We start from the raw sequence: 72,089 nt of genomic DNA, 5'->3' as shown, positions 1-72,089 counted from the left end.
GAGCAGGACGCATCAGCTTCGCTGTCGGTGTCAACATCATCGAGCTCACCGGTCCAGCGGAACAATGCCGCGCTTTTTAAGGCCGTTGCTGGCTGTGGTAGGCGTGACCGCCTTCAGAGTACACCTCGCCGAACGGTCCAGCCACTTGGAAGATGGATACAACTCGTGCAGGGTTCTGCTTGGGAAGTTTCTCCATAGACTGTGAATAAAAGATGCCCAGAAACCACATGAACGTGACGTGAAGAGGTAGCAGACGGGGACTGGTGTGAGGTGGTGTGACAATGACGGTCACGCGGCGGTCTCACGCGTGGCCAGTCACTTCGAGGCTCCTGGTATGGCTCAGGTGGCCATCCATGACGGGCAGAACTGAATGATCTGCCGAAGGCGTGACGTGCTTAACAAAGTGGTGGAGCCATTTCTTAAACATGGCGCCCTGCATCCATTCGGAGGGATGATATTCGCAGACTGTCCCGGTGAGCGCGCCGTCTTCCAGGTTTTTGTTCTCACGAACTCGTGGGAAAACCATCATTGGTGGAACAAAGTTGCCACCCGCGGACATGCACACAAGCGCCGTGGTAAGATGCCCCCGCGCTGCCGAGGCTACACTTCCAGGCTGCTTTTTCCATTTTCGGGTCCGGACCTTGCTTTGCTTTGCCCGTACTTTTGTTATATCTGTTTCATCAGCATTGTATACTTTGCGAATCAGTGATGCCATCACGTACCTATTCCAGCGAGTCGAAGAAGTTGTCAACGACAACCTTATTAAATCCGCGGACACGTGCCGCAGACGTGGCTTGTGATTCTCCACAATGAAGCTTTTGTTGTGCCCCTTTTGCGGAAGGGGCCAATCAAGAACTGGGTTAGGATGGAAAGCAAAGCAACCGTGATGTCCCTTAAAATGAGCGCTTCGGCACCCTTTCAATCGCCCGCTCAGACTTGTTACCTGTGGTAAATGGATGTTTTAGTGCTGCGAAATGAAGGTTTTGGTGTTTCTTAGCCAAATGAACCGCTCTGAAATTTTTTGTCTATCAAGTATAAGGGTCTGGAACCGTTTCAGATGTCCCCTTAATAAGGCGTCTTTGAAAAATGCAGGTTATGGCTCCCCAAACTTCAAAAATTCTTATAGGTGCCACTTTGCCGAACGTCAAAAAATAGACCGAGCAGGAATTTTGTCGCCGTGAAGCGCGCAGCAACCCCTCTGAATATAAAGGTCATGGTGCCCCAACATAAAGGTTTTGGTGCAACTCGCCTAGGGGACTATTCCAGGAGTTGGTTCGGCGTGCGACACACAACACTGTTGTGCTGCTTGATAATGAAGGCTTACTGGACTTACTGGCTTACTGGTGCTCTCTGGAATTGCGTGTCCACTGAAAATGAAAGCTTTGGTGTGGAGATGCTGTTTTAATACTCTTTTGCCGACTGGACCGATCCAGGATTCTGTCTGACAGAAAAGGCACATATATTGCAGTACCCCTGGAATTCGATGCCTTCGCAAATGCCTCCGTTTTGGGTGTCTCAGGAATTTGCTGCCTCTTCCATCCCTGCCTGGGATATAGCCAACTGCTATGATTTGCGTACTACGAGAGGAAAAAAAAATACTTGAAGTCGTGAAGTGGCAAACATATGATTGAGCTAACAAGATGGCATGTTTTAATATAGGTGCTTTTTCAGTGATTTCAGGCAAAGCATCTACTTTATTAATATTATCCCAAATCTGCATACCGTGAGAAAGGTCTCACGATAAAATGGCTTCGTGTTCGACTCCTTTGCATGCGGAGTGACTGATACAATTTCATGAATCTCCGGCTGGCGGTATCGCCACGGCCTAGCTCACGTTCAGTTCCGTTCTCGCGGGGAAAATATTACGTGATCCCTTTGGCCACTTATTACAGATCCTTTCATTATGCATATAGCCTCGCATTCGCAGTGTTAAAAGGCAGCACCTACTGAAGTGCGTTGGCAGCGATCAGCCCCACGGTGTACGTTTCCTTCAAAATCATGAGGTTTGTATGTTAAAAGCTTGGTTTTCACAGGGCTGAACTTCGAATTCTATTCAACCAACTTCTATAAACCGGCGCCAAAAGATATATTGGTCAATTATCTCGCACCGGTTCTGTGATCATTTTTGTATAGAGAAATTAAGCATCACGACGCACCGGATCAAAAGTTTCCCTGCACGGCGCGTCATAAATTCTCAGAATTTCGAGAAATGTTTCATGGTCTCACTGGTTTAATCGGTAGCTTGTCGGATACATAAATGAAAGATCGCGCGCTCGAAGCTGAGACGGTCTAAAGCCTTTCTCTGTTCCCTATGAAATTTACTCGATCGCTTGCTAACAGTCAATACGTGCTATCCTTGCAATGCAGTGCATGATTTTTTTGATGGTAAGCTATAAAAATATATAACAATATTAAGTCAGTTTACTAAACATGAAATACAGATACCACAATAATGAAGCATATGCGCAGCGCTACCTACCGTTACAGGCTTCAGTGTAAACTAAAATTCCTACCCGCATCGTTCAGCTGGCGTATTTCTGGCGTTACGCTGCAATTTTTGCACTGAACTTTGTTCTGCCCGGCATGTATTAGCCTGGTTTAAGGTACTCTACCGCCTAAAGGTAAAAATTAGGGCGTGTAAGATCAACCGTATCCGATTCACGATCTGAAGTCAGTTTTTCGTAATTCACACTCAGTAGTTTAGTACCTTTATCTAAGATTTAGCTTTTTAACATCAAACCCATTCTAGGACTGTGCATCTTAATTTATATGATATGGCACACTCTTGACTTCGGTCTAAAATTGGAATAAAGTACAAAGTTCGGTAAAGGCCACTATGTTTCTACACATACACTTCAGGTGACCGTAAGTTTAAGTTATGGAAAACAGCTGTCAAGATTTGACAAACTTACACATTAAATTTTACCTGAAGTGTTTATGTTTGCCGAAATACCTAACAATTTCTGCAAAATTCTGTAGATGCACTCTTCCCGCGTCGTCTAGATTAAATGTCAACCGGTCCAATTTCTCAATGGTAATCAAAGTAATGTCCGAACGAATTGAGGGCGTTGGATTTGGGCAAAATGGCACGAACGTAGTGAGCGCAGTTTTGCAACTTAAATAGAAACATATGGGTACAGTAAATCAAAACTCCCTCATGGAAAGGGGACGGAACATGACCTAGTAAAGAGGAGAGACGATTACATCTATCATACTAAACGTTCATCGGCCAGTATGTCTCCTATCTGCAACACCGTGCGAATAAGTTTTCTCCGGAGGGCCGAGTAAAGAAAAAGGGGCATCAAAGGCTTTTGGGGATAAGTTACTGCAATGAAAAGTGTACAAGTATCTTATATCAATGGGATTTGTCACTGAAGCGCCCTGCAATAACAATTGTTATTCGTTGCTTGTTGATTAGATTATTTATGTCGGACGGCCGCTGAGAGTTTCGTGCTTATAAAACGTGGGGTAAAGTTGGTGTTCTTTCAATTTACATTGTTTTATCTGTGGGTCGTGGCCGCTTTTTCACGATGGCAGATGTAGTACAACGCCAATTTCCTTTCTTACATGGTCTCAGCCTAATCATGTATGACCAATTTCTTCACTGCAGTGGAAAACAAACTGTATACTGCATAGTATACAGTTTGTAACTGTAGCTGTCCTGTATAGGACGAAACTAATATCAATTAGATAAATTTGAAAAAAAATGAAAAATTGGTTAATATCAGCACAAATTCACTTCAGGAAATGCGCTGAGGAAGACCACCTTTGATCCACATGACACCACAGGACTGGCGAAACCAAATTGCAACAATTTTTCTCACAAATTCACGCTTAGCTCTCCTTGCTACCCGTTGTCCGCAAACGCTAACGGCCCATTGGGTTGTTTCCCTTGTTTTGTTGGCTTAGCCTCTCAAGCATGTTCGGCGTCAAATTCTTGTGAATAGAGATCATGACCTCTGCCATCCATGTGTGATGCACAGCAAAATGGTAGTGCAAGTTTCAGTGCACCTAGGTCGCAATGAAAAATCAGGAGGAGGATAACTTAATTGAGAGCGTGTACACTCATTCAGCGAATTAAGACTACTGGTCCCTACAGCAATCGTGACTTTATAACCTGCGCACTGAAATGTGCGATTGCAGAATAATTCGATGCCTTTCGCGTTTTATTCAGCGGTCTATCTTTCGCCTTCGTAACAAACGCGTGCAACAAGAATAGCAAAGCATGCGTGGCATCTTGAGAGTCGTTCTGTTCAGGAAAAGTGACCGAATAATAAATGTCCTTACTGCCATTCCATAGCCTTGCCCAGGATTTCCTGTACAGCAGTAAGTCATCGTCGTTCGCGTTTACAATTTCCACAGGCACGGCTTTGTAACCGGAGGAATCCTAGCAGGGAACCGATTTCTCTTCACGCAATATAGCGATGCAGTCGGGTCAATGAATGCTGACGAGGATCCATATTTTCGCTTAACTTCATTGGTAACCAACCAGCTATTGGCACTTTACTGCGTCAGAAACGAAGTGACGAGATGCATTTGTGTAAGACGTGATTACATGAGCGGTGCTGTTAGACAGCCTCCACCTAACGTCATTATTGGCCTAATTGGGTTGCGGGCCTAGTGCCCGATAACCTGAGAGGTCCATTGGAATGCATTGGCGTTTGTTGATGAAAAGTGGGATCGTGTGGTGGTATTACTTTGTGTGGTTTGGTGAGTGCTCCCCGTGCTTATGCGTGATTTGAAACCATGAAAGGTTATGGGCAGCTTCATCTAGAGCAACTGAATGTTTTGCGTCGGAAAGGAGCCACAGTTACTGACAAGAAACAGGATCTTGTTGACAGGCTCGTGGCCTTTCAAAGAAATGACGATTTCGGGAAATCTGTAGCTACATTATGTGGCGGAGGAGCAGTTCTCCGTGCCTGCAAACATTGCACTTATAGCCGTAGAACAAGGCAGAGGCTGGGAATGCCCAAGGTGGATAATGACGCCATGCAAGGTTATAAGAGTGTTGGAAATGACCAAACTTCCAAAAGTGCTTTTCTGATGTTCAAAATAAAGTTTGTGACGTCATTATTGGTGAAATTAAATGTAAAGTCAAACACTTTCAAGGAATAGTGAAACCAGAACAGCAAACGCTCATCACGTGCACAATCGCTCAAGCTGCCGATCATGCTGGATCGGTCAAACATGCACGATGTAAGTGTGCAGCTGGGAGTGTCCTCAATGCTAAGTGTAAGCATCTAAGTGTACTTTTGTTCGCAGTTGATCACTTTGTGAGAACTGGTGAGTTGCTTCTGGAAAAAAGTTTAATGAGGTAGGCAAGATGTAGAATAAACCCTGCAAAGGGCAACTGGGGAAATCACCAGTGAAATCATCCCCCGGAGCAAACACGCAAACGCCGTCAGCGCTGGAAGTCGAAAGTACAGCAGTTCCATGAATGGCTGTTCACTCTTGGCAACATCCGGCATGTTTCAGATACGCACGGCCTAGTGTTGCCGAAGTGCTTGGGGACTCGCGAGATGCTTACATCGGGTTCGGACTTCAACAGCATCCGCACCAATACGAGCTCAGCATTTGCCCAGTTACTGTGCCCTAAGTTTTCGCCCAGTGCGTTCAAGTTCGCTGGATCTGAGCGTGATTCAACTGAGCCATATCGCTCTTGCCATGGCAACGCTCCCCGTGCCGTGTTTTAGAGCTAGCCATGGCAACCCACGCCGTGGCGTCTGCACGCGACTTCATCACGCACCAGCCTTTCCGGGGGTTGCCACCAGTATTGAGGGTCGAAGGGAAGGCTGCTTTACTAGCAACAACCACACAGTGACGTCACTGGGAGCCACTCGCTGGGAATCTCAAAACGCAAACAGTCCAGCGGCTATTTGCAAGTCTGCCATGTTTGTGGGGGTGCAGTTGGGCAGTTGGACCGAACTGGATCGTGACTTCGTATTTGAAATGCTATCCGCCGGTGTATTCTGGAAAAGGCCATTGCTGCCACTGATGGCAGTTGTTTAATTCAGCTGGTTGTATCCCATCTCCCGGATAATCGGCATATGTATCACAGTAGTTGAGCAAGCAGGCTTGAGGTTGAGATGTTCAAAAGGAATAAATCCACATTTGGAAAGGATCTGGTTTGACAGTGATGCGACCCTCCTGTTAATGCATGTAGAATCTACCTACTTACCACAATCTTTCCACGGTTAAAAGCTTGGGGCTTATGCCTAGCAGTAGGAGACCATGTGAGAGACACTCGTAAGAACTATTTACATTCTAGTTTCCGCACGCCTTATGTACTCACCTACCCCTGTAATTTTTTTCTACAGGAATTCATGCCAGATATTGAGACTAGTAATTTTGACAATTCCTAAGATAGCCAAAGGATGCTGCCTGATTGATTTTTTTTCCTTTTAAGCTCACCCAGGAAGATGCCAGCATACTGTGCATTGTCAAACTGCGGAATCTGAGCTAGCCGAACATCTACGATGCTCAGTCCTTCTGCCGCTTTCCCGAAGACGAATGCGCCAGAGCAGCACGGATACACTAGAGCCGATAAAAAATCATTGCGGATAACACTTCGGTTTGCTGCGAAACTTTCGAAACAAGGAGACTACAACCTGACATATCCTGCCATTGGGACTTCGATTTCAACGACAAGCTGATGCTAAGGAGTGATTTACTAACACCCACAAATCTTTCATCATGCATGTAAAGTTATGCCAATTTGTGTACCACTTGGGTAGCAGCACACAGTTCACTGGTATGCGCTAGCATTTGATAGGCTGCAACCCTTATTCCATTGTCATGGCAAGCTCATTATTCTTTTCAAGTGACAATGTTTTGGTGTTAATTTGCAAGTCTGCATCACTTGTCATTTCAAGCTGGTTTAGATCACCTGTTAGAACAAACGTCACATATATAACCATTTAGATGTAAGCTGTGTAAAAGGTATTATACAAAGGACAAAGCAGAGGTGCAGTCATAGTCCTATCCTTATATACACACACACACACACACACACACACCACACACACACACACACACACACACACACACACACACACACACACACACACACACACACACACACACACACACACACACACACACACACACACATATATATATATATATATATATATATATATATATATATATATATATATCTCTCTCTCTCTCTCTCTCTCTCTCTCTCTCTCTCTCTCTCGCTCTCTCTCTCTCTCTCGTTTGGTAAAACCCTCTTTTTGACTACCTGGTCGTGTACTTAACGTTCGAATATTTTGGCAGCATTCTTTCTTTCATGCATGTTTGATTAAAAATAACTGCTGACTCAGCATTGACAAGCTTTTGACGCATTGCTCTAGTTTCCGGGCTATTAACTGGGCATTATCGCTTAGATTAAAGGTGGTTCGCACAAAATTACTGACATATTCGTCTCTCTCTATATTCCAACGTTTCAAGATCCTATCTAATCGTTGGAGAAGACTGAATGGCACAAGAAATAAGTTTTGGGTTTTAAAGGATAAAAATTGTGCACTTCTATCGGAAAATATTTTTGGGTACGGAGAATACAAATGAAGCATGACTAATTGAAGTGAGACAGAATCCTATATTCACTCTGATATACATAAGATGCACTTATAATGCGATAGCTACAAAGACACAATGATAATCCTATTGCCACAATCACATCAATAATGCTCACCGCCATCCACCTAATAGTTCAAGAGTTGTCCAAGAATTTGTTTGTCTGTTTAAGGTTGGAGAGAGTTCGTTAATGAATAAGCTTTCCCAAATTTGAAGGTGTCTTCTGTCACTGCACGTCCGTTAAGTGTCAGTGTTGACTTTCAGTTGGTGTCGTGTCAATGTCCTGTCGTGTTCGTGTCGCATGTAGTCCAGAGGCGCCCCATCACGTAAGTGCATTGGCAGGCGTCGTGAGAGTGTCGCTGTGGTCACATTAATATAATGCATGGAACGAAGTTTGCAGCCATGTTGCATTTGAATTGATACACTATATTGGTGCATTTTAGTTTGTTGGGTTTGTCTAAGCTATTTCTCATAAGAAAGTTAGATATTTTTTATTATGATAATAAGTGACGATGTCTAGCTTATGGTCATTTTTGCCTTTAGCATGTCTAGAGACAATTTTCCGTAAAGCTTTTTCGTCTTGTTTATGGGCAGATGTCATTTGATTTTGATAATACAGTTCGACGATTGCTTGGATGCCTTGTCTTGGTTTGTTGTCAAAATGTCTTGTCATATGTCGTTGTATTTCGTTTTCAACGTCAGAATTTGAAAAAGCCGGTGTTCACCAAGATCTGTCTAATTCTTGTCAATTCTAAATGTAGTTCTGTCCGATCAGAGCACGGCTTAAATGCGCATCTAATGAATGGTCTTATGGCGCTAATTTTGCAGCGTCCAGGACACTTACTGTCAGCAATTAAGCACCGCCCGTTGTCTGTCTGTTTTCGGCATACAGCCGCTCTGAATCGCTGTTCTTGTCCGTCAACAGTCACGTCAAGAAAGGGCATCATGTTTTGCACTCTTAGTTTTTTTTGCGTGACTTTTTAATCAGACTGTTCTTCAAAGGTGTTTTTGAGATGTCCTAGATGGTCAGTTTCACTAACTTCCACAAGGATATCGTTTACGTACCGGCAGTAAATGTTCGGTCTTATGCCGTCATTTTTTAGTGTGTCGGCTTCCACACGTCCCTTAAAAAAATTAGCGAATAAAGGTCCTAGAGCTGAATCCATCCCAACACCCCCGATTTGGAAATACATTCGTTCATCACGGCCGTGGAAGGAAGTTCCGACGTACAGGCTTTTAGTAATTGTTGGGGTAGGCGCTTTGATATTTTGAGAGGAGGGATTTTGGGATGATTTAAAACGCGGTCAAGGATGATGAATATGGTTCTTTCAATGAGCACGTTTGTAAATAGATTTTCAACATCTAGAAAAACTAGTAGACTCTAAGGCTGACGAGATCGCGCTATATCAATAAACTCATCCGTTGACGACAATCTGTAGGACATGGCAAGATATGGGAACAGAAGACCATTAAGACGTACAATTCTATAGGTTGCTGAAGGGATCCGTGAAATTATTGGGCGAAGGGGGTTGCCACTTTTGTGAGTTTTTACGAACCCATAAGCATAACCAGGCGCAAATTTACCCGTTATCTTGAAGAGTGTATGCCATCAACAGCGGCATTGGCAGCAGTGATTAGTTTGTTAAGTTTAATCTTGAGTTTGTCTGCTGGATCTTTTGTAGTGCGCCGGAACGCCTTGTCTTCGTTCAAGACACAGTTATGTTTCTCATAATATTCATTCTTGTCAAGTATTACGTAAGACTGATGATTTGTCCGCTCGCCGAATGACGATGTCCTCTTTTTCTCGAAGTTCCCTTGCCGCCGTGCTGAGTTCTTATGTGAATCTCTTGCTCCTATTATTTCCACGCTTTTTCGTGCTCTCTCCCAGTAAGCTGTCCTGTCGCACATTTTAAGATACCTAATTTAATAAGGTTAATGTGTTATATATATATATATATATATATATATATATATACACACACATATATATATATATATATGTATATATAAAACGCTATATATATATATATATATATATATACAACACATTAACCTTAATGGGGGTGACAAAACTGTAAAGAAGAGGAGGGGAACATTGTTCATTCTTGACTGAACTGCCCTATTTTCTGTCATTTTATGGGTTACCATCCTGAATGGCCAGAGTGAACGAAAAGGTGTCACGCGTTTGGGTGTGATTTATGAATTTTTGAACACTGCATAGTATTTCTGTGCGATAAGCTGACAGTCGTTTATGCTTCTTTAGGAGATAGAAATAGGTGCTTCCGAAACGCTAAGATGAAATATATGACAGCCACTTTTGGTACGTTGAGCTTTAACCTACCGATCAAAGTTAAACAAAACACACCATTCATGGAGCATACCCCCAGACAAAACTAATTAAAGCTGAATGATATATATATATATATATATATATATATATATATATATATATATATATATATATGTATATGTATATATATATATATATATATATATATATATATACAACCAACGTAGGCTCCCCCCTCCTCCCATGTCTTATTGATGTCCCATTGTTCTGTGTCCTACACATTCTGTGTTTTACATGTGCCAGATGTCCTTTTCTTCTCACAAGACACGGCGTGGGCGCCGCTACCTTACTGACGCCACATTGGCTGCCTTATGGCCACGTGCCCGCCGCGACATCGACTGCAGCGGCTCAACTTTGCTGACTGGCGATACCTTGTCGCTCGGAAGCGTCCACACGGAGAGCGAGGCCCATGGCGGCGGCATTATCGACGGCCGGCCGAGCCAGCCTGCTCGTAACGTGGCTTATAGCCGTGCCGTCACCATGTCGTATGCATTATTCCGCTAGCTATTTTCTTTGCATCATGTCGTCGTTGCCACAGACGCTCAGCTGGACACGGCTACTTCAGCTGTCACGGTGGACCTCGTCCGCGCCGCGGGGCCGTCGCGAGGCTCCGCCAGTGACAGGCCAGCTGTCACGGTGGACGTCGTCCGCGCCGCGGGGCCGTCGCGAGGCTCCGCCAGTGCCAGGTCAGTTGTCACGGTGGACCTCGTCCGCGCCGCGGGGCCGTCGCGAGGCTCCGCCAGTGACAGGCCAGCTGTCACGGTGGACGTCGTCCGCGCCGCGGGGCCGTCGCGAGGCTCCGCCAGTGCCAGGTCAGTTGTCACGGTGGACGTCGTCCGCGCCGCGGGGCCGTCGCGAGGCTCCGCCAGTGCCAGGGAATCGCCACCGGGCGTAGCCTGTCGGGCGCTCTCGACCAGAGATCCCACCGTTTATACATTTTGAGAGGCCACGTCCAGCCAGCTTCCCAAACTTGGTAGTTCGACACGCCCTGCACACGCTCTCTTGTAGCCCACACAGACTGGACAAACCTCGTACTTCAACCCACAGGTACCCTGACAGACAACTGGAAAGACCGGAAATATTGTTGCTTTACAGCGGTCCTGCCCGGCCCGGCTAATCACGGGACAGGCAGGGCTTTGACTTTTGACGTACTTATATGTTTGTAGCCACTGGTCCTTCCCCATGCTGTTCTTAGTAAAAACTTGGTTTTGTTGACATGCCTCCAACAGTATTGCTCCTTTACCAGCCTGTGATATTCCGGTTTCAGAAGCTATCATGGGTCACCGACCTTTCTTGAGGTGAAGGTTTTCATTTTTAAACATGGTGCACCGTAGCTGGGATTTGTCGGTTACATTTGCTCTTTCACTCCATGGTGGCACTTCCACATCCATAAGTGGAAAAAATAAATCAAACAAATAAGATAAGGATAGTGACCTAATCGAACTTACATTACCTCATAATCTGATTTATGATAATCTTTTCTTCATAATCTTTTTGCCGTTCACTTTTAGCCCAATGTACTTATTCGATGAGCGTCACGTTTTTAGGCAGACATGGTATTTTGACATCAGAGAAGCCAAAATATTTCATTGCAATAGGCTTAAACTTAAATTCAGGTTTGTTTCAAATACAGGCTGACACCACCCATGGTTGTTGCCAGACATCGCTAGTTGGTAAATACACAGGGGTGTATTACGTTCTTTAATGGTTTGGAGCTCAGCCGGTGCCATTCAGTTGATCCTAACCCCGGAATCTGATTTATCTCCGGTTTCTCCGGTTTCTCCGGTATCTCCGGTTAGTTTGTGGCCCAGGTTAACAAAATGCGTGCATCGCTTACTCTTATCAATAAAAACGTACTTCTGTGCTAGCACCTCGCTCGCAAATTCAAGCTGCTGAGGAGCTGCAACCTTGGGGGTAATGCTCAGAACGGATAGACGGGTTATTCCTCGCAAAACGATCGAATATGGTCAATGATAGCGCGTTACGCTTGTGTCTTATTAAGTGTTGTCAGAGGTGCAAATAGACGGTCTTATGCATATTGGCGCATCCGGACACGTACAAATGAAAGGCTATAGAAATCCTCTGATTTACCCCACTGATGGGAGCATGCGAGGTAATGCAGTGTGCATAGCCAGCGCTGGGGTCGGCGGCGCCCGAACTCCAGCAAATTCTGAGCAGATCAGACCATTTCTATGTTTTGGCAACATAAAGGGAACTAAAACAGAAACAAGCCCCAGTAGCATTTGAAGAGTTATGTGTTGAAGGATGGGAGGTGCCTATGTATATCTGAGAGTGGGACTGAACTTGCACGATCTTCTCAACAGGCGCATCGATGGCCAGAAGCACATAGTAAGTGAAGACTGCTGACGGGACTTGCCATCAGAATGATCGCATTAAAAAAAACGCGAATAGCGTTTTACCACATTTTGAAAGCGTGCTGAAAAATGGGAGGTGGACGGGAAGAAAAGGCTACCCTCAATGGCATGAAAGGCAAAAACAATGAAACCTGCCGCTAGCTCTGAGTGTCGTCTCCAGCCACCAGCAGTAAGCCTGGGAACGGCCCGTCAGACTGACAGCTGGCAGACAGGTATTGGGGGAACCGCCAGCCCGTACCGACAGGCAGGAAGGTGAGCGGGGCCGGCAACCAGCGGCCCGCTGTTTATCGGCAGCGTCATGCTCTGTTCGCCGCACGTCCGCTCTGGCGAACGGTCCTCCAGATCCCCGGGTGTGGACAGCTCCAGCAGAGGCGCGCTCAGTTGGTCCGTCCACGGAGGGCGTCTCCAGGGCAGGATCAGCTCCAGCCAGTCCCCGGTGTGGACAGCTCCAGCAGAGGCGCGCTCAGTCGGTCCGTCTACGGAGGGCGTCTCCAGGGCAGGATCAGCTCCAGCCAGTCCCCGGTGTGGACAGCTCCAGCAGAGGCGCGCTCAGTTGGTCCGTCTACGGAGGGCGTCTCCAGGGCAGGATCAGCTCCAGCCAGTCCCCGGTGTGGACAGCTCCAGCAGAGGCGCGCTCAGTTGGTCCGTCTACGGAGGGCGTCTCCAGGGCAGGATCAGCTCCAGCCAGTCCCCGGTGTGGACAGCTCCAGCAGAGGCGCACTCAGTCGGTCCGTCCGAGGAGGACGTCTCCAAGACAGGATCAGCTCCAGCCAGTCCCCGGTGTGGACCGCGAATAGAAGAACAGGAAGGAGGAGCAGTGGTCACTTCGCTTCCGAACAGGTGCTGGGACCAGACCAGGAACCGTTACTGCAGGGAAGCATCGCAAAAACACGAGAGACGTTCATGCATAAAATGCTTGACCAACGGACGCGCCTCTTCTCCGAACATTGCCTTAATAATTCGCAGTTCATTATTTGTATCGACCTGATGCGGAAAATAATGCCTCTTTGGAAAGCATATAAATGTTCGGCTTTTCCAATTCAGCAGAGCTAACGCCATCATCATACGCTTCGTCTGGTCATGCCACGTTAGCTGATGAGGTTCCTTGGTAACATTGTCGAACACGACATGTGCGATGCTATCGATGCTGGCGTGCTCCTCCCATATCGTATTGCTCATCCATTATTTTCGTCTCTGCGAGGCCCGTTAAGCACAGGAATATTCCGCGTGTATTTATCATCGGTGGCGCTTCAGCGAGGTGAAGAAAGCAGGCTTGCATCTGCCAGCCATGCGATCTTACATCGGCAGTGCATCGCATGACAAAATTAAGAGTTATTTTGCTGTTTCATTGCGAGTAGCACATGCCATTTCTCTCCATTGCATTCCTTGGCCCATTTTGCCCCTTCCACGACTTGAGGAGGACTTTGGGCTTCAGCTCTCCTGGTTTCCCACCCAATTGCTCCCATGATAGTTCTGTAGGATCGATTATTCAACTGTGCGGTCAGAACTGGAGGATGGTAGTGGGCGTTGCCGGTGTGAAACTGAAACGTGGCCGGATGATTCCATTGCGACACAGGGCAGACGGTAACGGTCGCTGTGCACTGTACGGTCGCTGTGCACTGTATGCCGGACGGTATCAGCCCCTGTGAACCGTATGGCAACAGTCATTGTGAGCTGGACAGTATCAGCCGATGTGTACCGGACGGAACCAGTCGTCGTGTACCGGACACTATCAGCCGCTGTGTATCCGATGGTGTCAGCTGTTATATGCCGGACGTTATCAGCCGCTCTGTACCGGATGACATCAGCCGCTGTGTATCCGATGGTGTCAGCTGCTATATGCCGGACGTTATCAGCCGCTCTGTACCGGATGGCATCAGCCGCTGTGCACCGGACGGAATCAGTCACTATACATCGAACGGTATCAATCCGTGTCTGCCAGACAGTATCAGCCCTGTGCACCGGACGGCATCTGTCCCTGGCACACCGGACGGTATCAGTTGCTGTGTACCGGACAGGTATCAGTCCCTGTACACCAGACGGTATCAGCTGCTAACAGTGTCAGTCCCTGTGCACCGGACAGTGTCAGTCTCTGTGCGGCGTACGGGATCAGCTGCTGTATAACGGAAAGTTTCAGCTGCTGTGTATCTGACAGTATCAGTCCCTGCGCACCGGACGGTATCAGCTGCTGTGAACCTGACAGTATCGGTCTCTGTGCACCGGACGGGAGCTCACAAGGCTGACCCAGGGCCGACTACGCTCCTCGCTCGTGCCAGCCATGGAGCCAACAGACACCAGCGCACTTGTGCGCCAAAAAACAACAACAAAAAAAACAAACCAAACACAAGCTCGTGTCCAGTAATGCACTCCCAAAAGGAGGGTCGCGGCGACTACACAAACATGATTTTGATGTGTGCTAGTTGGGTATGTCTTTGCCTAATTGCCTACGCCAACAGCGATGTAGTTTCACGGTCGACCATTTCCTCGCAGGCGGTGGAGGGACGGTGTGGAAATAACTCGCTCATTTGCTTTCAGTGTAGTTGTGGCGTGCTCGTTGTTCGTAGGGATGAGCTCAGTAGAGCTGCTGCCATTCCGTCTGCGGCGCGCCGTCCGCATGACATTCCCACGCTCGAAACAGCCGAACCGGGCCCGTAACGAGCGGCGCCGCTGCTGCGGTCGACAGTGACACGGCAGCGGCCGGCGCCGCCCAGTGCGGGCGAGGCACGGCCGACCGGAGGCCGCCGCCCGGCCGGCCCGCGTGCCGCCACACCGGCCGTGACCCGGGCGACCAGGTGCGACCCCTGCCCGGCCGGCGGCAGTAGCGGCGCAGCGCGGCCCGACGCCGCAGGCGGTGCGGCGGCGCCTGACGCCCGGCCGACCCCCGCGTGTGGTTCAGACGCCGCCTGCGCGCACGCCCGCGGCGGGGCGAGCAAGCCCTCAGGGATCAGGTGAGGTCGTCCTTTCTGTTGACGTGGGATGGATTGCGATGATCAGTCAGGTGTAATTCAGATTGCTAGTCCAGGTCGTGATATGCTAGGGTGGATGATGGAGTTAGGTTTTTAATATTTTGAAGACCCGCTCTGCACCGCACCTCTACTCTGAGTACCCGACCCCTCCCGTAAGGAAATTATCCTAAAAGCTTTCCTACGCTTGCAAGCCATATTCTTTTTCATCATGGCCACATTCTTGTAGGTAATGCTTAAGTATAACTTAACTAGCACAACAGAAATCCCAGACAGGTACACTCATCAACTAGCACACGCATGGTTCATCCATACCGAAACGGTTTGGTATGAGGTACGTCAATCGCGCGTACACGTAAAGCTAGTCTTTGATATATGGGTCATCACCGTCGTTCAAATCATTACTGCTACTACTGCTACTGGCATAGGCAAAAACCAAATTCATTCTGTAGTGAAAATGACTATGGCTGACGGCGGCGACCAGAGCCTGCATCATATAAAAGCCGTAGTTTATTGTTTCCTTTACATCACTTTCTTCCTAATTCATAAATGTATGAGATGCGCCAAAATGTTCCCACACTGACACGGCAGCCATATCTGCGAAAAATAATTATTACCCTGTCCCTCGTGCAAGTCGCCGCGAGGCCGGAAGATCCGTGGTGAGTTTAAGTTATGCCCATGCTTGAAATGTTTTGAAGGAGATGCTAGCTAGTGAGCAAACATGATCGGGTCAACGATAGATAACACACCAAACAGTAGAACACGAACTCGGAACAGGGCAGTGAGTAAGGATTTTAATATGGTAACGAAGAAAGGGCCACGATAACAACCCGTAGGAGTCAAACGTGAAGAAAGCGACAATGACGTGCGATCACGTGTGGCGGGTACAAAAGTATACATCTTAGGTGTATACTTTCTTCTACTTTTTAAAACAACTTCAGAAAACTTAAACCATCTTTTCAAGGAATATGCCAATTCAATTTAGGGTACGGTGTAATGGGAAAAGAAGTTGGTTGGTGATGAAGCTGATGGAGATGAAGATGCAGGAAATTTTGGGCCCCTGCTTGAGATTTGGTACCTACCTACTTTTTTATTCCCGATAGCATGACTGACGAGTTGAACGTGAAACATGACCCAGATGCCGTTTTATGCAGCTAGGTACGTGGGATGTTGTACTTGAACCTGAATTTTGCGCTCAACACGTTTTATCACCGCACACATGTCTTTTTCAATGTTGCCTGCTTGGACAGGGTACTTTTGCCCACCTAGCTATTTGGTTTTTGCTCGTCTGCCACCTAACATTCTGTTTTACTGACAGTGTCGTGCTTGTTATTGAAGGCATTTATTTCATGGAGAGTTTCCCAGTTTAGCCAGTGATGGGCATGCCAGTTCCTACGTGATTAGTGCTTAGATAAAGATAGTGAAGTATTCTTTAGACCTCGCCCTACGGGAGTTTTTCCCCTTTGCCTCAGGAATGGGGGAGGAGGGGGTCAAAGATCCCATAAGATCTCAAACACTAGGTAAGCTAGAGCCAAGCAGAAAACGGTGATGGAAAGTTGTCGTCAAACTGCATCAGATAGGTGGGATTAAGTAGTTGAATAACGGCGAGTGTGATAATTGATATATAAAATGATTTCATGGGGATCAAAATAGCACCTTATTGATTCGTCCTATTACCTCAAGAACTTGACATACTACGACAATGCTGCAGACGGCGATGAAAGGCCCTTGGAAAGCGTTATCAGATGGCCACTGGTGGACATCGTCACATGTGACCTACATGTGTATGGCCCGAATATTGGCCCGAATATGTCATGTCAGGTCCAGAGGCATGAAGACAAGTGGTTGCATTGCCCGTACGGCCAAAGCAGGAAATCAGCAAGCCACAGCAATGGGGCAGGCCTTCTAAAGCTAAAGATAGTCCAAAACAATGACGGGAAGGTCTTCTAAAGCTGTGATATGACCGCTACCCACGCGCTCGGGTGGGGGTCAAATTGACCCCCAAATCTTTCCAGAATGGTTTCAAAAGCGCGGCGCAGTGCGCCAAAGTTTGCATAGCTGTAGACAATTGAATAGCAGATCGTTTGGTATTAAAAATTTAGCTATACCTCATAAGGTCGCTGGCCTACGTCAAGTCGAAGCCAGGCCATGAATTCTGCGAAGTCAATGTCTAGGGAATCATTCAATCTAATGCAACAACGAAGTGTTAGACGAGGCCATACATCTTTGAGATGTTTTCTTAGGCAACGAAACAATTGAATAAACTAATTCCACTGACCTACGGTCAGTTTTGAAGGTCAGACCAAGGTCAAAGGCAATCTGTTTTGTCACTCTAGGGATTGCTCTATGGGGTAGTTTCTGGTGCTCATTTCGAATTTATTGATAACAGGAACCGCATTATATGTCTTCCATGCACTCTTCAAAGGTTAGAACAGGTCACTGACCTAAAATGACCCAGGTCAACATTTTGTTTTCAGGAACATACTGCCTAGCGTAATTTTTTAGCTCTTATTCAAGTGCACAACTCAAAGCGGTCTTGTATGATTTTGGTCACCATGACCTTAGAAAGGTCAAACAAGGTCAGTTACTTTACATGATCATGTGACCTTTTGTTGGAACACGTATCTAGGTTCTGGGGCACCTTGGAGAACAACTTGGAGATGACCTTGTTTGACATTATTTGACCCATAGGCAATGACCTAGGAACCTCACATTTTTACCTGAGTGATTTCAGATACGGGCAAACACACCCTGTACATTCGGTGTTTCTAGCTCTCTTAGCTCCTGAGATCTTAGGGAGGTCAAATGGACCCCCACCCGAGCGAAGGGTATCCAACCGGCCACCTGAGCGCGTGTTAAGGATTGGAATTTTATCGCCTTCAAACGGTCAAATATGGCCACAAATATCAAAATTTGACGTAACTTGTCCATAGATGACCTAACTTTAAAAAAAAAAAAATTGTCAGTCGACGGGCCTTCCGGACCTGAAAGAATGGTACAAAGACTCGGCCTCGCTCAGCAAGCAGGCCGTCCTGGCGCCGGAAAGCTTTGCTGCTGACGACATGCACTCCAAACTTCTAGAGAAGCAGCGTGGGAAGACATTGACCTGCAAGTCGGTGGACACTGTTCCAGACCTAGAGGTGGCTGTGAACTACCCATTCGAGTTCTCAGCGGCGTGGAGACATCAGGCCTCCCACCATGCACAACTTTAAGTAAGGTGCGTCCATCATCCTCCTACGAAACCTGTACCCTCAAGTTCTGCAATGTTGACCACTATGATAGGCAAGGTTAAGCGAACGAAGGTCTTCATCCCAAGAATTTCGTTTCATTCCACCTGACATGCCTTTTCGCGTTCGAGCGGATCCAGGTTATTGTCGAGCAGAACCACGCCAAGACTATAAGCAAAACTCCAGGCCAGTCCCTAGAGGTGATAGGTCCCACCTTGATTGAGCCAGTGTTTTCGCGACATCATGTTTACTTCAGTTGATCCGGAAGGAGCAGCTAACATGCCCATCCTGTCACAGGAGGGAAGACCACGAATGTGGCGCACAGGAAAGCGTTGCAACCGGAAGGTTCTTTTGGCGCGGGAATGCAGCTGCAGCAGGATCGCGACAAAGTATCCAGCCTGCTCTTGCCCACCGTCTTACTGTGTCGCGTATGACCTCAGGTCTTACCTCAGGCTCAGGCTCAGGCTCAGGCTCAGGCTCAGGCTCAGGCTCAGGCTCAGGCTCAGGCTCAGGCTCAGGCTCAGGTTTTACCTCAGGCTCAGGCTCAGGCTCAGGCTCAGGCTGTTTCTCAAAGCTCGGCCGTCCGCTATCGAAGGTGCCCGCGTCGGGTAGCGGGCCGTAATGCTGTACGTCGGAGGGGCACATGACCACACCGACTGGCCAGCTGTTCAAGCAGCATTTCAGTAGGACATGCTACCTGTTTCGTGTCAGAAACTCGTAGGGGTAATCGGAGATCTGAGATTCTTTGCCGTCAAAACCAGTGTTTAAAATCAATTGAGCTGATTGGAATAGTCCTTCCCGATTGACTCAATTGGTAGAGCGCTGAACTTACCTTCAGAACACCCTGGCTTAAGTTCCAGCAACTTCAAGGAGCGAATTCGGGTTGTGCGAATACAACGCTGAAAGCGCTGAAGTTATACTGTAACGCTGTTTCAGCGCTGTAATGCTGAAAGCCAAACACGATCGAGCCCTTCTCGAGACTTCTTAGCAACTGACGACGGCCGGAGACTTAGCTGGCCGAAACGTTGCGCGCAGTGCTAACACGCCATACGAGTGCGATACTCCGAACAATTTTTCGATCCGTGATGTTAATTACCCATCTTAATCCTTCTGTAAAACTACTGCAGATTGTCCTCGTTTGGGTGGGACTTTTCCTTTCGTTGGACCCGGACCAGGTCTAGTACGATAGGTCTAGCAGCGTTCTTTGTGCGAAACAAGACGTAACCGAGGACTTGAATGCCCAGCTGTTCTGGTGTTCTCATGCGTTCTCACACTCATACCTGCCCAGCTGTTCTGGTGTTCTCATGCGTTCTCACACTCATACCTGCCCAGCTGTTCTGGTGTTCTCATGCGTTCTCACACTCATACCTGCCCAGCTGTTCTGGTGTTCTCATGCGTTCTCACACTCATACCTGCCCAGCTGTTCTGGTGTTCTCATGCGTTCTCATACCCATACCGTAATGTGAGGCCTGTCGGTGGGGTCACGTGTCCAGGCGGTCATGTCGCGCAATACACTCATATATATGCTGGCAAGTGCTGTTTGGGGTTGGCAGTCGTAATCGAAAAGGAAGCAAAACTTGGAACAACGCTGCATGTTCAGACATGCGGTTGGCTGACTGCGACACATCGGGCGCAAGTCCGTTGCTGGTTATAGATTCTCCCAGAGCTGTCGCATGTAGCAGCGTGATGGCTGCCGTTACGTTATTGTCACGTGACCGGGGCTTACCCAAGTACTAAGCCCCCAAATAAGCTTGGCGATTGCTTGGACCGACGACAAATCGATGACCGTCCATATCAGCGCAGTTATATCTTAAAAGCAGCGTAAACGTCGCATGCAAGGAATTGCTTGCCTGAACTATCGGGCATCCAAGTGCTACAAAGGTGACCTCCAGTACGCGTTCGCCTAGTTCGGTAATTCGACCGGCTGGCTGCGAAATACCAGGCACCAGCCCGCTGCCTGTTATAGATTCTCCAAGCACTATCGCGTGTAGCGACGCGGAGGTTGTTATTACGCTCAAGTTCCGTGACTGAGGCCCACCCAAAGACCCAGCCTTTTAATAAGCTTGATGACCGTTAGGCCGAACTACAGTAGATAGCCGTCCATAAGCAGTCCATCTAATCTTAATGGCAGCGTAAACATAACTTGTAAGGAATTACTGAACAGAGCTGTCGAGCATCCAGTCCTCATGCTGTCAGCTCCGTTGCAGAGCGCTCGCACCCGTGTGGAACGGAGCGTGCCCAGGGTTCACTGTCACGAGCTCTGCGCAACAGCGAACGCCGGCGAACGCCACTGATGCACGTGGTGATTAGCGATGTCCTAATTCGTTGCGTGCCGGAACGGAGGCGTCCCGGACATGCGTGATAGGCAGAGCCGGGCGATCCAACGCCTCACGTGACCCACCTGGCTCGCCGGGCAGCCGGCGTCAGGTGGGGACAGGGGCAGTGGAGCTACCAGGGTGTCGCCGACAGCTTGGATCAAAACGATCCCGGGTCAGCTGATGTTTGATCCTCCGTTCGGGAGGTGCACAGACGCAACCGTGGCTCAAATGTAAGCAAAACGTCAGCTGACACCGTCAACTGACATCGCTGCCGCAACTTCAAACTCAATTCTTTAAAGGATGATATCATACTTGAGTCTGGAATTAAAAATTCTGACGATTATAACTTTTTCTACTTAAAGGCAGTTTCCTACCTACCATGCCCAAAGCTGAAGTGCCCTTCGAAAAAAGTCACTGCGGTTAACGCCGAAGGGGAGATTTCAAAGCCAAAGTATACCGTTTTATTGAATTCGCAGAGTCATAGCTTTATGTTCGCCTATCTATTTGCCTAAACAGTGAGTTTCAAGCTTTCACAGCATATATTACACAAAAATGTTGACAGAATACTGTGTTGCAAACATTACAGAAAACGCACGTTGAAACAAGCAAGGCAAATAAAATGTATTACTTTCACAGTGATGAGCATGGAGTCCAATCAGACTTCGCCCGGGGGGTCGGCTGCTTCAGACAGACATTTCGAGTAGTTCAAAAGGATGTCGAGAACCTGGTAGTACTGATCAAATTTTACGCGTCCGATGTAACAACAGGTGAGAAGTACAAACAGGGTGGGACATTCCCTTTGATACCATTTGTTTGCTGGCTGTTTGTTTACAAGGTGGTAATCCGAGAAATGTCAGGTGGCCAAAGGCACTCGTACGCAAAATGCCAGCCAACAAGGTCAAGTGATAGGGTTAAGTGATATACGTGCCGCAATGTCAAAACTCACATGGCATGCAGATTATCATCGTTATTGTAATTATGAAGCTCGCCACCTACAACTTCCCTAAACTAACCTGATCTTTTATTACCTCAACAATCCCAAAAAAATTCGCTTGAAGAACGCCAGCTAGCCAGCGTCACCTCATTGAGTGTATGTTGTAGCTCCGGTCCTGCTTGCCCTGGTGCTGGTTCTGCCCTGGCCACACCGCGAACTTGATGCGAAGACAGATTGTCTTCGAGACCTGTTGGCGTCAGTCGTGCCGCGCCCGTGTGGCGTAACGAGGCGAGTCTGCCGCCCGCCGCCCGCCGGTTGATCGGGAAATAGCCTGGAGAGCAAGGATACGATGAATGAGATCGAGTCGTTGTGAAGGTGCTCATTACGTTGCAGGACAATTAATTGTTTTTGAGAGCCGACCTGGCGACGCGTGAAGAAAACACATGAAAGTAAAAAGCAGAATGAAAATAAAATGGAATGTCACACCTTTAAACTTTACGAACAAATTGTGCTAGAGCAAATGTAGGGAAAGTACGAAAGGTGTGATACTGCAGGGCTATGAATCACTTCGTTTCCGAATGCAGAGCTTTTTTGCGGGCGTGTAGCTCAGCCATTTGAATGCGATGCGTATCGATGTGGGCTGATAAATTTGGAAACCTAATCGTGAACCGATCAAAATGCGCTCGTACGAAGGATATGATATCAACATTTGATTCAGGCCACTCTATTTTCTTGATTCGGGTTCTGATCTTGAATCACGAAAAACACCGACTACAGAATCAAAGCAACCTGAATGAATTCAAGGCATGCAGACGGAGCAAAACATCGCGACGAGTATATATGTAAAGTGTATATCTTTCCACTGGCCTCCATGGTCTCCAAATGCGTTTGGGAGTCAAAGTCACAGACACTTGAAATTTGCCGGAATGAAAATGTCCTGAAACGTCAATGAAGGTCAACAAAAGGGGAGATATTAGGCAAGCATTTTGTTTGCTGCTGGGCACAAAATCCAGCACAACGCGTAGGCCACCGAGTGCCTATGAACTAGCCGAAACCGTCCGTCTTTGACTGGTCTTTTCCCGCCAGGTCCTCTTCCAGACCAGGTCCAGGTCTGCGCAGTGGGACAGCGATCCACTTTTTGATCTGCTTCGAAATATCTCTTCTTTGACATCTAGCCTGCTGAACGTCGCACCGGTTCTCTGTAAATGCCAGCTCTTCAGCACGAAGGACGGTCTTTCAAAGGGCACGCAACGCACCAAGGCAAAACTCGCTGTAATTTTCGGCTACCTTAAACGCAGCACAATGAACTGGCGGCGGAAAAGGGCGAAAGGAATGCGCTCCAGCACTCACAGCGGGCGAGTGGTGCCACTTGGTATGCACGAAATGGGGGAAGGGGCGAAAGAAGTGATGCAGGTACAGGGTCTGCACAAAATAATTTAAATAGACGCCCCTTTATCTGGATTAAGTTTGTAGCCCAATATGTTTAACCCCGCGGGCAAACCGCGGAGAAAATGTTTCTGGGGATGCAACCCTCGTCAAGATTCGTCGTTTTCGTAAGGTAGCTGGGTAGGGGTGTTTTACGCAGGCTGTCAATCTTTCTGACAGTAAGGCTTACGTTAAATTGATGTTCGTATTGATGTAACCGATGGATAGCAATGAGCACAGCAAAAAGGTTTATGCAATAAGCATCATCGAAAACAAAGTTCGTTCGTTGTATTGTCGTATATTGCTACGCTCCAGTCAGTATAGGCTAAATTCGGACTTGGGTAAGTGACATTCAAACGGATCGCAGACACACTTGCGAAATTCACGAGATGGTTGAGCCGAGGGCGCAATTGCATGATGGGGGGGGGGAGGGGGCACACCTTCATCAACATTTTCCAGAAAGTTATAGCTTGTGCACACGCAACATATCCCAGTTGTTTGGGATTGCTTGGGGTTGAAAGACTGTTTTTTAGAATCGTAATTTTCAATCCACTCTAGAAAGCAACTGGAATACATCTGAGACAGTCTCAGTAAATTTCAGTACACTAACCACAGGAAAGCCACACTGCTGACTAAAACCCGGCGAGGGTGAATGACAAATTGTCTCTAAACGAGCGAAATTTTGCCAACACCCTATTGAAAACAAATCACATAAACATAGGCCAGTCAACACCGCATGGAAGACTTAAAAGACTGTGCCGACACCCGACTTGAAGCAATGCGGCCAAGAGTAGCTCCTCTGCGGTGGTAAGAGATGAGGGACATTAAATGGTGCTGATTATTTTTGGACGTTTCTTGTGACCTCTGTCATGAGGGGGAATCTATCGATCATTGTTGGAATTTTCATGCTCACATTGCTAAACGTGAGGTGCGAACAAAGTGATGTGTCTTTACAAGCAATCTTATTCTCTCCGGTCAGCTCTCACCCCTTGCTGTTTTAAAAAGGGCATTTTCAGCACAAATATCCAGAATGCCGAAAGCCAGAAGTCTATGACCTTTTTGGTCAGCGTAAAAATGATCATGTCTGGCGTTTGCCTTCGAGATATACTAGCAGGAAAGAATTATAAGCGCCCAACAAATTTGGGATGCCCTGTACTCAAGACAGCTTAGGCAAGCCACCACGAGAAATCATAGTTAGTGAACCATGTGCTCAAGTCCTTCGTGTCTGAAGCTACTATTTGACTGTTCGTGTCTGAAATTAGTATGTATCCTGGCCTGGAATTTGGCAGGCCTCGCACTGATTCACCCTGCATCTGCATCGCACTTCCGGAATTACTCGTGCTTAATTGCTCTGTTTCATGCCAACGAGTTTCTCATCAGCAACACAGCATGCACTCGGAAGTATATGTCATTAGCGCTTCCAAATTAATGGTGAACTGGGATGGCACATTACCGGCTTCATATCACACCCCTACGCGCTACGGGACTGCGTGTTGTGCACGAGACAGCAGGGCAACTTGATATGACACGTTATACACTGAAATAGCCAGGGTTCGCCACTAATCATTTAAGCTGCTAATCTGATAATCCATTACTTGAATTTTTCGTCAACGGTTCAACGTTTTATTAACGTCGAAAAATGATGGGTTTATTATCAAACGTTTTTTTTCGGTTGAGCTTAACACCGTTATCTCGCGTTCGGGTGGGGATGGGGTCAATTTCATTTTCCTATGGTAGTCTTCAAAAAATGTCCGAACTGCGTAATGACGTAAAACTTTACATAGCTTTGGACAATTAAATGTCAGGACTTGTGGTGTAACTTTATACATATATATATATATATATATATATATATATATATATATATATATATGCATATATACAATTCAATTTAGCTGACAGACAGTCTGTCAAAGTCAAACCGTGGTTGCCAACACAGGTTTTTCTTGGCTTGGGCAGACTGCCCAAGTTTGAACAATCATCAAGATAATGCAGCAACAAAGTTTTAAACGAGGTGATACAACTCTCGACTGATTTTGTGAAAAAAAAACATTTAGACTATTGAAATTTAAATCACGCCTGAAGCCATTGACCTTTGAGTCAGGTATGAAGTTCAGATAAAGGCCAAAAAGACAGTTTCTGAAGGGGAAATTGTGTTATGGGATAGTTTTTATGTTGGTTCCCAACTATTTTATCACAAAGAGCTTGATTAACTGTTTGTTTTGAAGAACTTGCTGTTTAGAGTAGTTCTTGACATTGATTTGGACTAAAAGTGTCGAAGATCACAGCGAAATATCAGTCGTCATTTTGACCTTTTGTGAAGGTTAAAAGTTCACTGACCGCAAATAGCCCGGAATGCTATTTTGCTTTAAAAATTGTCGATGTTCAAATCGGGCTGTGCAAAACGTTTAATGGCACTTGCCACCTGGCTTCGGGTTTGACCTTATTTGACCTTGTTCGACCTGAAGATCACGACCAAGAGATGCAAAAATATGACATCATAATTCACAGTCTCCTACCTCACCCGTAAAGTGGGTATCTTTGGCTCTCTTACTTTTGCTACCTGGGAGGTGATATCGGTTGACCCCGTTACCTGAGCGAGTTGCATTTAACCGGGTGCCTGAACGCATGTTAAATTTTCCAACAAATTGGAGTGTTCTCCTTGTACAAGTGATATGTGGTCTTTTTAATGCATGTTGATTCACCTACATTGCATTTATCATATTTGTTTTAATTGGCACAGTTTTTATCATACCATCTCCTCTTGTTGTGCTGCGTTCTTCATGTCTCGTATCATATCGGTACATTAAATGTGATATACAAATACTTACGCACGCTGCACGTATTTTAAACTACGCACGAAAATAGTTATTTTTTTGCAAGCTCACTGCCTCCGTGGACTGGGGAAAGGTGCGGGTTTAACCATTCAGGCGCACTTGATTCGAGTCGTTTACCCCATCATTGTTTGATTCGACTGGCATGAACACGTTAGTTGGCCCCTGTACAACGGTGGTCAACTCAGACTCGCGGCGGCCGTGTATTTGCATAGTATTGTGCGTCACGCCAAGTCCCCCGCAGTTCCATCCAGCGAAAGAGTGAAGGCAAAAACACCCTTTAAACAAGTCGGCCGACCTTGGATGGTTCGTTCATGATATGTGTAATAAGATGCTTTTTAATAGGATGTTCATTGAGTTCTCGGTTTGTCGGGATGAGACACCGTCAACCTTGCGCTCAGTAGATATCCTGGCGACAAAACGCATCACGCAATATGATGACCGTTGTGTGGGCTCAGTTTTCGACTTAACTGCATGCTCATTAAACCTACAGTCAGCTATCACTAAGTAGAAATGCAAATTATATCGCCACAGTGAACAAAAATAGCATACCTCTTGGAATCAGTCGCATGTATTGTGTAAACAGGCATTCTAAGACATAGTTGTTTCCAAGTCAGTCTAAAACAAATGGCGTATTCGAAGAAGAAAAAGCAGACGTTACGTCAAGCTCCAACGAAAAGCGATTCAGTCGTTGCGCGATAGGGTATCGCCTCAGAAAAAGTATATTTTGCATGGCCAGTGAAAGGAGAGAGCGGCCATTCTGACGCCGGCATGACGTGTTGTGTCTCCTTGTGCCATTGCAACACGGGTGTTGATTTAAATTCTTTTGTGAGGGCCTTGCCTCTCCCCAATGTTAGTTGGATCCCTCAAATCTGGCTCGAGCCTTCCCAATGTTTTTGGCTGGAATAGTACAGAAAGCGAAGGTAAAACGTGACCATCACACAAAGATTTTCTCCTTTGATCTGCGTAGTGAGGTCGCCATGGAGGATGCGGCGGGGCAACTTAATCTCCGCAACCTTAAAATTATTCCCACGTATGATTGGTAACTCTAGATAAGGGAGTTGAACCTTATTTAATATGACGTATTTTTCTGCCCGGCAAACATAACCCCATACGCTTACTACCGCAACCTAAGCATAAGTTGACGCCACTGATTCACCGGTCTCGCGGAGACTTTTATGCCAAGCGTCATTTTGTCTGCGGGTCATGGAAGGCCAAGAGCCCAACATCGTTTTACTTGAAACCCAATTTGCCCAGCTGTCTGGTCGCATGATAAAATAATATCGGGTAACAGAATGCGATTTTTGGTGCGGCAACGTTTCTTCAAAGTATAGTTTCAACTATACAATGGGTTGTGTAATGCACATGACAAGAAAACAGAATTTCGCTGGGGCGGATTCTAAATTGGGCTCCGTGTTGAAAATGGTTTATTGCTTGCACTCCGAACCACCGATCACATTCTTTAATGCAGGTTTAATGGGTCCCATTCTGCCTCGAGCCCTTATCGAAATAGCACGAAAGTACCTTTACCGTGTCATGCAATTACACGATTCTCGGCGTCCTATAATCAAGCTGACGCCGTCCAGCCAGTGACTAAATGGCCCCTTCGGCGAGCCATGTGCGAACGCTTGTGCTGGACGGCGTACCCTCCACCACGCGTTTCGTCACATTACAAATGTAGTCGACATAACTTCAGCTGACCTCAGCTCCACCGAACGTTGACTTCGCCAACGGCGATTGGAGAGGCCTGTGCCACCGTCGTGTGCTCTCGTCGTAAGGCATGTCCCCCTGCTAACACCCGACATCTGATGAACTTGAGACAGGGCCACACCCCACCCTGGCTGATGAATATTTAAGCTTCGCGGAAGCGTATCAGCTAAAAGCTCCATCCACCCAGTGTGTGCCGCGAGAGGGTCTGATTATGCCACGGTGATGCAGTCAGTGGTAAAAGTTACGGGAGGACCAAGTGCCGCCGTACTAATGCATTTGCTGTTGTCGCCCAGCCTGGGATCGCTGATTGCCAGAGATCCTTGCACTCACTTTGCAGGTGGTCGATGGCAAGGTGTGCGTGTCCGTGCTCTCAACGAACTGCAATCATATATATATATATCAATACAATCAAGCTCAAACTCATCCCCTCTGAACAAGCCAAACTAGTTCTTATCCAGCCTGGGAAAAAGTTTTTTCAGTCATGGGGCTGGTAAAGGACAGTGCCGTAATATTGGAAAGGGCGTATTCAAACCCACTGGCCAAAGGGCTTGTGCTTGCCAGTTTTGCTTCACAGCTTTTTGATTTGTGGAAGAGTTATGAGTTAGTTAGTTAAAAGAGGTATGAGTCTTAAAATGAGCCTTTTCAATATCGGACGACGCATTTTCTTAGATTTTGTCATTCGTGCGAGGGATTGGATTGACCACGCCAAACACCGCGTGCATAGTCGCATTGTAGCCGGCAATAATTCGCCGCGGCGCTGGTGCACCACCGACGAGCCAGTGTAGTCCTTAGTGTAGTTTATTAGGACCGATGGCTATAAAAGTGTCAGCGGTAAATAATTGCCGTGTTTTGTTTCGTGCTCTTTTTTCCATGTAGCTGTCTATGTTCACCCAAAACGTCGACGCACCGAGTCCCTTCACGACGCCCGCGAAGGCCCTGCTCCTCGGAGCTCGTTCAGAAACATTGGTTTCACTTGCGCCATTATTTTATCGAGGTCGAACAGGCTACCTTTGTGGTACCATGAATGTATCAATGGCTTCACATGCGTCCGCAAAATGCGTGATGCATTTGCTATTCTGCTATGAATACGGGACACAGATTAACGCCGTTCCGTAAGGAGCAACATTGCTTATGGCCAATGCGATACGTTCCAGGGACATCGGTAACTGATGTCATCAATCATAAAGGACCGCCCATTGCTTTAATATGCCGCTTCTGGAACGAATGTTCTTGCCATAACCAAGCAATAAGCCGTAGGCCCAAAGCATGGGCTGTTCGGTTTGTGCACTCGCGCGGCAAGGTCCATAGGCCAGATTTGAAACGCACCAACCCTCATGATTGTTATCAAACAGTTGCGGGAGAGGCGAGTTGGTGGGCGAACCACTTCGCCCGCCCATGTATGACTGAAGACACGGAAGCCGGTGTATGCAGCTTCGACAGTCGCTGCTCAGCGCGACGGCGCTGGGCGGCCGCTCGGCGTGTCCTCGCTCCAAGCTGCCGGCGGTGGCGGCTGGTGGAGCGGCACCGTCCGCACGGGGTCCCCGCTGCCCCAGCGCTGGGGCGGGTCGGCGGCGGCACGCGGTCCCATCTGCGCCGATCCTGTGGAATTGGACCGGCGTGGCTCAGGTGGTGACTCGCGCGGGTTCAACCGGGCGGGACCCATGTGGGCCCCGTTAAACGAGGCTCACGTGGTCCAGCCGGGCGCTGCGGTGTTGCTCTGCCGGGGGTCTGCCCATGTGGCTCTGCCGAGCGCTGCCATGTGGCTCTGCCGCGGCCTGCCCATGTGGCTCCACCGGGCGCTGTCCATGAGGCTCCGCCAAGCGCTGTCCATGTGGCTCCGCCGCGGCCTGCCCTATGTGGCTCCACAGGGCGCTGTCCATGTGGCTCTGCCGCGGCCTGCCCATGTGGCTCTGCCGAGCGCTGCCATGTGGCTCCGCCGGGCGCTGTCCATGTGGCTCCACAGGACGCCGTCCATGTGGCTACACCGGACGCTGCCCATGTGGCTCCGCCGGGCGTTGTCCATGTGGCTCCGCCGCGCGCTGCCCATGCGGCTACTTCGAATGCCGTCCGTGTAGCTCTGTCGGACGCTGTCCATGTGACCCCGCCGGGCGTGGCCCATATGCGCTCTGTCGGCCATGGTCGGTAAACAGCTCCCCATGCCGCCACTCAAGCTGATCGGCCGCGTCCCACGGGAGGAGGGCGTGGCCGACCCGCTCGTCGGCCCAGTTGTCACAGGCTGACCTGGTGGAGGAGACGCATCCCTGACGGCCGCGGCCGTGGCGGGGCCGACTGCGAGGCTCCGCGCCGCACACGACGCTTGCAGCGGTTGTGGCCGTCACAGTGACGAGCCGCTCGCGCCGGCCGGCATCGGCTCTGACACGGGCTGCCGCTTGTCCGCAGGCGGCTGCGGCTCCAAGCATGCACAGCACAGTGAAGCTCAGCGCTTGGGAGGAGCCCAAGGACGAGGCGGTGGTGGTCGTTCGCAAAAACTCCATCGGCGATGAGGTGAGTGGCTGCTGCTCAGGCGTAGGACCGGGCCGAGTGCTGCGCTTACGTCACTATGCCGATGTCACTGGTAAATCCGCGTGTGGACAAGAGGCGGCAGAAGGGGCTCATCGCGTAATAAACAGCATGTGGAGCGCGCGCTCTGTACCCGTCATTTCGTTCGCGTGGGATGGATTGCACAGGTAGGTTTAAGGCACTTAGGACCATCCTGAATGGCAGTTTGAAGCGTTGGCGTCCAGTTGTTCACAACATCGCAGGTGGGAGAGGACTGACGGGTTGATGAGGTGAAGACATGTGTGCGTTTACATAGCCTTAATGCGTGTCAGATGTTTGGCGCGCACGAAACTTATATTAGAGACATAGGGTTTCACATCAGTGATATCAAGTCTCCATCGCGGAGGTAGTGTATTTGCTATCATAAATTGACAGTAGAAACGGAGATAAAAAGGTGTGGTTCTTGCACACACATTCAGACATACAACTCGGTTTCCATTAATTACAGCTTTGATTGATGTGGCGCGCTCTTGTGAAGCTCTGCCAGGCCCGTCAACGAGCAGCTGCTCTTTTGTTCGTATGTTATGTTCCCATAAACCATCATGTTGTGCTGCATGAACTGTGACAGGACACCATTAGAGGCGGAGGGTAGGGCAGACATGCAGGTCATAAATTTGGACCCTGCCTAACCTGGCAAGGTTTGACTGGTGCCGAAATGGCAACGACATTGCATGCACGGATTATTGGATGCATGGGTTTGCATTTGCTGATTAGGTATAGCTCTACGATTCCGGATACCGGCGAAAATCGCGGGAGCCGTTATAATGCCATCGTTACGTATTCAGCAAAGCTGCTGAGTGCTGGTTCCATGACCCAAAAATGCTTTGCGTTACCGTTAAACTGTACCTTCCACCTGCGTCTGAAAATACGCTGCGGCAATTTCTGGTTCAATGATCTAATCAACCACCGAACGACAATTTTTGTTTGGCAAAGTTATCGGTGTTGCTTAGAGTAGGTGTAAGTTATGTTATGCCTTTAACGATTTCATAATTATCCGATCGCCGCCCAGCAGCGGTTGATCAGAGACATCGACGAGGCGCCTCTGATCTCGGTGCGTCCTGGCGGGGCGGGGCGGTCAGCGAACAGCGCGCCTGCGTGCTTTGCATTGTAATGGTATTCTCGGCGGCCACAATCCCATCTTGGGGGGGGGGGAAGGGGGGGCAGAGCCCGCTGATCACGCGCCTCATCGCGCGCTACCGTGGTGATGGCCGCTCGCGTGCCGCGCACCTGGTGCCGAGCCCCTACAGCGCTTCCCCCGCGGGAAGATAATGGTGCCTGACTCCACCCCCTCCCGGCCGGTGGCTGAGCGGCGACCAGAGCCCGCGGGAACCCGAGAGGGACGTTGACATCAGTGTGAGCCTTGAAACCAACAGTGGTTACACTCCCAGAAAGATATATGTTAGGTGTTCGGACGTATCAAATAGTGTGATATCATATCTGAAACATCAAAAGGCATTGCTAGCTCAGCACTTTTGCTCAGCTTGCCCCGCGTAGCGAATCAATGTGTCCACCTGCTCATAATTTTTGGAAACGACTGACAATGTAGCAGCCATATCTATACAAAAAACTATGGTGTTCAGGTGCATTTCAAAAATCGCCGCAGAATTAGGCTCCTTAAGCAAAGCATATGTTTCTGAAGCCCTTGCATGCCGCCTCTCGGTAACTAGTATCGATGGAAAGGTGATTAATCATCTCCCTCTCATTAGCTCACTTGGTTAGAGCGCCTCCCTCCATTCACCAACCTGTGGCAAGTTTGGGTTCGAGCCGACCCGCGGCCTGAATGTTTGCCCCGGACTGATATTGCCTGTGGCTGATGCACGTGGCCAAGGAGAAGGTCAGATGACGCCTTAAGGCAGGACGGTCCTGTGCTGGGCGTTGCGGTACGCTGAGTTTTCACCGTAAAATGGCGCACCACTGACCTGGAATTCAGGATCGGATTGTGAGGCCAGTACTCTCGCAACACGCACTGCTTTACCAGGGGAGCGGATTCGAGGAATACGCCCGATGAAATAGTTCTGATTAAATCTAAAAATATTCATGAAACACTAATGCATCGTTGTAAACAATGCAATGTGGACATGCACTTATCCATAATTATTTTAGTTTATGGCAGCTTATGCTGCTCCGCATCGCATGCGAATTGCATGCGATGCGGTTGTAAAGGCCTCATGCATATGCTCATTCGTTTTCTCCACGGCTGCCGTGATGTTCGACACTAACCAGCAAACTATGACACGATGGCGACCGAAATATATGTTCTAGTTCAAAGACACACATGTACCTTCGAAGTTGTCCTAAAAAGCAAGTGTACTGAAGCTATCCCACGCGCAGAATGAAAATCAGAACTACATTGTGGCGTTTGAGTGACGAATTTCACCCTTAGCTCAGGACGCTTCTACAACTGTTTCAGCTCACATTCAGCAGCTATGACAAGTCAAATGGTACCGACGACAAGCGAAGCTTGCTCGAGATGACCATAGATGCATATGGCAACCTTTTAATGAAAAGAGGGAGAGCTCAAACAGTATTATATCGTCGGTAATCTGACAGGCCTCGTGATTTCGGTATTTATTGTGCCCATAACGTCACAGTTACGATGATGAACATGGCCCTCAATGCATTAAATTTCAAGACACAGTTGGAGAATTTGAACATCAGTCTCTATCATTTGGGCGTTGTTCCTGCGGTACTATTACATCTCGCATACTGCTCAAACTGGATGTGGCAGTCGAAATACATGTGGGAGGGATCCAATACCTGACCGGGTCTCATCAGAGCGCGCTCCTGACGCTGTGGCCAGTTACGTGAACTCACTCACAACTCACGCGCGTCTCACCGTGCTGCCACGTCAGCGCCGGCACGACACGTGTCCTCGTGCCCCCCCCCCCCCCCCTCCTCCGACCGCCGGCAGACGACCTTCCTGCCCGCCGGGCAGTGGGCAGCTCATTACGCGGCTGACCTGTCCGCGCCGTTTGCGGCCGCTCAATTTCCGGCGACGTCCCGGTGCCACCAGGTACGTCATTGACGACTGGGCCGTAACTCGGCCACGCTGACCGGCCCCGAGCGGCGGTCGCAGTCCGGCCGGCTATATTTCTGGGGAGGGGCGCGGCGGGGCCGGCCGGCGACAGCCCGGCACGCGGCACGGCGTCGCCGCCCCCCAGCCGTCGGTCATGATTAGCTGGATTGGAGCAGCACTCAGCGCGTGCCATCACTGGCTGGTCAGGTGGTTGGCAGGACGGCCGGCGCCTGGCTCCGCAGCGGACACGTCCGCCAGCCGGGTGCGGCGGCGCGGACAGCGGAAGCACTGGTGGCGCGGCGTGGGTGGCCGACGACAGGACCGCCGGGACAAAAGACGAACTTCGGAGCGCAAGGTCTTGGATCGGTCGGAAAGGCGCAAGGATCTTGGATCGGTCGAAGCGCGCCAATTTAGGAAAACAGGAATTCGACGGCTCTTACCTTCTGCAGTTTGTGGTGGGTTTGCTTCGGACGTACAGAAATAAAGTAGTTGGTGGTGTTTTTGGAGGCACATTATAACGGTAAGAAAGCTGCACGGCCCACCTGTTAGCTCTGTAACAAAAAGCTTACAGGTAGCCTTTGTGCCCAACGCAACTTTTCGTACCTGACATTGTTCTTGCTCAAAACATCTGGTACACGAGACATCAGTCATATCGGATAAACGTTAGAGAAAACAGAAAAAACGACTCCATCATAGGGGAAAATGTTTTTGAAGGAAATTAATTCATCCTAACGCAAATTATGTTTGCGTTATTTAAACATGTGAATTCAGTTCACTTGTCAGCAATACATACGTATATATATATATATATATATATATATATATATATATAAAATTCATACTTAATGCACATGTTGATGACAAAACCAACCGACTACGCGGTACGTGCCGGTATATCTTATCAGGGTAAAAGTGCTCACAAATGCACATTCACTGGGACTATGTGACAAGGTAATGACAGACCGCAACAGAAGATTGGAAAGGTAAACAAGAACTCGACTGAAGCGACAAAACCCTGGCTGGGGCAGGGTATAAGTTTTCACAGATGTAAAATCACCTAGAATATGTGATATAAAGCTACTGATAATAGCCTTATATATGTATATATATAAATATATATATATATACACACACACACATATATATATATATATATATATATATATATATAGACATATATATATATATATATGTATATATATATATAGGTTGGTAAATGAGCCGATTTTACATCTTCAAATTACGGAAACATAACTTGTGTTAACATAAATTCACTCCTTTCAAAGACACCTTCCCTCACAATGGAACCATTTCTTCCTACTTTCCCATAAACTTTTCGATATGACTGATGTTTCGGGTGCCAAATGTTTTCGGACGAAAAAAAAACAATTACGAAAAATCGTATTGGGCACAAGTCAAGGTGCGCAAAACAGCACAAAGTGGATGACATATGTCTTCCCAGTCGTTCTTTTAGCAGCAGCTACATGCGTAGAAACCGCCAATGCTTGCCTAAATTGCAACGGTATAAAACGAATGCCAGCCGAACAATAGTTTTTTGTTCAGAATGATAACTCATTTTTACAAAATCCTGCCTTTTCGACGCCGTCCCAGCGTCAGAGACATCTTTATTACACTATTGACCACTTTGTCGTAACTAGGCTGCGCTGAATTGTCTATCTTAGATATAATCATGTCGTTACGAGTTGTCAGTTGTTGAGGACATTTTCCAGCTTCAGTTATTGACGACATTTTTCAGCTTCAGTCATTGACGACATTTTCCAGCTTCAATTATTTACGACATTTTCCAGCTTCAGTTATTGACAACATTTTCCAGCTCTCAATTTATTACCAATCCTACCCATGCGCTAACATTTTTTCAATATTGTATTTCTGTTAAGGTTATTGAAGTTGTAATGACCAGTATGTTTTATTGATAAAACATTTTGAGAACGGCTTAAGCCCAGATGCACTAAGTTTGTCTCGACATTTCAAATGTCATATGAGCGTAGGTGATTGCGACAAAAAATAATGCTTTTTGAAACTACTTGAGTGCTCTAATCGACATTTTCTTAAGGCTCCACCTATATCTCAACCATGTACGCGTTTTTGATAGCATTTCTGTTTTCAGCCCGTTGTGCTGGACAGGCTGCAAAAACTATGTCGATATACAGTCGCGAAAAACGCAAACGGTCGGCAACATAATGTTGAATGGACAAAGAACAGATGCCCTAAACAAGCACTGACAAAAGGCCGGATACCTTTCAGTTTTGCTGGAAAGCAAACGGCGCTGGTTTTTATCCTCGTGTCTCAGTTGACCTCCACAAAAGTTTCAGATCTTACCAGACACCACTTGTGGTTCCTGATCACCCACTGTGAGCTTCCTTCAAAGGCTTTGAGAATTTGAGATGAAGAGACCATGTTTGCCGTTCAAGTATAAGACCTTACCAGGCGTTGAGTTAAGTGTACTTTCACCTAGCCCAGCCCGACGAAAACCTTGTAACCTAACCTCCTCTTACGTCACGCCCTGCGTTTTTGAATTGTAGTCATGTGTTGAAGCTTCTACAATGCTTCCATAAACCTTGTCTTACATGACATGTGCCCGTGCTCTAGACGGTTTACATAACAAATCTCGTGGCGGTGTTGCCAACCGACAGCACGTGGCACGTGCTGCAATACGCGCTTTGACCCACAGGCTTGACGTGGGCGGCGTGGTAATGTAACCCACGTGAAACGAACGGAAACCACTCGAAGCTGTCGTCACGCCTCGGATGGCACACACGAAGCCCATCGGAAGTTGTCACATCTTGATTTGGAATTGAACGGGAAATTGCGTGATCTCATTGCGAGTGCGTCGCTCACACTCCGTCCAAAAGCCCCGCCCATAAGTTTGTGTAGTCATTCTCCGAGCCGGCCACGGTCCACCCTCGATTCTGGGTGCGGCGCCGGCCCCGGGACCTGCCAGCACGAGTCCTGTCTTGCCGTGGGGGAAGATAAGACGCACTGCATCGCCCGAAGGCGCGGCGTTATTCACCGTCTTAGAACGCCGCCAGTCGGCTGGAGCGGCGCCAGACCCCTGATGGCAGGGCTTAGCTTTACTTCCGACGTCCCTTCTGGCAGTGCTAGTTCCGATTCGGATACAAGCAGCATCCTGGAAGCGGTCAGGCAGAATCAATGCGTAGATAAACAGCCGACTGATTCCGCATGCATCCCAAGCCAAACGTGCTCACTGGACAGTTCGTGCCATTACCTGGATCAGCGCGCTGTCACGTGCAGTCGTTTGCACTGCCATCGGATTCCCCACGTCGCCTGCAGGTGCCAGCAGTGAATGAGCGAGAGCACGGATGACTGAAGCCGTCAGGCGGCTGGCGCTGGCGCTCCGGCGCGCCGCCGCGGTGGAGCGCCGGTGCGGTGCGGCCGGCCGCGCGCTCGCTGACCCGTGCGCCGGGCCGGGCCCCGCCACTGGCCGGCGGAGATTGCCCGCCGGCGGCCCTCATCCGGCTGGCATTAGCGCCCGCCTGGCGCCGGATAGCGCGCAGCCGATCGAGGGCTAACGAGCGCCAGAGCGCCCCCGACCCGGCGCGGTTCACCGCCGCCGGCCGGCCCGCCCACGTTATGCACGCATTGAGTAAGGTGCGATGTAGTAGTCGTGTTGGCTGCCCGTTAATGCCACATCGATTTGCACCACGTTTGTAGTAAGTTTCCGTAGTGCATTGGTGTATTATCACATCGTGGCTGCTGTAATAACTCCGCATAGCAGTGCGCATGAAGAAATACGGTTACTCTACCTCATGCTGATCCCGGGGAAGCCTGGCATGGTCCTTGACCCAGCGGGATGGGATACAGGATCTGCAGCAGCCTTCCGACTTGGTGATCCGGGTATTCGAAATTCACCGTTCTACAGTGCTCTATGGTCGCTCAACCCCTGTGCATTACCAGAATGACATTGAGGCCCGCTTTTGATAGCTTTGACTTGCTCGGCGTAGCACCGGAACAGTTTGATGTCGCTCTGACGTATCAATAAAGAAAGCGTGAGGTTTTCAGTGTAATTCTCGTAAAGTCAGTTCAACCTAAGCCACCTCACCAACCTCCATTGAACATTACATTGACCACGAATCGAAGTTTTAACCGTCGCGCACTGAAGGAACTGACTTCGAAAAAGCAAAATTTTGCATGACTAGTCAACGGACGAGCAGCACCAGACTGCACCGTCGGCGCGGATAGCTCTCACATGGTGCTGGAGAGGTCTGGGTCTGCCAGGCGACCTCGCTTGCAGGGCATACAAAGGGCGCTGGGTCATGGCCACCGAGCTCTTCTCCAAGGCATGCTTATTGTGTACGCTGTTAAGTTTCTGGTGACTTGCTTGCCGTGCCAGCGCTGGGTTAGGAGAGCTATGCCTCGGCGACATCACATGGAGGCTCAGAACGTCGTCGCGACAGTGAATGTCGTATTTCACCTCAGAGACATTGGCAGGTGGTAAATTTTTGAGATCCCAACAGGCTACACGCAACCTCTCGCACTTTTGGGTGCGCTAATTCGTCTGCTGCTTGATAAGTCACTGAGAGCAAGAATGCCACTGTCGCTATTGTCGTTGAGGCTTCACTCATTGAGCTCAACTGGGGCATGTTATCGAGACGTTGCTTAACTGTTCCAAGAAATGATAAAGAAAACAACTATGGTTTGTACCGACTTAACTGCAATTATTTACCACCAGACTTATACTCCGTGAATTAAGACCGCTGATCATGCCTACCCGCGTCTTTCTCCTCTAGGGTATCTGCCAGCGCTGGCAGCGGATCTGGCAGCACTGGCAGCGTATCTGGCGGCGTTGAATTGTTAAACGGGGCATAGTTCTAATGACACGTGAACTGGGCATGTAGCAACATAACACTGTGTCGCAGTACCCGTCCTGGTGGCGCCGCGTGGTCAATATCCAGATAATTCGGACAGACAGGTCCGGTGTGCCGCGTGATCAGTGCACAGGACCGATGCGCCGCGTGCTCATTGTTGACAGACAGGACCGATGCGCCGCGTGCTCAGTGTCGACAGACAGGACCAATGCGCCGCATGCTCAGTGTCGACAGACAGGACCAATGCGTAGCGTGCTCAGTGTCGACAGACAGGACCGATGCGCCGCGTGCTCAGTGTCGACAGACAGGACCGATGCGCCGCGTGCTCAGTGCCGACAGACAAGACCGATGCCCTGCGTGCTCAGTCTCCGGCCGGCGGGGACGCCCGAACTCGCGCAGTGACGGGCCTGTTCGGTGTCTGCCGCTCCTGCCGAAATGGCAAGCGCCCCATTTCCCGCGGAATGTGTTTCATGGCGGGTTATGAAAAATTCGGGTAATGTGACACTTTATCATCTCCTTCCATCAAAGTAACGATGATAGGATGCGTTGGCCGTACATTTTCGTATTCAGTTCACGTGCAGCTACTTCCGCAAACTTGTGATTGCGTCACATCGGCATGGACAGTTGCTGCGCATTTGCGAAATGCGTGAAGCAAGAAGTACGCACCGACACAACCATGGACTTAAACCAGTCGGTTGTTCCGATGGTGAGTGCCGGGGCGAGAGACTTCACCAAGGAGTTCGATTGATTCGTAGTTCGATGAGTTAGGGCAGTTCGGATTGGTGCCCATCGTGTGACGGGGTAGAGGACGAGGGAGGCTGCCGTGGGTTGGTGTTGGGACGTCGGGCCGGAGCGGGAGTCCGAGCCCTGTCCGAGCAGGAGAGTCGTGGTGTCCCTGTCTGTACGGGGTCTCAGGATCCCAGCCCGAGCGAGAACGAGTCCTGGCCCGCAGCCGAGTTCAAGATTCCTGGTCCGATCGGAAATCCAGGGCTCCGGCCCGAGCGGAGAGTCCCACGCTCGGACGGTCCGGGTCGGCCGACGGAGAGTCCCACGCTCGGACGGTCCGGGTCGGCCGACGGAGAGTCCCACGCTCGGACGGTCCGGGTCGGCCGGCGGAGAGGCGCACCGCCGCGCCGTCGCCACCGCAGTTGGGCGGGCTGCCGCCAGGGCAACGCTGAGGCCGCAGCCTCCTCCGGCGCCGGCCGCCAGTCTGCGGCGGCGGCGGCAGAGGTGTGGGGGTGGGCGGCGGCGCGGCGGGCGGCTGTGCGCACCTGTCACGTCCGACGGGCGATTCACGTGAGCTGCACTGCGGGCTGGCTCAGCGGGCCGAGCGCGCAGGTCCGGCGGGATTCCCCGGGGGACACCCGCCGGTGCCGGGGCCGCCTAAGTCAGTGACGTCCGGCACGCCTGTTGGGCTCGCCGGGCGGACACCGGTCTTTGAGCGGCGCTTGACAGCTGCCGACACCGGCCCGCCGTCTCCACTGTGGTCCGGTCCCCTTGGTTCAGACGGCGTCATGGCGTTCCAGGCTTCGGAGCGGTCCGGCAAAAGCCCGAATCGCTGAATATGCCGCGATTTATTTGTTTGTTGTGCGCCGTTGTAAGTGCTGTTCAAGCCTGCTTTGCTGAACGAACGAGATCCTTGCCGTCTATCATTGTTTCTGACGATATATTGGCGAACATTGGGGTTAACGTCCACATTAACACGCATGTTAATTTCTCCTCGTTAGCAGCTCATGTTTAGTTTTGAGAACTGCTGCTGGTTGACATCTAATTATCGAACCTTAAGAAGCAGTCGAATCAAGCGATACAAAAGCACACTGATGACCCTGGATTTTCTGTAAACGTGTTTTGATCTCATCATTTTGCTCTTTGTAACAAAAATTCCTTGCCATCTAGCGTGTAAATGTAACGTAGGTGTGATTACTGTGCATTTGAACGTACAACTGGCATGTAAGCGTATCTGAATGGGTCATCAACATTACATTTAGTTTTAGGTGTTATACTGTCAACATCAAACATTAGTATGCCATTGTGAATAACATAAGCACTTGCAACCAGAAAAGCCTGCGTATCGATGAAGCGTTCTTGAACGTCGGGAAAATTATAAAAAAAACGTCCCAAATGACCGCCTGTCTCGCTCGCCTAAGCTCCAATATTCACCTTTTACCCAGCGTTTTTATTCTGCCACATGTTTTGTATAGCTCTGCGCCCCGCTGCCGTTCCTTTAAGACCCACTGGAGAGTCTTCTAAAAGCTTTCATCCTCCAATTAATGTCACGGTTATATTCATAAACAATGCTAACTTAGTTATTGTTCGGCATGATTGCATTATTTTTACATATACATGATATTGATTGGCCCAATAAAAGGCGCCTCATGACCAAATTACAGTGCCGCAAGAAGAAACATGCCAACTGTACAGTTGTACTGTACAGTTGTACAAACCCAGTTCAATGCAAGTGGGTAATAACCGGGGCCGAACGTTTTCACTGAGGTAGGGAGATGAGCAAAAGGCGGGCAGCACCCCTTGCTGTGCATTGGGATTACGGACTGGTGGCAACGCTCTTGACTGACGTGGGAAAACAAATGGAGATGGGTCGAAGGTTCCCGGGCGATCGCAGCACTCGCACTGGTGTCCAGCGAAGCTCGCAATCATGTGTGACGGCTGCATCGTGACGAGCGTCGACAACCATCCCGTCATATGGCTTGGTCAGTCCTTACGTGCCATGCGCGCCCGAGCAGCCATCAGCTGACATGCGGCCTGCATGTCACGTCTGCGTCGTTGACAGGAATATGACTTAATGCAGCCATCCCAGTCATCCAAGCCGCCAGCTCTGGGACCTCAAAACACTAGCTCGTCACTTTCTGCCTCGCTTCCACTATTTGCTGGATGACCGCATTTGCAGGCGCGCCGCCGTCTCGCCGACATTCGGCCTGGCTGTCGCCGCGCCGCGTATTGAGCGCCGCTCCGTCACCGTTCGTGGCGCTGCTGGCTAATGGCGCACATTGCAGGGGGTCGGGGCGGCTCGGACGCCTGTCGGCCACGCTCATGGCCGGACGACACGTGACGCAGGCCCGCTCGTCATCGCAGCTCAGCTGCGAAGCAGTGCCGGCACCGGACACAGCCGGCCGGGCCTCGTGCCGTCGGAGCTCACCTGCGGAGCAGGGCCGGCACCGGACACAGTCGGCTGGGCCTCGTGCCATCGGAGCTCACCTGCGGAGCAGGACCGGCACCGGACACAGCCGGCTGGGACCTCGTGCCATCGGAGCTCACCTGCGGAGCAGGACCGGCACCGGACACAGCCGGCTGGGCCTCGTGCCATCGGTCACCTGCGGAGCAGGGCCGGCACCGGACACAGTCGGCTGGGCCTCGTGCCGGCCGTTAACAATGCGGAAAGGGAACGAGGATGGCACAAATGACCAGCTGTTGCCAGCAAAAGACAAGCAGTCAAGGACGTTCATTGCAAACGACAGTTGGTGTACGCCTTGTGAGTGAAGGGTGACTCATACTCAGTTCAGGTCTTATCTGTAATGCATTATTCGGTGCAGGTTTCAGTCGTGGACATTCGTCAGCTACGGCAGTTTACAACTGTGTACGAGGTGCCAGTGGCGCCACGGTCGGTCCCGGTTTTTCCATAATTTTGCTCTGTTATCAGTGAGCCTAGCATCATTGTTGACAATTTCTAGCCTTATTACGTTATGGCATAGAGTTATAGATTTTCGTGAGAACGGTGAGGAGTAGTTCGATGCGCAGTTCTGCATTATCGCATGCGACGAAAGACCTGTGCTAAAGCATGCCTGTGATTACCGCTTTGCTGGTAATGAGGGTGGGGCTGTTGTGCATAACAATACATTTATTACATGAAAGAATTAATTGGATCTCAATCTGAAGATAGTGCAAATGAGTATGATTGCGTCAGAAATGTTTCACGTGGTGTAGTTGGGTAAATTAACACGAACATATCCTCAATGTTCTTTCACATTATTGCTCAGGATGCTGAAAAACGTCGAGGATTAGAACTAGCTACGTTCATGATACGTGAGGTTAGGTGAGATGCTATTCATCAGGGCCATTTTTTTGCGAGCGGCTTTGAACAGTTCAGGCTGCAGAAAGTCGTCGACTAGCTAATTAAACCAGTTACAGACCGGTCATAATTGTCTTCTTTGAATGAATGCAATGTTGTTCTACATGATGCCATGATTGTTAGGGGAGTGGGGGGAGGAGGGAGACCTATGGCAGATCAGGGAAGAAAGCTGCAAAAATATCGTAAAGCACCTTCAAAGTTTTTCATTCATGTTAACAGAATGTCATTGCTGGTTAGTTGGCCCCTCCGTGCAACTATGGCAATCTCTACAGCCATCGTATAACTGTAAATAAAACCAGGTCAAATGATTGAAGTCACCGATTTTTGTTTATCTAATAGCGCGTGTCGAAGGTGCGATGTCCTCTCTCCATTCTACACCTTATCATTAGATTTGTGAGTAGATTAGTTTTTACAATGCAATGTTCCTCCAAAAATTTGACTTTGACATGGCCCTAGAGCAAGCTTAATTTGGAACGGCATGACGGAATAACGTTTTAAGACACCATGGACAGAGTAATGCGCGTGAAATTCTGACAGCGTCTCCGTTTTTGCATCTCTCGGGATGCGAGAACTGTTCTTTTCAATCATTGTTTGACCCAGTCCTTTTCAGAACCATGACATCCGGAAGTGCAGCCGTGATAACGTCACGATTATTCTCGCGCACAGTCCATACCAAATGTGCTTAGCTGAATCACATCATCAAGGTTTCATTTCATGGTCTAGGGACGCGCAAATCTCTTATAATAAAAGAAATAAAAAACACATCGGGCAGTAATTCCTTTCCAAAATAGCCGCATGTCAGGAAAGCTCGGACCAGTCGAATACTCCGTGCCGGCAGTTCTCAGGAGGCGGCCACGCACTGCAGCGTCGAGCAACGTCGCCTGACATTGGTATGGGGCCGTCGTTAAACTACAGGGACCTGTTCCCCACGGAGCGCTGGGGGTGGGATGGGGGGAGGGGGATGAAGCGTAACCGGACCGTGGGAGGGGTTAGGGATAGTGTAACATTACGTCTAGTTCGGTTGCAAATCACATTAAACTCTGGAACATAAAAACCGTGACGAAAGGGCAGAGGACGGACATTTTCGCTGGCGGCCTCTGTGAGACTGCAGTTCGGTCGCACGTCCCGGGGGTTGGCCTCCCTGGCTGACTGAGGACCGTAGGCCATTAAGGCGTCACCACTTGAGATTTGGTTCGCCGGCGGACATTTGGCGACCGCGGATCGGGGTGGTGTCCGCTGAGACTGACCTCCCGGCCGGACGGGAAGGCCGCAGGTCAGCGGGTCGTCATCCGAGCCAGCTACGGCGAACCCCCGGACTCCGCTCGGCAGTGGGCGGCCGCACCTGCCGGCAGCGGAGCCTGGCGGCGAGGCGCCACGGTGTGGCTCGTCGTGACGTCGCAGGTGCCGCACGTGCCGACCGTCCGCAGGTCGCATTACGAGACGCGCGAGCCCGGCCGGTCCCGCCGCGCGTGTCGCAGACGGTGTTTAGCGGTGCGCGCGCGGCGAGCCGTTTGAGTGACGAGGATCCGCCGGGAGCCGGAGGCGCGCGGAGCGTGTGATATAGCGGCTCCCTTGGCCGCCGTTCGGCCGCGCTGACGCAGAGAGAGGAAGAGAGCGAGGCAATCTCGAGAGAGCGGCAGGATGAACTCAGTACAGAGCGGCGGCGGCGGCGGCGGCGGCCCGGAGGACGACATCAAGGTACGTGTCGCTGAACGACGACGATTGCCGTGTGCTCTCTCGGCCAACCCAAGTGGCGGAGGCACTCGCCGAAAATAGGCCGTCCGTTTAAGGAAACGACATAACCACTTCCACCTCCGCTGTGTGCATGATGAGGTCGCATCAATAGGTATCCATCTGCCGTTTTGTAAAGTGATGGCTGATTTTTGCTAGGCATCAGGAGCATGTTATCATCGCCGTTCACGATCTCGACAAGATGTACGGCCCACTTCAGGAACACGGAAGACACCCCACGAGCTCCCGCTTGGCACTTACATTGGAAGGCGGTATGTTTACCGCATTGGACCCAATGAAATATATGTTATTACACAAGCGGAAAGTTGCAGCACGTTTCTTATTGCTGTAGTCTTATTGTGCAATTGGTCGATACTCCATTGCCAAGTGGCAATATGTCTGTTGTTCTCCTTCGGCCGGTGTTGGAAGCCACCTTTTTGGCATTGCACTTTTTCCCCGCAGCACAGCAAATTATATTCGAAGCATTCGTTTTGGGAGCGAACCAATGCCCTGGACAGTGCCTAGTGTGACACGCTTGGTCAACGGCACAGGTGCTACATACGTGATTTCCAGTCTGTCGGTATAGAATTGCGACGATCATCTGCGTTAGGTAAAGTTAGAAATTTAGTCTCCCCAAAATGAAATTTGCCTTTAAGTGGATAATTTGTTGTCACTTTATACATTCACGCTCATTTATGCCTTGAGAGCCTGAGAGCCTTTTTGCTTCAAACTCATCCACCTACGGCAAACAGATCTGTGTCGGACCAGTGACACCTTCGTCATTCACTTGACCTGTGATATTTTAGATGGCCCCTGTGTCAACAGAATGTATTTTACCTCGATTGAAATGCTGGGCATGGCGACTGCCAATCACCATACGCTCGATCAAATGACTGGTCACAAAGATGGAGGTGGAGGCTAAAAATCCCCCCCCCCCATCATGAGTCATGGTTAAGGAAAATACAATTGTGACTGCCGGATAGCCCACGGCGGTTAAATGGTAGGCAGCATCATGTGATGTGGTGGGTCCCAGTCGGCTTAGAAAATAACCTTTTGTTGTTCCGTTCGGGGCAGCGGCATAAGCTCATGTAAGATTTTGTTGCAGTTTGGTGGCACCGAAAATCCGCCTCCGCTTGCATGCATGACCTTGTCAAGTGTATGGGCTGTGGCAGATTCCCGGACGAGATGGGCGGAGGGGAAACAAAACTTGGGCCTCGTTCCTCTCACTCCAACGCCACAGCGCCGGCATAAATATTCTCCAGACACCGGAAGGCGGCGGCTGACCTCCCCCCCTTCCGTCGCCCCCGAGTTGTGTACTGTCGTGCTCAGCGTCTGGCACCGCACTTTACAGCGGTCGGGCAATCAGCTGGGCCTCGGAGAGTGTGCCGCCCCATCGCCGTCGGGCAGTAATTGTCGCAGACAACGGCGCGGGCTGGGCGAGCGGTCGTCTCTGTCGGGGCCAGCAGTGGCCTACGGCGATTCAGTGTCGGCCGCGCGACGCCCCGGCTGCCGCGGCGATAGGCCAGCGATAGGATGCCGCGCCAGGATCAGATGCCACATTCCTGGAGGTGGCCCGCGAATCGAGCGGCGCGAGCTGGGCGGAGGACACGGCTGGACAGCGGACACGGTGGGCGGAGGACACGGGTGGACAGCGGCGCAGACACCATGGGCAGTGAGCACGGCTGGACAGCGGTCACACTGGGCGAAGGACACGGCTGGACAGCGGACACAGTGGGCGGAAGACACGGCTGGACAACGGACACGGTGGGCGGAGGACACGGTTGGACTGTGGACACCGGGCGGTAGACACGGTGGGCGGCGGACACGGCTGGACAGCGGCGCAGACGCTGTGGGCAGTGAGCACGGCTGGACAGCGGTCACACTGGGCGAAAGACAAGGCTGGACAGCGGACACGGTGGCCGCCAAAAAGGGGGCTGTACACGGTCCGGACTGGGCTGCGGACGCTGGACGGGACCGAGACGGGATTACGGACACGACCGCGGACCGGGCTGTCATAGGGACTGCGACCTGCGGATTTGGCCCCCGTTCGGCTGCGTTCTGTGTGGCTGCCCCGGCCGTGGTCAGTGGCGCCCTGATGTTGTTTATGTGGGCGGTCGGCGGCCGGAGACAGGCGAGGCACGCACGTGACCGGCCTGCCCGGCTCGTCCGGGGCGGGCGGACGCCACCGTCCGGCGGTCCGCTGACAGCGCGGTAGCTTTCTGCAGTGTAGAACGCGGTTTGGAACCTCGTCAGGCTTGGAACGTACCTCATCAGGGCTGAAAACCTAAACGACCAGCCGGCAGCTCCACAAAATTCCGTTGGAAGCGTAATTTGGCCGCGAGCGTCTTCACAGCCACGGCATGTGGCACGGGTGACAAGAACTCGCCTTGACCGGAGGCCATGGTACAGCCAACAAATCATAGTGAGAACAGCATGCGCTATGTGTGTAGCATGCGTCACCGCATTTAACGGCCGTGGTTTTAATGGGCTTCGGCACGCCCTGCCACTGTGGCCTGGTGCCACGGGTAGGAGGCAGTGCGTGTCCGTTGATTCGAACCAGGTCCTCTCGATCCCGAGTCTAGTGCCGGGTCGACAGCGCCGCCTTCGATCTGTAACCACAGCTGATAATTTACCCATTTTGTTGAGCGATGTGTGGCCACTTACAAAGACAAAGTTCGCAGAAGGCGGCTGCCTTCAATAATAGACGATAGACATTGTCCTCCGTCTCTGCGGAGTTTCGTCGCCCGGCCGTGACGGAAGTCTGGCACCGGGAGGTCCTGGCACGGGGAGGTCTGGCACGGGGAGGCCTGGCACGGGGAGGTCTGGCACGGGGAGGCCTGGCACGGGGAGGTTACACGCCGACGATGCAAGTTTGGCGTTAAAAGGCAAGGTCAACGGTGTCATTCGTGTGCGAAAGACATCAAGACTCTTCCGTTTCGAAGAACGTCCGTTTTGAAATGGCCTGATTTAAATATTCTCCTGCGTTTAGGTTAAAACCACGCAAGCGATGCATGCGTTGCATCCAGCAATTTTGTGTGACCTTATATATTTTATACTGAAACGTTCGCTCAGTTATTGACCATAGCGATCTGGACTGGGCGTGTCTCCAACGCTGCATTTATCGGCTTGTTTACGACATCGGGGAGTGTGTCCGCCTCCGTGTATCCAACGTCTGAAACTTCTGCCGTTGCGACGGAGCGGAACGGCGCCGAACCAGTCTGGCTCGCAGCCATGTCACTGGCGCACAGCTGCTGTTGTGGCAGGCATCACCCGCGCACAGCCGGTGTTGTGTTACCGGTGCACAGTTGCTACTGTGGCAGGCATCACCCGCGCACAGCCCGTGCTGTGTCACTGACGCACAGCCGCTGCTGTGGCAGGCATCACCCGCGCACAGCGCTGGTGCTATGTTACCGGTGCCCAGTTGCTACTGTGGCAGGCATCACCCGCGCACAGCCGGTGTTGTGTTACCGGTGCACAGTTGCTACTGTGACAGGCATCACCCGCGCACAGCCGGTGCTGTGTCACTGACGCACAGCTGCTGGTGTGGCAGGCATCACCCGCGCACAGCCGGTGCTGTGTCACTGACGCACAGCTGCTGCTGTGGCAGGCATCACCCGCGCACAGCGCTGGTGCTATGTTACCATTGCACAGCTGCTGGTGTGGCAGGCATCACCCGCGCACAGCCGGTGCTGTGTCACTGACGCACAGCTGCTGCTGTGGCAGGCATCACCCGCGCACAGCGCTGGTGCTATGTTACCGGTGCACAGCTGCTGGTGTGGCAGGCATCACCCGCGCACAGCCGGTGCTGTGTCACCGGTGCACAGTTGCTGCTGTGGCAGCCATACCACTGGCGCACAACTGAAGCTGTGCCAAACATGTCATTTGCAGTACTCTGTCACTGGCCTTGCCCTTGCTGGTGTAGCAACCATGTGCCGTCGCACAGCTTCCGCCACGGGACCGCTCATGAGCGAGTAGTTACTGCAGCGCCTCTGCTCTTGGCCGTGATTTCCGGACAGTTTAGCTGCGCCGTGCCAAACTTTCCATAGCTGCACAGAACTGAATGTCGGATATTTTGATTAAACCAATTAGATGTGCCTTGTTAGATCGCTGAGCTATGGCAGGTCAAAGTCAGGTCATGGCTGTCGGTGAAGGGCATTTCCAGGGAATCGTTCAATGTGATGCATCAACAGAGTGATAGACGAAGCCATTATCTGACATAGTTTCTTAGGTAATAAACCAATGGAATTTGAAATGACACCAAATTCTGTTGGCCTAGGGTCAGGTGTGAAGGTCACACCGATGTCAATGCTAGCCTATTTTTGCTCTTGAGCCTGGTTTATGGGATTTGCTGCTGCTCATTTCTAATCTGTTAATGACAAGAACCACAATAGACATGTTCCATGGACTTAAAAGGATCAGAGTATGTCACTGGCCTAAAATAACCCAAATCAAAATCTTGTTTTTAGGAGCATAGCGCCTACTGTAATCCCTTGCACTTATCCGAATGGCAAAATATGGGCAATTTCTTATATATTTAGTCACCTTCACGTTGTAAAGATCAAACAAGGTTGCTGACTTTAATAAGACACCATTGGCCTTTTGCTGAGAACAGTTATCTAGCTTCACGGCGGTTGTATAGACAGGCTTGGGGACGCTTTGGACGCCAATCTGGAGATTGGCCTTGTTTGACCTTATTTGACCTCAAGGTTGCGACCAAGGTAACTCAAATTTCGACACAAATGAGTTTACGTACAGACAACTCATCCTGTGAATTTGGTGTCTCCAGCTATCTAAGTTTTCGAGATCTCAGGAGGGTCAAACTGACCCCCGACCGAGCGAAGGGTATTCAACTGGCCACCCGGGCGCGTGTTAAACTCGGTGAGACTGTGATCACGTCAGTACAAATAAGGAAGAGATCTGACAATTTTTGAACCCGCCCTTTCGCGTTAAAAATTAACACGTGTTGCAAGCATTATGCATCGGGATAATTTCGTCGCGTTACATGCAAACAACAGTTGCGGCGCAGATTATGCAGTCCGTATGATAAATGTGGTAATATTGTGAGTGCAGTTATGATGTGACTATCATCAATCAAAACGTGATTGCGATAATACTTTGGTTGTAATCTTGTCTGGTTGTTGGTTCCCACATACCGATATGATATATAATTTAGCAAGGGACATCGCGGTAAATTATCTTCCGCGATCACTAATACGCACGTGGCACATACCAGACACGTGCAATAATAAACACACGACTCCTACGATGGTTTAAACGATATGAAACATATTTTCAGAATTAAGTTGCGTTTTCTTCCAGTACTCGCAACTTTCCTCTGGTGAGCGCTCGGTATTAGCGGATATAATCGCTTCCTATTTGACCTAGTTCTCTGGACATCTGCAAATTTGAGGGCCACGTCAGCTCGTCACTTCAAATGACGCCAGTGCGTCAACTCGCCGCAGCAAAAGATACCACGGAGACAGAAATGTCCTTGCAAAAACCCGGAGGAGACCGGAATCAGCAGAAAGTTAACCGAGCGCATAAATATTCATGCCTTCATGTTTGTTTCATGTTTCATGCATTACGCTGTGCAAGCTTGCAAATTTGCAAACAACGCATTCCGCATACTGAAAGATGCAAGCGGTATCAGGCTGCGAGCTGAGTTTGAACAAAGCAGTAAACTAATGTATTTTTATCAAATAAGCACCATCCTTATCAAACCAAACAAAATCCGATGGCAATAACTTCTGAATGGCACCCAAGCTATTTGGATTGTGGCTTATGTTTGCTTCGGCCCTGTTGTGCTCACTGGAAAAATAACGAAAAAGAACTATCGTCCAAGACAAAATTTTGGAGAGATTATATTGCCCTATCCAATCACCAGGTGGGTAGGCATAATACGGGTGCTGCTAGCAGTGTGGAGCATCCCATTTGCATGTCCTGACAGTTAATCAAAGTTCGGACGGGGAAATATAATATTACATTGCTACGAACCTTTCTGTTCGCGTCTGTCACACGCCCGCCCGCGCGCCAGCCAACCCGCGTCGGTTGCGTAAGGTCATTGATTGCAATTGTGTTGTTCGCGTCAGAAATGGCCGAACCGCCTTCGACGAACAGCAGCACTAAAATGTTTTCTCATTTATGTTCTGGTACGCCAGTCTTCTATATCACTGTTGTTTACTTAGTATCTTGATGAATGCTGCAGAGACCGCTCATACTTATGGCGAACACTTTTTCTGAAAGTCTAGAATACCACTAAGTTTTAATTACGAGCTGACTTGAGAGCATTGTGAGCTTGCGCTGTTCGCGTGCCATTTCTCTCTCCTCAACCAGCCCATGCATGACGCATGGAATGCAGGAATGTCATCTATATCATGCGGGCTTGACAAACAACAACTCAATAACCCATTGAAAGCAAGACAATTGATTGATGCGTCAAACTGAACCCCTCCAAGTGTGCAACAATGCTGTTTTCGACACCCTCGACGAGCTGGAAACGTATGGTGTCATTTCGAAATTTCGGGGTCTCCGGAGGGCTCCCGGCTTGCGATGAGGTATTTGAACGAATGAAATCAGGTACACACCAATTCCTGACACTATCATTACCCCAGCTTCTGGCAGATTGAACTAGAAATATGGGTGCCATTTCGGTCTTTCGTTTCCCTTCGTTTCGGGAAACCGAAATAGGACAACTTTTGCATTTCAAGGGTTATGTAGGAAGCCCAGCTTTTGGAGCCGATTTCTGGTGTTTTTCTGCTGCAAGATCTGAATGGAAAAGGGATGAACACAAACGCATCGGTACTTCGTTTTTCTATAGGCCATATGAAAGGAATCATGGATTGGTCTAGCATTGCTTTATTCACGCGAAAATGGCGCTTGTAGGTAGGTTGATGTGATGCATCTATCCACAAATAATAGACCGGGATTTCGGCAGGAGTTCACAAATGACTGCTTAAAACTTACCGTAAAATATGTAATTTCTACCCAAAATCCATAAATCTGACACGCTGGAATGACGCTGCCGTGCCGCGAGCTTTGTATGCGCTGAATACCAGTTCGCTGGGGCTCCGCCCGGCTCTGTCCCGCCCGTGTCGGTAAGTGTTGGGACGGGAAAGTAATGAACACGAATGACCCCCGATCAGAAAAGGATCGTGAACCTATCTCATCAAATATCATTCGGAACCGCACGGTCTGCCCGGCTCTCTCACCAGACTTGAGTCGCGCGGCGCGGTGCAGAAGCGCACCAGCGTCATTCTGTGAGCGGTACAAAAGAGCAAAAAGCTCGTGGGACTGCCCGTGTGAGTGCAGTTGCTTCCAAGAGCTTTTGTGTGCAGATAAGGCAGAAAACTGCGCTGTCGCAAATGATTGCTCATTTCACGGACAGCACAGCCAATGGGACGATCGGCCAACGTGATGCTGTTTGGTCGATGAGAGCAAATATAATTTACACAAACCTGTATAATTACTTTAACTCCAGTTCCTGATCCTATGTTGTGCTTCACCACCAGACGGGCACATGAACGACTTAATAGGTACTTTATGTACTAGTATGGTACTTTAAGTAGGTACCGTTATGTCTGGAAATCGTGCTCACAAAAATCAGATAAAAAAGACTCAGTGATCATATTTTGCATGGCCTTGATCACCGCATGGTCAATGAAATGGCAAGATTCGATTTACTTTGTTATGGCGTCATGAATGGCTGGGCGACCTTGAATAAGTCTTCACGAAATATAGCCCAAAAACTAACGGGCTTTAGGTCTGAAGAAGGGCAAGACTGGGAACTGCACCGAATGATCTTCAAGGTGGCTGTTTCAGAGAAAAACCCAATGAGAATGTGTAACTTTCCCTTTAAGAAAGTCTTGTCTGCGCCCTATAAGCTAGTGCTAGTGGTTACCAAGTGCTATCAAGCTGCTAATTTATTTCAGGGACTAGGACACCACATCGTATGAAACTAATAAGCGCGGTAAACGTGGGAGCACTACTTTGCATGCAACACATTTTTATGTTCGTGCACAGAACTTCGCAAACAAAACCTTGCAACGCATGCCTTTCTTTTTAATTTTTGAAATACAAATACTGTATAACGAAATTTCGTTAACGCAAAACTTGGCAAGGGCGAATTGTTGCATCGCAGGACCTCCTGTTCGCAAAACTTTATTTGCAATTTGTGGGACGCACGATCAGTATGATGCGGAAAATTTAGTACATAGTTCTTCATTTATGCTGTGCATCTAAATGGTCTTTTTAGCCTTGTAAACCAAGTTAAACAGCTCATGCTCACGCAGGCCACATTTGATAAGATAGCGTTTACAGATCCGTGAATGTGAGTTATTGGGGCTCTGAATGGGTTCGGCTGCACGCTCATATAGCGCCCGAAATCCCATAATTAATGAACTTCTAAACTGGACGACTTCTCCCGGCTGAAGAACCTGAGCAGGACGTTAATGGTCTTCTTGCACTCTCTTCCATGCATGGGAAACTAAGGCTCTGATAACAGATGTTTGCGTCGTACGTCTGCGCATACAACTGGGATGTACATAAATGCACTGATGCATTTAGACAGGTCCCGTAGTTTCCGTGATTATTATCACGTCATGTTTCTTTGTATCTCGCTTTTTGCAGGATTGCAGGCCGGATTTTGCAGGCCAGATTTCTTCGTACTATCCGGCAAATTCAGAATCCGCGCGATGATATTATCTCCAGTGCAGTGTCCTCCAAGAACAGTTCAATGCCATTCACCCATTACCCACAAAAGCAAGGCTGGGGACGCTGGTCACGGCGACGGGTTAGCATATTGAAAGGCCCAGAGTCGGCGGCGTTCGCATGCCGAGGTGCGCAATAGGAACGGGGCGCGGGTTCCGGCATGCGCAGGGCGCGGCCGTGACCCCTGCGTGGGCTGATGTGCCTGCCGTGCTCTCTGGTCCATGCCGGGCTCCTCTGGGGCGCTGGACGACTGATCAGTGTTGTATATGCGGCCAGGGCCGTCGCGGCGGACGGCGGCTGGCTCTCAGCGCGCTGCTCCCTGCCCTCCCTATCCAGTCTCTCGGGACAGCGGCGCGCCGCTCCATCCGCTGCGGATTCCAGCGGGACCAGCGGGGATCGCGGCGCAGCCGGCGGCGGCGGCCAGCGGACAACACAGGCCACGCCGGCGGCAAACGCGCCACGACACACCTGCGTGAAAGCATTACAGCGACGGCTCAGGGCGTGCCGTCAGTTCAGAAAGGACGGTCTGCTGCGCGTCGGCGGTCATTTAACAACAGCACGAGGTTTGTCGACATGTTCCAGGGGAAGGCTCGGCAGGCAGCGAGTGCAACAAAGCAGCGCTCTGCAGTGGGTTGAGCCGTCACCCAATGTCGTGCGGGCTCTGTGCGGGCCGCGGGCCGTTGGTGAGCTGTGTCCAGAGATGGCTGACGTATGTCGTGCAGGCTCTGTGCGGGCCGCGGGCCGTTGGTGAGCGGTGTCCAGAGCCGGTGACGGGTGTCGTGCGGGCTCTGTGCGGGCCGCGGGCCGTTGGTGAGCTGTGTCCAGAGATGGCTGACGTGTGTCGTGTGGGCTCTGTGTTGGCCGCGGGCCGTTGGTGAGCGGTGTCCAGAGCCGGTGACGGGTGTCGTGTGGGCTCTGTGTTGGCCGCGGGCCGTTGGTGAGCGGTGTCCAGAGACGGCTGACGGGTGTCGTGTGGGCTCTGTGCGAGCCGGGGGCTGTAGGCGAGCGGTATCTAGAGACGGCTGGCGGGCCGAGCGCGCCCCGCACCGCCGGCGCGGCCGGCACCACGGCCCAGCGGCGCGCCGACGGTCACGGCCAATGGTGCGTGAATGTCACGTACCATCAGCGGCCGCTCGCCAGGGGCCGCGGACCCCGCCTGCTGCGTAGCGCGCTCCTACAGAGCGGTGAGGCACGGCCGTGGGCTCTCGCACCATGTCCTCAGTAGACCGAAGCGAGAGCATGGGTCCTTTATCAACAGTGCAGCGAGGTTAGGGCGCTTGTGACTGACGTTAGTGCGTATTGAGTCACGCCGTGAGCGGGCAGCCGTTGTCACATGCCCTTTTGTGGAGCACCACCACTATTCGAGGCGTCGTAGCCCGGGCCATGTGGGAGGCGGGGGGGGGGGGGGGGACAGTTCGCTAAGTTGCATGTGAAAAGCTGCCAGCGCAGGCGGCTGCACGCCACCCTGAAGGCGCGCCGAACCGGTCGCGTGATAGGTCAGTCCCGAAATGGCCGTGCCACAGGCTTTATGTGCTCGTGGTCGGCTGGCTCGTGGTCGGCCACATCACCCCTGAGCGCTCAACACCGGCCACACTGCAGCCACGCTGGCCTTCCCCATCCCTCACCCTGCCTTATGATGCCACGTCTTTGGTACACAGATATTGGTCCAGCTACTCCGCGGTCTGATTTTTATGTGGTTATTGTGTGGTTCTTATTCTTATGTGATTCTAATGTGGTTCTTACGCAGTCACAGTCGTTCAGTTATGTCTGATGAACCGCTCTGGCGAGGTTCATGATTACTTAAAATGACCGTGCTGAAATCGGTAACGTCTAAAAGCTGCCGGGCCCGGTGCTGCGGCAGCGGTGCTGTTCCCGGGCGCCGCCAACGGGGTCGCCGCCCAGTGCGGTTCCTTCGCGATTCGTCACCGCGCCGGCGCTGACGTCACGGCGACACGGGTAGAGAGTGGTGGTGACGCGGTCCCGGAGGAGCCTGCTGCACGCCCGGCGGCTCAGGCCTGCGGCGGCTGAGGAGCCCGTCACAGACCCGGCGGCTCTGGCCCTCAGCCCCGGAGGAGCCTGCCACAGACCCGGCGGCTCAGACCGGAGGCCCCGGAAGAGCCCGCCACAGACCCGGCGGCTCAGACCGGAGGCCCGGAGGAGCCCGCCACAGACCCGGCGGCTCAGGTTCGAGGCCCCGGAGGAGCCTGCTGCACATCCGGCGGCTCAGGCCCACAGCCCCTGAGGAGCCTGCCACAGACCCGGCGGCTCAGGCTCGAGGCCCCGGAGGAGCCTGCCACAGACCCGGCGGCTCAGGCTCGAGGCCCCGGAGGAGCCTGTTGCACAGCCGGCGGCTCAGACCCGCGGCCGCTGGCGTCCCCCCCTCCCCCCTCCCCCCGGCGCGGCCGCCTCAGCTCTACAACTTCGGCCTCATCAACACTAGGCCACTTACCCCCGACTGGACGAGGTGAACATTGTTTCGTGAACTAAGTGACCAGCAGCAGCTTGACATCCCGTGTGTCTCGGAGACCGGTCTCCAACGCGATGCTTCGGGCCGTGTGCTGGTCTGTCCTGGCTATATCGCCACCTGACCTGACCGCCCGGGCCCGCCAGGCTCAAGAACCCCACACGGCGGAGGAGAGTCGCGATACTGACCAGAGTTACCTCAGGCTGGCAAAGCTGGCCATTGGCGGCACCGACCCAGCACTGGAGCCGCTGTGGCTCTCTGTCATCGGTGCTGGTTTGAAGACGGTTGTCGTGGGCGCCTTCTACCGGCCTCCCGGATCGCCCACCGCCAAAGGGCTGGTGGGCGGTCCGGGAGGCCGACAGAAGGCGCCCATTGGCAGCTTATTGATGAGCAGCCCCGGACAGCACTTGCCACCTGCAAACCGATAGTTGTGCTAAGGGGCATGTTGGACGACACCAAGCCAGGAACCCGAGGCTTCAAGCGCCGGGTGTCGAGGCATATCAACGTCGGTGGCGTTGTGTCCTTGACCACGCTCGACATGGGCAAGTCTTTGGCAGCGTCGACCGCGGCGTCCCCCCGGACAAGCTGGAGTGGTATGATGCGCAGTCGGAATCGTTCCAGAGCGATCTTGGCGATCGTAAGCAGACAGTGACTGACGGCTACTCTGGTATCCTCCCACCGAGCCACGGAGTAGCCCAGGGGTCCATTCTCGGACCAATGCTCTTCCTGCTCTTCATCAATGACCTACCCTGTTCCCTCACCCATGGCCGGCTCTTGTCCTACGCTGATGACAACCAACTTCTTGACCACTCTCCACAGACAATCACCGGCCTATCAGAACTCAGAAGGCGGGTCGAGAAGCTGATCTTTGATCTCCACTTATGCTTTCGGGCTAATACTGTGAGGGTGAGACCAAACAAAACTTCCATAGCCCTCATTGAAACCAAATAGTCTCTCAGAAGGGCAGAACCACTTCACGTAACAATATGAGACCAAGACTATATCCCAGCAAAGCCGTTCAAATTCTTAGCGAACTTTTCAACCAGCATCTGACATGAAACTCGCATATATCCATGCTGGTCCATCGGCGTAACTACATCCTATCATCCCTCCACACAATCCGCGAGCATTTTGCATCCGACGTCCTCAAACTCTTAGTCCAAGCCCATGTGACCCCATACATTCACAACTGCCTCTCTGCTTGGGTAGGAGCGACCAAGTGTCAGCTTCAGCATGCCCAAAAACCACCGAACTTCAAGGCCAAACTTATGACTAGGGTGCGACGCTCAGAACACATCTCGCCAGCGTTGCGAGCGCTTGGCTGGACAAGGGTGGAGGAGATGGTGCGCCGCCACGACTCTACACAGACGTAGAAAGCCCTTTCCGCAGTCAGTGTCCCCTAGCAATACCGAACACGCTCGTTCGTCGCGCCCACGTGTCGTCGCGCTACACCCATGCCGCGGCAGCCGGGAAGATGTCGACTAGCCAAAACTCAGCGCGAGAGCTTGCATACAGAGCTGTGTCATCCTGGAGCGTCAGGCTTGCGGAGCTGGCCACCGGGCACGACAACACGTGATGTCGCCACGCTGTGGTTGTTTGCTTTTGTTGTGGTGTATCTGCTCACCAGTGGCGTTTTAGGTGACACTTGCCTTTTGGATTTTTTCTGCTTCATTTACTGGTGCTCTCTTTTGTACTTTGAAGCGTAGTGTTGCAACTTGGACTGAATTCGTAAAAACCACCGTGCGGAAAAATTCTACTAAAAGACTATGACTATGAGTGCGGGCGGTTGAAGGCCCAGTATCGGGAAGGCCCTGCAGTGAAATGCAATGCTCACGACAAGATAGGTGATCTCGTCGGGATTATACGCACTGCCTTGTTTTTACAGAAGTAGTACAGTTTTACTTTCGGTGAACAAAATAGCTACAGCATGATAATGGTTATTGCAATTTAGCAAAAGTATCATAGTAGAGTCGGTTCTAGGGCTAATAAGACGGATGAGTTCTAAAACAGTGTGAATTGCATTATGGGTTGTCGATGGAGCATATATCAGGTAATTATTCCATATCCATATGCAAAGCTTTGCAAATAATTCGTTCTCTCAAACAAGCAGTTGATATCTGCGGTAAGTAGGACATTCAGTTTGCAAATTCAACAGCGCGCAGCGTATAGGCTCTGCCAAAGGGAAGGAGAGCAACATACGGCAAACAGATGCCAGCACTTCGGTTCCATGAATTGATCGTGAGGAAAATGCGCCCACAAATGAAGTGAAATGTAGGGAAAATAGATGTTTACGCACAGAGGTGTACGCAGGGCAATATGAGATACTTCCATCTAAACAGGCTCATATCTTATGCATATGCATGCATAGCTTAGGTGGCATGTAGCATTCCACCCTCCACTTCTGTGTAGAAAACAACATCTAAAACATCTAATCATGCGATAACAATGCTTTCGTCCCTTGTTACCTCGCTCAGAAATTCTCGTCATTTTGCTGAAGCAAGTCGATCCTGTTGAGACAGTGTCGAACGCCATTGGGTTTTCATAAGCAGCCCAATGGTTTCCATTATGTCAAAGGTCGGGAGGGTGACGAAACCTACCGCCCCGCCTGCCCGGAACAAGTGTTAACTCGGAGCCCGCCCCGAAAATGTGTAGCAGTATTTCTTGTGTTGACCGCCCAGTTCCTGGCCGCGAGGCGCGTTCTGACCGCTCGGAGGTCGGAGGCCACGGTGCCCGGGGCGCTGTGGCCCGGGCGGTGATTGGTTCGCGGCGTGTCGGCCACTTGGCAGGCGGCCTGTGTCCCGGGCCGCGGTGCGCCGGGGGAGTTAAGGACGGACATCGGTCGGTGCCGGCTTGCAGGTGAGCAGCTGGCTGGCAATATAGGTCACAAAGTTCGCGACGCTTGTCGAGCTGATATACGGTTAAATGTAGTCAGACCCTCGTCGTTGTCGGGAGAATACCTCATCTAGGATTTTTAAACTTCTATGAATCTTGCTTACACCTTTTTTCTATGCCGTTACCCTTGAACAGGTAATCAAAATTGCTCCTCCCTCCGTCCCAGCGTCGCAACAAACCGTGCGTTTACACCAGAAAACATAAAATTAAGTCGCGGCACTCCCAGCTAGGAAGAGGAGACCAAAATAAAGAAGCAGGCGAAGATGTGGTGCAGGCCCGGCGGGAATCGTATTATGCAATAGGCAAGAACTTACACATGAGAAGGATGAAAGAAGCCACAGCTAAAGTCAACTAATGACAGCCCGCTAGAACCACCCAATAAGTTACTACACTTATTTACAGTGTTAGTAAGAGTTGTACAGTCACGCAAGTGGGGGAGGCAATTAACTGGTCATTTACGAGCTGGATTTTGAGCTGGATCTCCACGGAGCCCGCCCAGCTAAGCAAAGCTTGTTGCTGGTAGAAGTGCCGGAGCCAGCGCCATGAATTTGGGCACATGTGCATGAATATGGCTATATCAGAACGTGATTATGGACCATGAAGGTCAAGTATGGAGTGGGTTGCATACCCACAGGGCAAAAATTGCAACATCGTGTATATATATATATATATATATATATATATATATACATGATATCTATATGATTATGATTATCTACGTGCAATATCTATGATATCGTTCCACAGCTAAGGGGCAAGGCAGGATGTTGTAAACCCAAAATTACGATTAGAGAATGGATGATCTAAATGTTTCAATCGCATCATATCCATTTCATTTGATTCATAGTGCTTGTGTATTTAATCGAATGATTCAGGAAGCTGTAAAGTTATAAATGTGTGCATCACAATTAACATTTTGGATTTAACGATATCAGATAATCTAAAAATTTTGTATCGTTCGGAGATTGTCTCCGAGATTTGTGGAGGGTATACGTTTTCCAGCAGGCACGCAACGCTTTTTTGCAAAATTACCAACCTGTTGGGTTGAAAAGCACAATCAACACCCCAAATCAAGCACCGATGATTCAAATAAGGAAGAATGAAAGTGTAGTAGAGTAGATGTGACGTTGTTTCATCAATGAAGCACCTAATCCAATTGACGTCATATGAGTAGAAACATCATTGAAGAACTGTTAATCATTATATTGGTTGTACCATAATGTCACGGTGTGAACGTCGGACAACAGTAAGCACTACAGGGATAGTAAGGAAAGCATGTGTGTTGGAAATGCTCGGAGGCAGCATTTCGTCCATGTTTTTTCTTATTCAACCACTTTTAAGCAGTGAACACCATAAAACGGGAAGCTGCTTAATGCGCCCCACCCACGCACATGGGGCTGTTTAGCCCGATTTACTTTTCGCCGTCAGGAATGTTAGCCTTACCCAGTTCTGGTAAAATTAGATTTAAGGATGCCTACCTGGACCGGCTGCTATTGGGCACATGCATACAGCTGTTCTGAATTTTGGGACTTACCATATACGCCCAGAAATGTGTAGCGTAAATTTGTTCTTGTTCCTCACGGCCATCACTAGATGCCGCTAGTTTACAAATCTACTGTGTGCCACGCGGAGGAATAATTGGGTAATATCTGGTACATTTTGGGTGCGATTTTGTCTCTAATGCCCTCCTTTCCCTTCTTCACTTCAATGCGAAACTACATCACGATGTGTAGCATCGAATGAGCCGGTTCTTTACTGATATTCCATAGGCTGTTCATCCCTCATTTCTGCTGTCCCAGCTCCACGGCCGCTGTTGACTCAAAGTAAATGTATGCTGGTCAATGCACGCTCGAAGCGTCGGGCTTTTGCGGGCTAGATCTCAAGCTGGCCGGCGGGGGCGGGCTACGCATGACGTTGGAACGAACACAAATTACGGCTTTAAACGCAGCCTTCTACTTGAGGACCACGGCCAAGTCGTGATCGACTTGTCTCAGCGGCTGTTTCACCCCATCCACCGCAGTCCCGGCCCTCCAGTATTAGGGCGGCCCTTCAGCTCCCATGCGGGCTACGGCACCACGGGCTGACTGACACTGCACTCCGGCGATGGCAGGCCATATATCAGCATCATACATGCATCGCCACCCCGCGCCCCGGTCATGTCCGATCCTGTCCCTCCATCAGACCATGCCCCACCACCGTCGCACGTCCCGGCGCTGTCCCTCCATCAGGCCATACCCCACCACCGTCACACGTCCCGGCGCTGGCCCTCCATCAAAACATACCCCACCACCGTCGCACGCCCCGGCCCTGTCCCTCCATCAGGCCATACTCCACCACCGTCACACGTCCCGGCGCTGGCCCTCCATCAGATCATACCCCACCACCGTCGCACGTCCCGGCCCTGTCCCTCCATCAGGCCATACCCCACCACCGTCACACGTCCCGGCGCTGGCCCTCCATCAGACCATACCCCACCACCGTCGCACGCCCCGGCCCTGTCCCTCCATCAGGCCATACTCCACCACCGTCGCACGTCCCGGCGCTGGCCCTCCATGAGACCATACCCCACCACTGTCGAACGTCCCAGCCCTGTACCTCCATCAGACCATGCTTTTCCACTACTGCAGCCACTACCTCTATAGCCCCGTCCCGCCCCCCCCAGCAGGTGCGACTTCGCCACCATCACACCTCAACACTGCCACCCCCCCCCCCCCCATCGGAAAAGACCCCGCTATCAACTACTGCCGATTCTACCCCCCCCCCCCGTCATTCAGGCGTGATCCCACTACCACCCCAACCACCAAACCCCGTCTCCCCCCCCTCCACACCAGACTTGACCCCCAGCCGGCATCCGGACCTGCACTCATCAGACGGACCTTACCACAACAGCCGGGCACCGTCTCCCATCAGACAGAGACCCTTACCACCGACAACAGCCGGGCACCGTCTCCCCATCCAGGACGAGACCTTCCCACGACAACAGCCGGGCACCGTTCTCCCCATCAGACGAGACCTTACCACGACAACAGCCGGGCACCGTCTCTCCATCAGACGAGACCTTACCACGACAACAGCCGGGCACCGTCTCTCCATCAGACGAGACCTTACCACGACAACAGCCGGGCACCGTCTCTCCATCAGACGAGACCTTACCACGACAACAGCCGGGCACCGTCTCTCCATCAGACGAGACCTTACCACGACCAACAGCCGGGCACCGTCTCTCCATCAGACGAGACCTTACCACGACAACAGCCGGGCACCGTCTCCCCATCAGACGCGACCTTACCACGAACAGCCGGGCCCCGCTCCCATCCAGACGAGACCTACCACGGATCAACAGCCGGGCACCGTCTCCCCATCAGACGAGACCTTACCACGACAACAGCCGGGCACCGTCTCTCCATCAGACGTGGCCCCGGCCGCCGCAGCCGCCGACCGAACGGTAATGGGTGGCCTCCGTGCCCCGCGGCGGCCGGCCAGTGCCCGCGGCGTAATCAGCACCACCGCTGATGGATGGCTTGACGGCGCGCGCGCCGGCCGCTCCACTCCGCCACTGCTCTCGTGGGCCATGGAGATGATCGCGCTCCTGGGCGGTAAACACCCCGACCTGGCAAGTGACGTCACCCCCCTCCCCCCTGACAACAGAGCATATTACGAACGACCACCGGACGACTTCCTTGGCACGGAGAAACGTGAGCAGGTAAGCGCCGTCCGCAGGATTTCGCTGACAAGAATCGATGCAGTGGGAGGGGCGCAGGGTCATAAATACGGTTTTGCGATGTACAATGACATATTGTACTAAGATCTGGGCTTCTGGACAATGGGGAAGATAACAAAGGGTAGGTAAGGGTCATGGGGTAGGAAAGAAAATATGTTTCTTAGTACAACAGGAGACACCGGCTGAATAGCTACCGCACGATTTGGCACAGTTGTTATCCAACAAAATGGAACACGTTTCCGCTGCGTTTGAAGATCAAACGGCCTACTAAACGCTGCGTTATCGACCGCGCCCCTTGTCTGAAGACAGCCGCTGTAAATTAACATTTTCCTCGACAGCTCAATCCGAAATCCTTAGCGAGTAAACTTGATGCGTGCCGGAAAACACTGAACTTGCATGTTGATAACTGCAATCCGCCGTTCTTAGACGAGTGTTTTGTAACTGAGCATTTAAGACAGATAAAATATCACACACAGCCTTGAACTCATCTCAGTTGCGTATGCGTAAATAAAAATTACGTCGCTGAACCGAAGGCGATGTGTTTGTCTGCACATCTCCTCTTGAGCGTTTTCGGACTTCACATCTGTTGCGTGGTCGCGTGACTGTTGCGTGACTCGGCAACGCCCCGTCCCACACCCGCATGCCAGGCTTGGTCGCGAACAACACACCGTTCTGGGTGCCGGCGGACTGCGGTGTAGGAATGTATAGACTCTGCATCGTTTCGGAGGTTGAATAAAAACTTTATGGGACAGCGGCGATAAGCATCGGTAGAGGTGCTCTGGAGGTGATTAAGAAGAGCTCTGTAGCTGATTCAGAGCTGAAAGTTTACTGGAATATTTACTGGAACATTTGTTCGGCTGACACACTAATATCACACCACACCCCACGCACACGGAACGAAAAACTCGCGGCCCGATGACAAGAATGAAGCATCGCTGAACATGAGGTAAAGCACCATCAAATTGTTCGTAGACCTACAATTACATTCTGCTTTAAAAAGACACCGTGCTTTGTTATCGCGTAACCAAGCTTGTCTACGGCCGAAACAGATAGTGTTGGGGCCCAAAAAGTGGCCGAAAATAATCTGCGAACGGGGGAGGCAAAATGATGATGATTGCTACGTTGCCGTGGTTCCGCTCTCTTATTGCTAGAGTTCCGACTAAAACTCTACTTTCCCATATACCGCTCTGAGTTCTGTCGATATAATGCCCAGCATGCTGCTGAGGAATGTCGAGCCTCATCGGATACTTTGGTGCATGTGATGTCAAACGCTGCTTTATTTTTGGTGAACGCGTACCTTTTTCGAAGCCCGCTTGACAGTTACGAAATGCCACAATTTCCAACGTTGCGACTATTTGTGACTATTCCACAGCAGAGGGGATGTTTCAAAGCATACGTAAGCTTGGCTATTTCAGAAAATGCATAGACGTAGATACTTAGTCATGACGCAGTGCTTCTGCATCGCTACCATTGACGTGTTCTGGACGGGAGGTTTCCACTGCCTGCTATTACACGCTGTTAACAAGTCAGCTCTAAATTCAGTCCCGCAAGCCCTTTTGGCTAGTCCCTGAGCTGCAAATGGGTATGTTTACTCTGGAACCAGGCCAGCCAATTTTGTTTTGTGGGCTCTAGCGCAGCTGTGGGATGCGTTTTCACGATGGTGTTGCTGTTATTTACAGTACAATCCCAGAGCCAGTGTTGCAATACAGCCGGGTGTTCATCTTTCGGAACGGAAGGTGCCGGCTCATTGGGATCCGTGCCTTAGCTTGAGTATCTCGGCTAGCTCGGTCAAAATGGTAATGGTTGCTGCATTTCTATGCATTTTCAAGCTCTGATTTAGATGTAGAAACAACTGAATGAGTAAGATTCGGAGGTTGCGGTGCGTCTAGTCTAATCAAGCACATCGGTGATAGTATCTGACTTCATGCATACATGCATGCATTCTTCACCAACCTATGACCACATCAGCAAGCTTGCTCGGCTCCTCAGGAGCAGAGCTCGAGCTCTTTCCTGCTCCACAGGAAAGCGGTCGAAACCACTGAACACGTTTGCAAATGTATTTATCCCGGAATGCAGTTCCAGTTGTATTTAGGAAAACAGTATCTTTTCAGTCCTCAGCTGATGCGGAGCACCTAAAACGTTGCCGATTTTACCATGCTTTGACAGCCGATCCCATCGTAACGTTACAGCCGCGTATTACCATGTTTGAGTGCGCCACTATGTGCGTTACATATCTCAACGTACGTAGCGCATCCCCACAATGGATAACGTTTCAAAACCCAAAGTTTGCGTGCTTATTTTACAGTTAACGCATGATTAAACTGAGAGGTGTGAACCAAGACATGACACAAGTTTCGATGTACCAAACAAGAACTTATTTATTGTTATATATTATTTATTATATATTATATTTATAGATCATTTTCATTATTATTCTTAAGGCCCAGTCCGTTTAACATACTTCTGCGCGCACATGTCTTGATCTGCCATGGAATCCTGGCAGGGAACGCGTTCTATGTACGTGTAGTGTTAATGGATAGCTCCACTAATGACCTTTCAAAACAAGCGCGCGTTTCCTGAGCGATCGTCCACTCATCTGATACAGTGAGGACGCCGTGATGTGTTTATATCGCCATCCAATCCTCCTGATCGACTCGGCAGTCTGGCGCCGGCGCCAGGAGGCCGTCTGGTGCACAGTCTCGCAGGCGCTGTGCGGGGGCCGTCTGGCGCACAGTCTTGCAGGCGCTGTGCGGGGGCCGTCTGGCACGCACAGCCTCGGAGCAGAGGCCATCTGACGCGTGCAAGCGCCGGGCGGAGGTCATACGACGCGTGCAGGCGCTGGGTTGAGGGTCTCTGAGGCGTACATGCGCCGGACAGAGGACGTGTGCAGACGCCGGACAGACTCTCCGCCTCTAGACGCTTGACAAAGGGCCTCTGACGCGTGCAGCTGCTTAACGGAGGACGTGTGCAGACGCTGGACGGAAGACGGAAGAAGGGAGGGGGTTATCAAAGGCTGTATGATGCTCTTGTGTTAGATGTTTGTCAACGCCGACCGAAGCCTGACTGGCACACCAATATTCCATCGCACACGCATGCAAGGCTTGTTTTTGTTTTTTGTTTGAATAGCTTCTCTCTACTGGTTTGGTCGAAAACATTTCACACTGCACAAGTCGCGCTCAAGTAATTTTCACCAACTATGCGACGGCCATGTCGAAGTTAAGGGATGCTAATATTGTGACCAAGCGACCTAGCATAGACCCCAAGTAAAATTTTTAGCCATATTTCTCTAAATATTTCGACATTACAAATGGCACGTTTTGTTGGATTTTTCGCCGGTTCACCCGGCTCCTAATAGCCTACAGCCTGTATGTAAGATATCGGTGAGCTTCGAGACGGGCTGACAGTGCGGGCGCCGCCGGCGTCTGTCTCTGGTCTCGGGGCGGCTCGTCTCCTGGGGCGTGACTCCACTGACCGCCGCAGCAGCGCCTCGGCCGTCGGCTCTGAGCACCCTCTCGCCGCCGTAGATTGCTCCTGCCCAGTGGGAGTGCAGGAAAGGAGGGGAAGGGCGCTAACCATTGCCGTCTGGAGCCCATCATCACGCTTTTTTGCTCGCGGTCGACGCCGACAAGTGTTGCTGTAGCCGTCGCTCCTCCTGGACGGGGTCCTGTGCGCGCGCCTGCATTCTGGCCGGAGACCCGCGGCGGCGGGTGGCGTCGGTGCCGCTCATCTGGACCAGACGCCGGCGCCGGACCGCGCGCCAACGAGACCTGGCGTGTGTACCGTCACGATGCGCCGCTGCCTCACGCTGGGTCACGATGCGCCGCTACCTCACGCTGAGCATTTTGTGCCGGCGCAGGGAACAGCTCCAAACGAGAACTGAGCGGATGTCGAGGTCATAGGAAGCGGGTGGACGTTTAGCGGCTGTTGAAAGTGTCTGTGGACGGTTGTTAGGTAACGAAATGCAGTGTGTTGAGGCTGGTGTGCCTGTTATTTCAAATATTTGATTGTTTGCTGAACTCACTGTGTTTATGCATGTGGTATTTTCAGCTGGCTTTACCTGCAAAAACTAAAGCGCACCCATCTACTTGGCGATAATTCTGAACCCAGAGCAATTCCGCAAGTTTGACTCAGCACTTCCCAGCCGGCACGAAACGTGTGATCCAAGACCGGCTGAGACGTGCCGCGTTGGCTAGTTAAGACTTGCCGTTCAACTCCGTGCCTTATCGCCGTACTCGATCGGGCCGCGGCCTGCTCCAGCGGCTCGGCTCTCCGCCTCGCTCGGGGCACCGCCGGCCGGGGGGCGTGACCCGGAGCGAGACCGGCGGCTCACGGCCGCGACCCAGTTCTCGGCAGCTCTAGTCGCCCGTTATCGCCCGGACGAGGCGGGCGGCGGCGGCGGCCGGCGCCGGCGCCGGCCCCGGCGCCGGCCCCGGGCTGTCCGGTCTCGAACAGCGCCCGGATACGACCGGCAATGTTGGTGTACAGCCACAACGACCGAATCGATCGGTGCGAGGATCAGACCCAGAGCGTGTGGCATCGCGGTGCTTCTTTTTTTCGGCGGTAACAGCCTAATTAGCTGCAGAGAGACGTAATACGATATTGTTCCTTACGTGCCGTGAAGTCTTGTCTGTATGTAAGGTTATCATACATACATACAGAGGCGTAAGAGTGCCAGCACACGTTGGAATCTCCATTTTCATACCAGCTCTTTCGATGGGTTGACGCAGGGCTACTTTTATACTTCCTCGTAAAGTTCTAGGGGGGGGGGGGAGGGGCAGTGTTTTCTGACGGACCTGTTTTTACGCGTATGAGTTCATCTCAATGCGTTCCCCTGCCATCCATATGAATGCTCTCATATGAATGTGTTTGGAAAGCTTGGTATCCTTGCTTGCATGGTTGCGTGGCTTTAGACTCAGAACACTCACTTATCTTGCGTACTCAGGCCACCACACCTGCTGTTCCTATTCAGTTCAGCGGTAGCATATGACCGCCGGTCTTGTACCATAAGGTGCTGAAGACAGTTTTACTTCCGGTGCAGTACTGCGTCAGGGCTGTTTACTTCCGGTGCAGTACTGCGTCATGGCTGTTTACTTCCGGTGCAGTACTGCGTCATGGCTGTTTACTTCCGGTGCAGTACTGAGTCATGCTGTTACTTCCTGTGCAGTACGCGTCATGGCTGTTTACTTCCGGTGCAGATACTGCGTCATGGCTGTTTACTGCCGGTGTGCAGTACTGGTCAGGGCTTTGTTACTTCCGGTGCAGTACTGCGTCATGGCTGTTTACTTCCGGTGCAGTACTGCGTCATGGCTGTTTACTTCCGGTGCAGTACTGCGTCATGGCTGTTTACTTCCGGTGCAGTACTGCGTCATGGCTGTTTACTTCCGGTGCAGTACTGCGTCATGGCTGTTTACTTCCGGTGCAGTACTGCGTCAGGGCTGCCCCGACGAGCCTAGCCCAATTTGGTCAGTTGCCAACCGACCTTTCCATATCAGTCGGGCTGAACAATGCTTTAGTTCGGTGGCTCAAAAGCCTGCGCCGCTAGAAGACTTCGGCATCATCCCCAGATCACGTAGGCGGCGAATTTGCCGCAGAACGGACGCGGCCTTATCACGAGCCAGCCCGCATCGTGTCTCAATGGAACAGCGGTCACGCTTTCAACTTGGGCTGTCCGGCCTGACCCGGCCGACCGTCACGTTTCCTAGAGACTTGTATGTTTTCAACTGCTGACTCGCTGACTGATTCTTCGTGCAGTTTGAAGCAACGAGAGGCGTAATTTCCTGAAGGTTGTGCGGTGTAAATCTCCAGGCATTGGAAGGGGCAATTCTTTTTGGGCGCCTCATGAAGATTATGGTGAGAAAGGAATACAGGCGTCGTAAATTGATAAGCGTGGCAAATCTTAAGCACATCATCACAAAACAACTGCAAACTCTCCAATGGAAACCGGGCTCAACTTAAAACCACCCAGCGTCACGGTGACAGGAAACAAACACCATTTGACGAAGGAGAGGACAGTCAGTCGTGCTGAGAATGTGTGGATTGGTGTGTTCGGCCGGTCCCGCGCACCGATCGCAAACCATGGGTCCGCTCGTTTGTGGTTTTTAAGGATTAATGATAGACCTTATCGACCAGAGCAGGTAAAAACAGAAAAAGTACACGGTACAAACGAATGCGGCGTCTGCAAATCTTCAGACGACCTCAACACCGTCTAACCCAGAGGTGCAGTAGCGATCGACCGGGAGCTGACCGATCGGCTCAAACGTCGGTGTGGCCAGTGTGCAGGAATCGTTCTCATGGCTCGCTCAGAGTGCTCTTACTGAAAACTTTTCCCGATGGGGTGCTGGCGGCGCGGTGGTTGAGCCGCACGTCTGGGAATCCAGAGGCACAGTGTCCGATTCCCTGCGGTGCACGCCTTTCTTGTCGGGGTTGGGAGTCAAGCGACGCTGTATAACATCAGCGGCTGAGTGCGTTGTAGTGCCCCCATGAACACAAGTATATCCGGTGCAAGATGCGAAACTACCAAGAACTAAACATAATGCTGATGATATTTATCTCTCACCCATCCATTTGTATAGCATATACCTAATGGGTTTGGGAGGGACATCGGCGAATGCTTATAAAAAGTGCATATTCATAAACAGCTATATCTACTGCTGTCCTTGTTTAAAGGTGTGTTGGCCGCATGATTCTAAGTGGTCGCGCCCGTTCGTGATTACTGCGTGCGTAGACTGTACCGCACTGCCCCGAAGCAGCGCCGCACAGTCTATGGCCCCCGCCAGCCTTCAGCGCAGGGTGCCGCGCGCCTGTAGTTGTGTAGGAAGGGCACCTCTATATGTGCGGACAAACGTTGCGCTAGATCACGGCATACATGACAACACAAGCCGACAGTTAGCCCGCCCGAAGCTGAGGCTATGGCTGCGTCTGGGAATAGTTTGCATATGTCAGAGGCTTCGGCGATGTAACGCTGACCCCGCCCGCAACAAGCCACGTTTGAACGCCAATGACGGCCATGGGAGTGCTGTCAGCCCATGGCGCATGCGCGTGCAGCTGCAGCACAAGTCCTTGGGGTTCAGGGACGGCGGCTGAAAATTTATTACTCTTGCGTGCCAGTCACGTAAATTTTCCGCGACCTCATCGCCTGAAACGCTTGCAATTGTTCCAGTGAAAGGCAGCTGTGTGCCGCATTTCAATGGATATTTTCTGCACTCTTGGCGAACTCCGGTAAAGTTTCGTTGCCACGTGTGCTGAAACTCGGCTGGCGTGAGGTGCATTGTGGATTATGTTGTTCGACACTGCGTTCGGGTGACTCTGCGCCTGGAAACAATATGTGTGCGAGAAGCCCATTTGTAACGTGATCAGCACACGCACCAATCCATGTGTAAATCTGGCAAAGGTAGGGCACAGCTCATGATGCAACGCAAACTTGATCATGCATGGTTAATGACCAGCCTGCAAGCTGGTGGCAGGGGTGCATGCAACTGTGCGAATTATCTGCGTATACCTACCCCGGACACTCGCCAATGTAAGCTGCGTGCGGATGGGTAATTTGCTATAACGTTCACCGGCTCAACTGTGAAATTGATTATGTCTAATACTCAGTTTTCGCTTTCTCACCTTATCCGCATAAATCATCTGCGATTTCCAATACCACAGCTCATATACGGCTTGCTGTCAGGAGCGTAGGCAAGACGCTCTATACCGGGTGGATACATTGTAAGTATTTGATGATAAAACTGCATTGCTTCATGAATTTACTAGCAAGCGCATTGTACACATGCAAAGCAGTTTTAAACTGGGGTTAGGCAGGCCTTGTGGCCCCTGATCACGTGCCTGCAGTCAGACGCCGATTTTGATTATAACATGCCCGTCGCCGCGTCCTCAGTCATCATGTCACCATATAGTTCTCGTAACAGAGGTGCAACTTATTCAGTTGATCCTGTTTGTTTCAGGTAGGCGATGCAGCAGCGCTTTGGTATTTATGTATGCAAAGCACGGCTGCACGTTGCAAGGTTGTGCAGGGAAGCCCGAGATGACCGTCGTTGTGCTGGGTGACATGGTGGCCATGTTACGGTAAGCTCTCCAGCTTCTCGTTGCGCGAACGTTGGCAGTGGTCCCGGTCCAAGCTCCGGTGCTGTAACTGGCCACTTACAGCGGCGTTATGGCAGCAGCCAGCAAGCTGCGTAGGCAGTGGAAGCGCGAGGCAAGCTGCCGAATGTACTGCCGGGCGACACGCACGCACGCACGCACCACGCACACACGCACGCACGCACGCACACCCACATGCATATACGCACGCACGCACGCACGCACGCACGCACGCACGCGGCGCGCGCATGCACGCAGCCGCAGAAGGACGCACGCAGCACACAAATTTATTATGAGCTAATATATGTACATATATTTATTCATTACAGTGCTAGTCACATACGGTAAGGTTGTAAGCTCTAGCTAACCGAGCATTTGCCTCGGGTTTCTGCACTCTAGCCACATATCGTGACAGCACTGACCATGGCAGCCATATGGGGCGCATGCCACCATAACCGTACGGAGCAATCGAGAACGGGTCTGTGGGTAGACCGGGTCGGCCTCGGCAGCAGTTATCAGACCCCTCCTGGGTCTGTGTGTAGACCGGGGCGGCCTCGGCAGCAGTTATCAGACCCCTCCTGGGTCTGTGTGTAGACCGGGGCGGCCTCGGCAGCAGTTATCAGACCCCTCCTGGGTCTGTGTGTAGACCGGGTTGGCCTCGGCAGCAGTTATCAGCCCCCTCCTGGGTCTGTGTGTAGACCGGGTCGGCCTCGGCAGCATGGGTAGACCGGGTCGGCCTCGGCAGCAGTCATCAGCCCCCTCCTGGATCTGTGGGTAGACCGGGTCGGCCTCGGCAGCAGTTGCCAGACCTCTCCTGGGTCTGTGGGTAGACCGGGTCGGCCCCGGCAGCAGTTATCAGCCCCCTCCCCCTTCCGTCGCTCTCAGTTGGTGATACGGACCGGATAAGCAGGACTGCAGAGGTGGCGATCCTCCGCACGTGCTGACAGTTCTCTGGTGGCCGGGGGCCGACGTGGCCGGTTCATAAGCGGGAGAAATGGCCGACGCGTGACGTCAGGGCTGGTGGCGACGTATAACCGGCCAGTACAAATCTGTCACAGGTGGCAATCGTGGGGAACGACCGCCGATTTGGATTGAGAACTACGCTCGAGAGGGCAATTTCCGACTGAACTTAACGTGAGGTGCGGAAACTGACCGCACTAAATATCGGCGCCTGCGAAACCGGGCTGAGGGTTACTGCGCTCTTATCTGACCGAGCGACATTCTGTCGGACTATCCGCTGATTTGGACTGAGACCCGCTAAGGAAGGGCGGGGGGGGGGGGGGCCTTGAGGAGGTAATGCCTGCTGACATGGCCGACGCTAGGGAGGGGCGGGGGGGGGGGGCGCTGAGGAGGTAATGCCCGCTGACATGGCCGACGGTTTTAACCGTCACTTCGACTCAGTTGGTCCAAAGATTGTGGCCGAGCTGACGGCGGGCAGCTATGGCGTCCCGCCTTTCACTGCCAGACCACCGTGCATAACCATAACCAAGCTGGTTTTACACCCTGCGACCTTACCCGAGATTTCAAAGGCTCTGAGTGAACTGTCTTCATCTAGAGCTGCTGGAATCGATAGTGTGCCGTTGCTTGCACAAAAATTATTCCGCTGTCATAAGACTTCATTTGCCTCATCTACTCAATTCTTCGTTTCTTAATCCCGCCTTTTTCCCTGTGCGTGGATGTTAGTTTCAGTTTTCCCCTTCACAAGTCCGGCGCACGTGATGCTGCTAGCAATTTTAGGCCTATATCAATATGATCTGTGCTATCGAAAACATGCGAAAAGTTTGTCTGCCAGCAATTGTCGGCTCATCTCGGCGTCCATGGTCTTTTAGCCTCTTTACAACATGCGTATAGGCCGTGCCACTCAACGGAGGACGCCGTGATCGACGCCGTGGAGCGAGTGGCGCGTCAGATCGACTCTGGACATGTTGCCGCCGTCACTTTCATAGAGCTAAGTCGAGCTTTCGACAGCGTTAAGCGCGGCGTCCTTTTGACCAAGCTGCAGTGACACGGCATTAATCCATGATCATTTTAAAATTACCTTAAAGGACGGTGGCAGGTGGTGAGAGGCGGTTCACTTTCCCTTCCCTTGTCCCACGGTGCCCTTCAGGGGTCCCTGGTGGGCCCAATTCTCTTCAGCATCTTCACGAAATACCTGCCCTATTGACTGCCTCGTGGGCGTCTGGTTTCCTGCGCCGACCATACCCTACTCCTCGAATCTGCCCACCCCGACCACTTGTTCACCCTAATATCCCGTTAGGGAGAACCCATCCTTG

Source organism: Pollicipes pollicipes, unplaced genomic scaffold, assembly GCF_011947565.3.
Source record: "Pollicipes pollicipes isolate AB1234 unplaced genomic scaffold, Ppol_2.1 Scaffold_3087;HRSCAF=3621_pilon_pilon_pilon, whole genome shotgun sequence".
Taxonomy (NCBI): Eukaryota; Metazoa; Arthropoda; class Thecostraca; order Pollicipedomorpha; family Pollicipedidae; genus Pollicipes; species Pollicipes pollicipes.
Note: the sequence above shows the minus strand (reverse complement) of the source record.